Here is a 72,089-nt window from a genome sequence, read left to right as displayed (position 1 = left end):
ATCAGGTTCAGGGCAGCACCTGAATCCACAAAAGCCATAACCGAGTAGGATGACAAAGAACAAATTAAAGTAACAGACAAAATGAATTTAGGCTGTATAGTACCAACGGTGACAGAATTAGCGATTTTTTTAACGCGCTTAGAGCATGCTGAGATAACATGAGTTGAATCACCACAGTAAAAGCACAACCCATTTTGACGTCTATGATTTTGCCGCTCAATTCTGGTCAGAATTCGGTCACATTGCATAGACTCAGGTCTCTGTTCAGAAAACACCGCCAGATGGTGCGCAGATTTGTGCTCCCGCAAACGCCGATCAATCTGAATGGCCAAAGCCATTGAGTCATTCAGACTTGCAGGCGTGGGGAACCCCACCATAACATTCTTAATGGCTTCAGACAGACCTTCTCTGAAATTTGCAGCCAGGGCAGGCACACTCATTCCATTGAGTAAGCACCGACCATTTCCGAAATTTTTGACAATATACCTCAGCTTCATCCTGGCCCTGAGAGAGAGCTAGCAAGGCCTTTTCTGCCTGGTTCTCAAGATTAGGTTCCTCATAAAGCAATCCAAGCGCCAGAAAAAACGCATCCACATTCAGCAATGCAGGATCTCCTGGCGCCAGGGAGAAAGCCCAATCCTGAGGGTCGCCACGTAACAGGGAGATAACAATTCTAACTTGCTGAGCGGAATCACCAGAGGAACGAGGTCTCAAAGAAAGAAATAATTTACAATTATTCTTAAAATTCAGAAACCTAGATCTATCTCCAGAAAACAACTCAGGAATAGGTACTTTTGGCTCAGATATAGGACTGTGAACAACAAAATCCTGAATGCTTTGCACCCTTGCAGCAAGACGATCCACACTAGAAGTCAGACTCTGAATATCCATGTCTGCAGCTGAACTCAAAGCCACCCAGAGATTAAGGGGATGAGAGAAGCTGGACAGACTGCAGCAAAGGGAGAGGAAAGAAAAAAAAAATTGTACTCAGGACTTCTCTTATCCCACTTCTGCGATGCATTAAACACTTTTTGGCCTGCTGTACTGTTATGATCCTTAGTGGCTGAGGATCACAGATTGGACTAGCTAAGTTACTGAATATAGAACAAGCTCTAGGGAGGTGGTAACTGGACTGACCGCAAAACCTGATCCTAACCAAACACACTAAAGGTAGCCGGTGAACGTGCCTAAATTCCTGGACGTCTTGACACAGCCTGAGAAACTTGCTACCCCTATAGAGAAAGTAAGACCTCACTTGCCTCAGAGAAATGACCCCAAAGATATAGGAAGCCCCCAACAAATAATAACGGTGAGGTAAGGGGAAAATACAAACGCAGAAATGAAAACAGATTCAGCAAATAAGGCCCACTAATACTAGATAGCAGAAGACAGGCAGGAAACTGTGCGGTCAGTAAAAAACCCTATACAAAATATCCACGCTGAGAATTCAAGAACCCCCACACTAACTAACGGTGTGAGGGGAGAAACTCAGCCCCCTAGAGCTACCAGCAAGCAAGGAAATCACATATTAGCAAGCTGGACAAGGACAAATAAATAACCAAGAAACATATTGAACACTGATGAGCAAAAAATAACCAAACAGAAACTTAGCTTCTCTTGGCGAGACTGATAGCGAGGGAATTCAGGAGAGATCAAAATAGCACTGAATACATCGACAGCAGGCAACAACTGATAGTCCAGGTGAGCTAAATAGGAAACCAGCTAACAGATAACGAGACAGCTGATCCCGCCTCAGACCTGCAGAATGACACAAAGAGCCACCAGAGGGAGCCCAAAGACAGCACTCACACAGTACCACTTGTGACCACAAGAGGGAGCCTAAAAACAGAGTTCACAACATACCTGGACTGGGGAGCAGGGAAAGGATTGAGAGAAGTGGGAGTATCAGAGGCTATTCCCACCAATCTGTTGCTAGGCACTGACCTGGGGAGGATGGTGTCCCACTATGTTCCTCCCTTGCAAGTAAATGCTACAGAGAAGGTGGAAGCAAGTGACCCACCTGAGATCTCGTGCGAGGAGGGAAAATGTCCCAATGCACAGGACTGTACATATGTGGCAGCTGTGACCCGGAGTCAGGCTGCCGCTCAGACTCAGGCCCAGAGATTAGAAGGTGAGTCTCAGACAGAACTGCCAGAACAGGAGGCCACGAAGCCTCCTCCCATGGCAGACCCAACAAGGTCCCTGATAACAGACACTGAAGTCTCAGCTTCAGACCAGGGCCTAGCAGTCACACTAGGCCAGGGCCTGCAGACAGACAGTCAGAGCTTCCAGGAGGCCCTGCAGACAGATGTCAGTCTGGGGTGGAGCTCAGATGTCTTGCAGACCGACCCCCTGCTGCTTCTGACAAAGAGAGAGTATACTGGAACCAGGGCAGACTGTATAAAGAGACACTCCCTGCGGATACTACAGAATCTTGGGACTGTGAAAAGCAGTTGGTTGTTCCGTTTGCATTTAGGGAACAATTATTGAGAATTGCTCATGAAATTCCTCTGGCCGGACACCTTGGAATACAAAAGACTAAAGCTCGGCTGACACATAACTTCTATTGGCCCAAGATGGGGACAGATATTGCCAATTACTGTCGATCATGTGTAGTTTGTCAGAGAGGTTGGAAGGTCCGGGAATATACAGAAAGCTCCATTGATACCACTGCCTGTGATTGATGAGCCTTTCCTGTGAGTGGCTGTGGATATCATAGGGCCACTTGCAATCCCTAGCAGCTCTGGCAAAAAGTACATCCTCACAGTGATGTACTATGCTACATAATACCCAGAAGCTGTGGCACTGTCCTCCATCCGAGCAGACAAAGTGGCGGATGCTTTACTGACTGTGTTCTCTCGTGTGGGTTTCCCCAGGGAAGTGTTGACCGATCAGGAAACCCAGTTCATATCCGATCTGATGGAAAGCCTCTGCGGGAAAATACAAGTGCAGTATGTTGTGGCCAGCGCCTATCATCCCCAAACCAACGGACTCTGCGAGCGTTTTAATGGAACATTAAAACAAATGCTGAAAGTGCTGGTGGAGACTGAAGGGAGAGACTGGGTGCGGTACCTCCCCCATGTGTTGTTTGCCTAGAGAGAGGTACCCTAGGCGTCTACAGGATTCTCCTACTTTGAACTGGTTTATGGGAGGAGGGTCAGGGGGCCACTTGATTTGATTAGGGACTGTTGGGAGGACGACCCCAAAACTATGGGAGTCTCAATGGTTGAATGGTCAGAGAGGGAAAATACAAAAACTGAGCAACCTGGCCCATGAGAACGTGATGCAGGCCCAAATCAACCAGAAGGTCTGGTATCACTGTAATGCTAGACTGAGGGCCTATGAGGAGGGACAGAAGGTTTGGGTGTTGGTCTCTGGTCTCTGTGTTACAGAATAAATTACAGGCCGCATGGGAGGGACCATACACTGTACACGAGGCTAAATTATGTTAATTATGTGGTGACACTAGATGAGCATGCAAAGCGGCAGAAAGTATTTCATGTGAATATGCTGAAGGCTCATCATGACAGGGAGACCTGTGTCTTACCTGTCTGTAGCCTGCCTGAAGAGGGGGAGACTGATCTGTTACTAGATGTGGGGGCTGGAACTCAGTACATGGAGTCCCTGGAGTCAGCAGAGTTTAACCCTGAGCTATCCCACAGTCAGAGGTCTAAGCTAATGGGGGTGCTCAGCGAGTTCACCGAAGTCTTCACAGGGGAGCCTGGGAGGACACACTTAGCTACTCACCATGTCGACACTGGTACTTATTCCCTAGTACAGCAGTCTGCATACCGGGTGTCAGCAGAGGTGAAGGCACACATGAGGGAACAGGTAGAGGAGATGCTGAACCTCAAGGTAATACAAAAACCCCAGAGTGCCTGGGCCTCGCCTGTGGTTCTTGTCCCAAAAAAGGACCGTGCTACCCGGTTCTGTGTAGACTACAGGAAATTAAATCTACTGACTACATGTGAGGTCTACCCCATGCCTAAGATAGACGAGCTGTTAGAGCAGCTAGCTAAAGCATTGTACCTCACCATCATGGACCTAAGTAGGGGATATTGGCAGATACCCCTGCCCAGAGAAGTGGCTTATGCCACAAATGAGAAGGAATGTTTGGCAATTGTGTGGACTCTGCAGAAGTTGCAACCATACCTCTATGGGCGCATCTTCACCATGATAACAGATCATAACCCATTAAGTTGGCTCCACAGATTAGTTGGGGACAACGGGAAATTGCTTAGATGGAGTCTGATGTTACGACAACATGATTTCACAATTAAGCATAAGAAAGGAATCGATCATGGCAATGCTGATGATGGCCTATCTCGCTAAGGTGGGGCGGAACCAGATACGTGCTCAGGAGCTGACCTGTAAGTCAACCCCCATGCACGTTCTTAAGGAGAGATATGAAATGAAATATATATACTGTAGGTATATATGTGTGCATTGAACTATGTATAGGTTTATTGTGTGACTTGTAATAATTGAACATCTGTCCTGAAGGCTGCAGGTCTCATCCAGGTGTTAATATGTATTTTCTTGAGAAGGCAGTCTACTCTCTCCTATCTCACCAGGGGGTCGTGCTGGGAACCAAGAAGAAGGGAACATTTGACACCTCCTAGCTCTTTGAAGAGAGATGTCAATTACAGCCTGACACTATCTATCTGTGGGAAGCTTTACACAAAGAAACTCAGAGAAAATAATATATTCATTGGGGGCGCGGCCGTGGTCCAATCAAAAACAAGCAATTAGAATATCAACCTGAGGGGCTGGTCTAGAAATCTGACCTCCAGGGTGACTCTATAAATTTGGCTTGTATGCATTCAAATTTGTGCACTCATGAGGGCAGCCTGGGAAGCTGATGTAATCCAGTCTATATTCATTCTACCCTCAGGGAGCAGAAGCAGACTACAAGTTAGCTATTTCTGTAAGTTTTCTCCTGTTTATTTATATTGTTTTGCATAGTTGTATGTCTTTTTATTACCATTTTTTTGTATATTTTTTTACTGTAAGCACTGAACCTTTTTGTATTAAAGCATAAAACTTTAACAGTTGAAGCTTGTATGTTCTAAAGAATCCATAGCCTAATGTGTGTGAGCCTTTTCAATGGTAGACAGTATTAGTAATATTTCCGAGACTCATCGCCCATGTTTCGGTGAGTGGTGGCAGCGAGTATGAGAGGGTGTGTGGCCTGTGCCGGTGTGTGATTTATGCTCCCATTACAGCATAGGACAGAGGTTGAATGCTGGACTGAGAGAGGGGAGATAGATTAACCCTTGCAGGCACAACCCCAGGTCACGTGCTGAGAGCAGATACGCAGCGCGGAGAGAGGGATTCGTGACATATAGTTTTATAGATTAAAGTGAAACCCAATTATTAATATATATATATATATATATATATATATATATATATATATATATATATACACCGCTCAAAAAATTAAAGGGGACACTAAAATCCCATATCCTAGATAACACTGAATGAAATATTCCAGTGGTAAATCTTTATTCATTACATAGTGGAATGGTCGCCTCAGAAAGACCTTTTTGAATCAGGGCTACCTTCCAAGAACAATTGAAAACCAGATTACAAGAGCCACCAGAAATATCAAGGAATCACCTGATACATTACAAAGCTAAAGAAGAAAATAACCGGGTGCCTCTAGTAGTTACCTACAATCCAAATCTGGAGGTGCTAAGGGGAGCTGCACGGAAATTACAACCTTTACTACAAAAAGATGCCCGATTACAATCCATTTTTACAGATCCCCCACTACTGTGTTTTAGGCAGCCCCCAAATCTAAGAAGCATTATTGTCAAGAGCTCCCTGTCCTCTCCAACAGCTGCAGGTACCTTTCCTTGCAATCAGAAAAAATGTAAAACCTGTCCATTTATAATGACCATGGACAAGATAAAGATCCCCAATTCACATCAGGACTACAAGTTGTATACCAGGTACTTTCAGCTGCGACACTTCTAATGTGGTGTACTTAATTATTAGTACTAAATGTCCAACTGGGGGTCTGTATGTGGGGGAGACCGGGCAAAAGCTTAGAGCAAAAATGAATTCTCACCGCCACCCAATAAGAGAAAAAAGAATGGATCTACCTGTGGCAATACATTTTTGCCTACCAAATCATAACATTATGGTCATGAAATTACTTGTGTTAAAAGGTAGCTTCAAATCTAAGAGAGACAGAAGAGTCTGGGAATATAAACTGATGACGACCTTTGACAGTCTCACTGCAGGAATGAATGTGCCGCACGGATTTATGTCTTTTTACATCAACTAAGGAACTTGCCCCTCAGACCATGTGGGGTCATCACCACAGAACCAACCCCAATCAGAGGACAATAAAACATTCCTTATCTAAGAACTGGCCCAATATTTATGGACATAACTGTTTATCACTCATGGTAATTCTGCTTCATGTCACCTATCTTATCCATGGTTTTTTCCTTTTTTTTTTTTCTCCTGTGCTATGTTGTGCATAAATATGTGATTCTTCAGAATTTGTTTTAGTCTTTGCCTGATGAAAGAAAAGACCTGTGTAGTCTCGAAAGCTTGCAATTTGTTACCATCTTTTCAGTTAGCCATTAAAAGGTATCAACCACTGAGGACTCTCAATTCTAAATATTTTTCTATAGTGGAATGTGTTGAGAACAATAAAACCTAAAAATGATCAATGTAAATCACAACTGATATCCCATGGAGGTCTGGAGTTGGAATGATGCTCACAGTCAAAGTGGAAAATGAAGTAACAGGCTGATCCAACTTCAGTGGAAATGCCTCAAGACAAGGAAATGATGCTCAGTAGTGGCCTCCACATGCCTGTATGACCTCCCTACAATGCCAGTGCATGCTCCTGATCTCCTGAGAGATCTCCTCTCAGACCTGGACTAAAGCATCCACCAACTCCTGGACAGTCTGTGGTGCAAGGTGACTTTGATGGGTGGTGCGAGACATGATGTCCCAGATGTGTTGAATTGGATTCAGGTCTGGGGAATGGGAGCGCCAGTCCATAGCTTCAATGCCTTCATCTTGCAGGAACTGCTGACAAATGAGGTCTGGCATTGTCCTGCATTAGGAAAAACCTAGGGCTAACCGCACCAGCATATGGTCTCACAAGGGGTCTGAGGATCTCATCTTGGTACCTAATGGCAGTCAGGCTACCTCTGGCGAGCATGTGGAGGGCTGTGTGGCTCTAGCAAATCTTGCACTCAATTATCTCTCACAGGAAAACGTAGAGAGGGATATTACCCTTGTTTGGGAGGCATTAACTGTAACAATATGTTGAAGGGTGACAGTTTCTGACATCCGATTACCAATTAATTATTCTCCATTAGGCATTATTTAACATGTTAAAGTGATTATGTAATCTACTTGCTAGAATGCCTGTGCAAGTTGTGGTATGTGGGTGAAACCTCTTGGGACTTTAAAACCCGTGTGAATCACCATAGGTACACGATTAGGAAGAAGAAGCTTGTCCTGCCTGTTCCGAAGCATTTTGTAGAAAAGGGCCATACTGAAATAAACCTAAAATTTCAAGTCATTGACCAAATTTCTCTTCTGAGGAGAGGAGGTTATCGAATTAAGTTGTTGAAAACAAGGGAATTATTTTGGATAAGAAGATTAAATACACTGAAACCATATGGTTTAAATGCAGAATTTAAGCTACAAGTAGTCCTCTGAAGTTGTGCTTTATTTTTGGCACTCTCTGTCCCAGGGAAGATCCTCATCCTTTCCTCCCCTCCCCCTTTTTTTGCTTGTTTCTTAATGTTTTTTTTTTTGTTCTTGTCTTACAGATTTCTTTGAATCATGTTCCATGACTTGCCCCATTATTAAAATCTACAAGAATTCCCTACTATTCAATAGGAACTCTCATCGTCTTTTGAGACATTGTTTTCTATGAAGCATCTACAGCAATGAAATAAGAAGTTACACTCCCCTTTCTTGTGGCTCTTAATGAATTGGTGACATCAGGGGAGGATAGAAATTTGGGGTTGAGATGCGGATCCTACATGGGGTTTGTGTCTCCCCATTTTCCTGTGGTTAGCTACCAGCCCCAGCTAATGGGGGGTGTTCTCACCCATTTGGGTACACCCATTGCCACCTATATTCATCCACTATTATGGGGTACCTCTAATACTATATATTTGTTATGGCTGGAGCGATTAGCATTTATATGCAACTGTTTTATTGAAATTGCTCTTCTTTATCACTTTGTTCTATAGTTGCTTTGATTGCATGTCCCACTAATATGCACAGTACCTACTTGTTTTGATCAAGATAGCGTTATGTTTTTTATGTCTGTCATTGCGCATGCGTGGAATATTTTCGTTTGACATGTGCATGTTGTTCTATTTTTTGCCAGTAATTAAAATGGCGCTTGAACTGTTGAGATTGTCACTGCGCATGTGCGAGGAAGCGCTTTCATTTTCACATTGACCTACTCTTTTCCTGACATGCGCACTCAAAACTATAGGACGCTGATGGGCGCGTGTATCATCATGTGTCATATGGGGTAAGCCATGGAGCTGATCAACTATTAATTCTAATGAAATAAACCTGTACACTTATTGTCAATTAGCGCAGTGATGCGCACTGTATGAAGCTTTTTATATTGTTATCACTGTACTGCCTTTTATGAGATTTATATCCATTTGGATAATATTTTGCACTTTATGTATACTCTTTGCAATGAAGGGCTATGCTCTTTCGTGTATGATTATTGCTAAAGCAAATAGATAATGGCTGCACTCAAGTTTATTGTGCTAAAGCAAGGAAATGTGCAATACATGAAATGTGAACATTTCATGTATTGCACATTTCCTTGCTTTAGCACAATAAACTTGAGTGCAGCCATTATCTATTTGCTATGTAAGACTTTTTGGTTATGCACCAGTTCAGACTAGATGGCTGTTCAGTCAGTTTTTCTATATTTACTGATTATTGCTAAACACATTAATTATGTTAACCCTTTAAATACTCAGCATTTTGCGCTTGTACACTGCTTGAAAAAGGTTCAATTCTTTGCACCAAAACATCGCTGTCATGGGCTGAATAAAATAGCTCTTATTTCACAAACAACGGTGTTCTGCTCCTGTTTTTGGATTTATTTATATATATATATATATATATATATATATATATATATATATATATATAGTAAAGTGAAAAATGGAACAGCACAATGCTCACCGGTGGGTGCCTAGCCTCCTGGATAGAATGGTCCATTCATCTACCCAACATGTATACAAAAATAGAAAAAGAAGGCAGCACTCCAAGTCCTTTTCAGGGTGAAAAAATGTGCAGTTTATTCAACCCACATCTCTGTGCGACGTTTCGGCTCACACTGAGCCTTTCTCAAGCCAGCTTATATACTGTATATATTATATATATATATGTAAATATATATAAAATATTAAAATTATATATAAAGAAGAACATAAAAAAGTGTGTGAGGGCTTATTTTTTTTATTTATTCAGTGATAGTTTCTATTGGTACCATTTTGGGGTTCATATATAGATGAACACAAAGATGGTAATTCTTGCAGGATTCTAATATTAAAGTCACAAAAAAGGAAGAGTAGTTGGTTCAAAGGGGAAGTTGATTTCCAGAAGTCGGGCGGTTAGGCGCAGGATATGTGCAATCAATGCCCATTAGTTTTTCTGTGAGTTAATCTGTAACATAACTAATGGCAGGCACGGTACCGCATAGGGAATGTGCCTCGGACTGCGGAACCCCTTATGGAAAAAGCTGTTAGGAAACACCGTGCAGTGCCTATTCCCTCTCACACTACTCCCCCCCAGGTGATGCACTAATTGGGACGCCTAGCTGACCAACGGGAAGAGAGAGGAAGGGGCATCCGGCCACACCCACAAGGGTTAAATCCAGGTGCCGGGGTCAGCACCTTCCTCTTTCTCCCCAGCTGACCCTCTGGAAGCAATTGTCCCTGATATCCTGACTACCATGTCTGACCCTATGATTGAGGCCCTACAGCAGGGAGCTGCACAGGAAGGTGAGCAATGGTTGCAATCCCTTAATTCTGGCCTGGGTGCTCACCTTCCTGTGCCCTCTCCTCACCCCCTAGCTTCCCCTCAGGCCTCCCCGTCATCCCCCAGGGCTCCGTCCTTGCATACACTTTCCCCTGGGGCCTCGTCCTCTCATGCCACCCCGGGGCTGCCAATCCCCCGTCACCTGCCCGTGGGATCGCCCCCGTCCACTGAAGACCCCGGTCCACCGGGGCTCCTGCTCTCAGCCCCCAACGCTCCTGTCGACCATGGTACAGCAGCGCCGCCGGGTAGATGCTCGGGGCATTCCTCCCATCCTCCCGAGCGCCTGTGCGTTGGCGGGGAGCCGGCGCTTCCATGTCGCCGTGCTCCTTCCTCTGCCCCACATACGGCTCCAGGGAGCGCGGCAGGCATCGCGACGTCTGCACCGGGCCCCGCTGCCCACCGGTGCCAGGCGCCATACTCTGCGTGCGCCCGGGCCCCGGTGGCTTCTGGTCCCCGTTCTGAAGCCTGGGGCCCGGAACGTGTGGAGGAAGCCCCTCCCACTCTCACAATTCAGGCCCGCCCTATCGCCCCAGTGTGGGCCTGGAGAGACACGCTCACTTCCGGCCCCACTTCCTTCATGCGGGCCCGGAGCGCTGTGCAGGCGGGCGGGGGTCCGCCCGCCGCCTCGGTTGCATCTGTGGCATGCCAGCCGCTCAGCAGGACCGGGGTGCGGCCAACCAGCCAGGGAGCGCTGCAAGTGCCCTGCAGCTGCAGACAGCTTCCCCTCACTGTTGCCAGCCTGGCATCATCACGGCCCACCCACTTCCACCCCTGCACTCACTGCGAACACAGCGCTAGCCTGTTGGGCCCCAGCCCACCAAGTCATTCAGAGGGGCACCTCACAGGCAGCGCTCTCTAGCCCCTCAAGCCAGGTCCCGCTCATCCACCTATCACCCCAGCACAGACCATCCACCAGCCGCGACCTGGCCCACAACGTCCTTCCAAAAGGCATTACTGCAATTCCTGCACGGGGGGCCGTGGGGTCAGGTCTTTCACCCAGGAACGCGGTCGCGGAGCACTCTGATCGGTCCATCTCGATCAACCAGCGCGCTCCGCAACCATTACTGTATAAGCACTCTATAGCACGGTCGCACGCAACACGTACACTCCACTAATAAACATTGCACCGCCGACACCCCCATACACCCAGATGCAAATTGATCTGTTTAGCACACCCTCCCGGGTCCTTTCCAGCACACCCCTTGCGGCTAACGTCGCCACTTTATCGCCAACGCCGTCGCCACTCCCCACACTGCCAGTTATAACACACAGCCAGCGCGCCTCCGTCTCCTCCCCTAATCACGACAGTCACAGGTGTATACGCCCAGACCATCCCCATCCTCCTCCAAAGACTCCCAGCATTAGGTTCACTGTCCCTCTAATTCCCACTACTCCCCCTATCGACGCAGACACAGCGCACATACGTACTACCACAAATCCAGGTCCGCTAGATGGCGCTTACCATCCACATCAGGACGGTCTGACAGTTCCGAGTGCCACGAGAGGCGGTACCGTAGAAAACGGCGGTCACCCCGAGGATCCATCAACAGGTCTGGAGTGACACCATCAGCGGTAACCGCTCAGGCACACGACAGGCCATCACCATCACGTGCCCCAGGCTTGACTGCTGGCAGGGGATACTCACCCTCATGTCCCCGGGGTACCGGCCAACATCAACGATGCACCACCACATCGGAAGACGGAGGAGTCACTCTCACCCCGGCACACGGCTGTCTACAACCACGTGCGGCACCTTTGGCTACCGGCCAGGGAACCACATCTCCACCTCCCTGGGCTTCCTGCCAGCAAGTTGTCGTTACGACGGGAGTCGGAGTCCCTTCGCCACTGGGAGACACTCGGCCTGCGTCAGACAGCGGTAAGAGCTCTGAATTCGGCGAGCACCATGCAATACACATCACAGGGGAAGGAGAATTAGCATCCACTATCAGGGCGCTGGTCCACCAGCTGACTCGCCCTGCCGGACAAACTGACACGAGGACAGCTCAATCAGCTAGCCTTCACAAAGATGCTTTTTTCTGCGGTATTAGTCCTCTAGGAACACATGTAGATCCAGAGATAAAACAGAAAATATGGCATAACGACTACATAGATATATGGTCGCTATTGTCAGCAGACCAACAATCCATAGATAAGGAGCGAGGGACAGAATATGAAAGAAACAGACCAAAGATCGCCCAAACCATGAACAACTGGCTTCAGGCCTTTGCAGTCTTAGGCTGCATTATGGGTCAAAAAAACCCAGAACACTGTTCCGAGCTATTCATATACCAGGACCTAGTATATAACTCATATAAGTCTCACGGCGGGTCAGCGTGGAGGTGGTATGACAAAGAATTCCGCAGGCGGCTTGCCATGCAACCCAACCTAGGCTGGGGCGTTAAAGCGACGGATGTTTGGTTGCGTCTTATGCTATCCCAAAAACAACCCCCCTTTTCGTCATTGGCCACTAATTACCCAGCCACCGCAGGCCAAAATTCAGTGGTCGTACGTAGACCAGGGGCCTGCTTGCTGTATAACGAGGGGTACTGCCGCTTCCACGGCTCCTGTAGATATAAACACGACTGCTCCGCCTGCGGTGGCGGACACCCTGCAGCGAGATGTACGTGCCAAGCACCTGCAAGGCATAACCCCGGTGATCATTACCGCAATGTGCCCTTGGCTAAGCCTCTACCCCAATAAAGAGGCCGCGCAGCAACTCAATCACGGTTTCAAATTCGGCTTCTTTATCCCCTTTAACTTTAGTCGCTCAACGAAATCGGCGAATACTCTTAAATCCGCCCGCGAATTTCCCTAGATCTTACAGAAAAAAATTCAAAAAGAGGTAGAACTAGGCAGGATGGCGGGCCCATTTACATCGCTGCCATTCAGGAATTTTAGAATCTCCCCCCTGGGCATCGTCCCTAAAAAAGAACCGGGAAAATATTGGTTAATCCATCACCTCTCATACCCTAAAGGCGATTCGGTTAACGACGCGATACTCCCAGAAGAAGCATCAGTAACCTACGCTTCATTTGACAGGGCAGTTGAGCTCATGCGGACTGCCGGGCTCGGTGCCCTGCTGGCAAAATCGGACATAGAGTCAGCATTTCGCCTATTGCCCGTTCACCCCGAGTGCTTCCACCTGTTAGGTTGTAAGGTGGACCAGCTCTTCTACTTTGACATGTGCCTACCTATGGGCTGCTCCATCTCCTGTCACTATTTCAAGCTTTTCAGCACTTTTCTTGACTGGGTAGTGTGTTACGAAACCGGCAGCAATTCGATGGTTCATTACCTCGACGATTTTTTGTTCGTCGGGCCGAAAGACTCAAAGCTTTGCTATTTCCTCCTCCAAAAATTTAAATTTCTAACCAGTCATTTCGGCGTACCTCTCTCAGCAGAAAAAACGGTCGGCCCGTGTAAAGTGCTGCCTTTCCTTGGCATAGAGATAGATACCAACGCAATGGTTTTTAGATTGCCAGAGGATAAAAAACTCTGAAAATGGTTGAAGATTTCTGCGTGGTTAAAAAAGTCACCCTCCAACAGATGCAGTCCCTGCTAGGTTTGCTCAATTTCGCTTGCCGCGAAATGCCGGTGGGCAGAACCTTTTCACGCCAACTATCGCTGGCGACGAAGGGCATCTCCCAGCCAGGCCATAGAATTAGGCTTACTCGCACACTGAAAGAAGACTTGCTAGTCTGGAAAACATTCCTAAATTCCTTCAAAGGCCATACTTGCCTCATGTCTCAAGAAACGCTAAGTAAAGAGTTAGGACTAGCAGCATGAGGAAATCTCGGAGACGGGTTTGTGGCAATCTACCAAGATTAATGGTGCAAAGCGAGCTGGCCAGCTTTGTGGGCCTCCGCCGACTGGGACCGTGACCCAGCCCTGCTAGAAGTCTTTGCGATCGTAGCTGCAGTAGAGCTTTGGGGTGCACAACTAGAGAACAAAAACATAAGATCCTCAACAAAACACCCCGGCACAGCAAAGAGCTTGAACAGCATGTCTTCTGTATCCCCACCTTTACTGCTACGCCGCATAGCATTACCATGCTTAAAACACAACCTCTGGTGTCATGCCACAGTTACGTCGGTTCATGATAACCTTGTTAATGCTCTGTTATTTTCCGATTGGCAGGCCTTCAAAGCTCTCATTCCGACCGCGCAACCATTGGGTGTCCAGTGTCCAATCAATGATGCCACTGATCCGCGCATCAGTTACGCCGGCTACCTGGCAGGTTTACAGTAAGGCATGGGATGAGTGGTGCTCATTAATTCACGGAAGACCAGTCGATAGGTGCGATCGGGCGAGATGCGAGGTGTTGGTCGATCTTTTGAATTTGCTCAGGCAAAGAGGCATGTCAGGAATATCGGCGCAGCGTCATCTTTCAGGAATAGCCTTTTTCTTCCAGCTATTGGGGTGGGCAGATGTGATGAAGTATTTTTTCATCAGACAAGCCGATAAAGGCTGGAAAAAGCTCCAACCTAGTCAGGAGTGTCGTCGTCCCATTTCTTTGAGTCTACTGCACGATATTATCAGGATTTCCCCGTCGGTATGCAATTCCCAATACAAGTCAATCCTAGTGTCAGCCGCGTTTGCCATCACCTTTTTCGGAGCGCTTCGGATTAGCGAGATGGTACCGCATTCAAAAACCTCATCAGAGGGCGGACTAGTCAACGAAGACCTCGCCATATGTAACGACGCACTGTGCATTTGTTATGATCTGGTGGCCTAAGAGCAGCATGAAACGTACTCTGGAGAAGGTGGTACCTGTACTGACCACAGACCCTGAACTTAACACCGCAACTAGAAGTAGCCGTGGAATGTACCTAGCGCTCCCTGGACATCTCGACACAGCCGGAGGACTAATTACCCGTAGAGATAGAAAAGGGAAAACTATCTTGCCTCAGAGAAAATTCCCAAAGGATAGGCAGACCCCCACAAATATTGACTGTGAGAGGAGAGGGAAAAAACATACACAGGCTGAAATCAGAATTTAGCAAAGGAGGCCACTTCTAGCTAAATATAAAGGATAGGACAGAGTACTATGCGGTCAGTATTAAAACACTAGAAAATATCCACCACAGAAAATACAAAAACTCCACAGCTAACTAAAGATATGGAGGGTATATCTGCATCTCCAGAGATACCAGCTTGGCTAAACAAATCCTAATACAGACCAAGCTGGACAAGACAAAAAAACATGGAAAAGAACTGAACAATAAGGCCACAGCATGTGGACAGCAAAAAATCAAGGCCAGAACTTATCTTTGCTGAAAAGAACTGCAAAGCCGGAGAGACCAGGCAGAGATATGAATCCTCCAGGAACAATGGACAACTGGCACTGGCTAAAGGGTGAAGCAAGACTAAATAGCCCAGTCAGATTTGCAGAAAGTGAACACACCTGATAAATGCTGTGATTCAGAGACAGCAGCGCTACCACTTACAACCACCGGAGGGAGCCCAAGAGCAGAATTCACAACAGTACCCCCCCCTTGAGGAGGGGTCACCGAACCCTCACCAGAGCCCCCAGGCCGATCCGGACGAGCCAAATGAAAGGCACGAACCAAATCATCAGCATGAACATCTGAGGCAACAACCCAAGAATTATCCTCCTGGCCATAACCCTTCCATTTGACAAGATACTGAAGCTTCCGCCTCGAAAAACGAGAATCCAAAATCTTCTCAACCACATACTCCAACTCCCCATCAATCAACACCAGGGCAGGAGGATCAACAGAGGGAACAACGGGCACCACATATTTCCGCAACAAAGATCTATGGAAAACATTATGGATGGAAAAAGAGGCTGGAAGGGCCAAATGAAAAGACACTGGATTGATAATCTCTGAAATCCTATAAGGGCCAATAAACCGAGGCTTAAACTTAGGGGAAGAAACCTTCATAGGGACATGACGGGAAGACAACCAGACCAAATCCCCAACCCAAAGCCGGGAACCAACACACCGACAACGGTTAGCAAAACGCTGAGCACCCTCCTGAGACAACACCAAATTGTCAACAACATGAGCCCAAATTTGCTGCAACCTGTCAACCACAGAGTCCACCCCAGGACAATCAGAAGGCTCAACCTGCCCCAAAGAAAAACGAGGATGAAAACCAGAGTTACAAAAGAAGGGTGAAACCAAGGTAGCAGAACTAGCCCGATTATTAAGGGCAAACTCGGCCAATGGCAAGAAAGCCACCCAATCATCCTGATCAGCAGACACAAAGCATCTCAAATAAGTTTCCAAAGTCTGATTAGTTTGCTCGGTTTGGCCATTTGTCTGAGGATGAAATGCGGAAGAAAAAGACAAATCAATGCCCAGCCTAGCACAAAAGGCCCGCCAAAACCTAGAAACAAACTGGGAATCTCTATCGGACACAATATTCTCCGGAATGCCATGCAAACGAACCACATGCTGAAAAAACAACGGAACCAAATCAGAAGAGGAAGGCAACTTAGGCAAAGGTACCAATTGAACCATCTTAGAAAACCGGTCACAAACCACCCAGATAACTGACATCCTCTGGGAAACCGGAAGATCCGAAATAAAATCCATAGAAATATGCGTCCAAGGCCTCTCTGGGACCGGCAAAGGCAAAAGCAACCCACTAGCGCGGGAACAGCAAGGCTTGGCCCGCGCACAAGTCCCACAGGACTGCACAAAAGAACGCACATCCCGTGACAAAGAAGGCCACCAAAAGGACCTACCAACCAAATCTCTGGTACCAAAAATCCCCGGATGACCAGCTAACACAGAACAATGAACCTCCGAAATCACTTTACTAGTCCATCTGTCAGGAACAAACAATTTCCCCACTGGACAGCGGTCAGGTTTATCAGCCTGAAATTCCTGAAGAACCAGTCGTAAATCAGGGGAGATGGCAGAAAGAATCACCCCTTCCTTCAGAATACCGACCGGCTCAAGGACCCCAGGAGAATCAGGCAAAAAGCTCCTAGAGAGGGCATCATCCTTAACATTCTTAGAACCCGGAAGATACGAGACCACAAAATCAAAACGGGAGAAAAACAGGGACCATCGGGCCTGTCTAGGATTCAGCCGTTTGGCAGACTCGAGATAAATCAGATTCTTATGATCGGTCAAGACCACAATATGGTGCTTGGCCCCCTCAAGCCAATGTCGCCACTCCTCAAATGCCCACTTCATAGCCAACAACTCACGATTGCCGACATCATAATTGCGTTCCGCAGGTGAAAACTTTCGAGAAAAGAAGGCACACGGTTTCATCAAGGAACCATCAGAATTTCTCTGAGACAAAACGGCCCCTGCCCCAATCTCAGAAGCGTCAACCTCAACCTGAAAAGGAAGAGAAACATCCGGCTGACGCAACACAGGGGCAGAAGTAAATCGGCGTTTAAGCTCCTGAAAGGCAGAAACAGCCGCAGAGGACCAATTCGTCACATCAGCGCCTTTCTTTGTCAAATCAGTCAAGGGTAGTGTTGAGCATTCCGATACCGCAAGTATCGGGTATCGGCCGATACTTGCGGTATCGGAATTCCGATACCGAGATCCGATACTTTTGTGGCATCGGGAATCGGAATCGGAAGTTCCCAGTGTATGGTTCCCAGGGTCTGAAGGAGAGGAAACTCTCCTTCAGGCCCTGGGATCCATATCCATGTAAAAAATAAAGAATTAAAATAAAAAATAGGGATATACTCACCCTCTGACGCGCCCTGGTAGTAACCGGCAGCCTGCTTTGCTTAAAATGAGCGCGTTCAGCACCTTCCATGACGTCACGGCTTCTGATTGGTCGCGTGCCGCTCATGTGACCACCACGCGACCAATCACAAGCCGCGACGTCATCCCTCAGGTCCTAAATTCCCTTCTAGGAATTTAGGACCTGAGGGATGACGTCACGGCTTCTGATTGGTCGCGTGGCGGTCACATGAGCGGCACGCGACCAATCAGAAGCCGTGACGTCATGGAAGGTACTGAACGCGCTCATTTTAAGCAAAGAAGGCTGCCGGTTAACAGCGGTAAGGTCCAGGCTGCGTCGGAGAGGTGAGTATATCAATATTTTTTATTTTAATTCTTTATTTTACACATTCATATGGATCCCAGGGCCTGAAGGAGAGTTTCCTCTCCTTCAGACCCTGGGAACCATCAGGGATACCTTCCGATACTTGAGTCCCATTGACTTTTATTGGTATCGGGTATCGGTATTGGCGAGATCCGATACTTTGCCGGTCTCGGCCGATACTTTCCGATACCGATACTTTCAAGAATCGGACGGTATCGCTCAACACTAGTCAAGGGTTTAACCACACTGGAGAAGTTGGCAATGAAACGGCGATAAAAATTAGCAAAGCCCAAAAATTTCTGAAGGCTCTTCACGGATGTGGGCTGGATCCAATCATGAATGGCCTGAACCTTAACCGGATCCATTTCTATAGATGAGGGAGAAAAAATGAAGCCCAAAAAAGAAATCTTCTGTACTCCAAAGAGGCACTTAGACCCCTTCACAAACAAGGCATTATCACGAAGGATCTGAAATACCATCCTGACTTGTTTCACATGAGACTCCCAATCATCTGAAAAAATCAAAATATCATCCAAATATACAATCATGAATTTATCAAGATAATTCCGAAATATATCATGCATGAAGGACTGAAACACAGATGGAGCATTAGAGAGTCCGAATAGCATCACAAGGTATTCAAAATGGCCTTCAGACGTATTAAACGCAGTTTTCCATTCATCACCCTGTTTAATACGAACAAGATTATATGCCCCTCGAAGGTCAATCTTAGTAAACCAACTAGCCCCCTTAATCCTAGCAAACAGATCAGAAAGCAAAGGCAAAGGGTATTGGAATTTGACCGTGATCTTATTCAAGAGACAATAATCAATACAGGGTCTCAAGGAGCCATCTTTTTTGGCAACAAAAAAAAACCTGCTCCCAATGGTGAAGAAGATGGCCGAATATGCCCCTTCTCCAAGGACTCCTTAACATAGCTCCGCATGGCGGTATGTTCTGGCACAGACAGGTTGAAAAGTCGGCCCTTAGGGAACTTACAGCCTGGAATCAAGTCAATAGCACAATCACAGTCCCTATGCGGTGGAAGGGAACTGGACTTGGGCTCATCGAATACATCCTGGAAATCTGACAAAAACTCAGGAATTTCAGAAGAGGGGGAGGAGGCAATTGACATCAAAGGAACGTCACCATGAACCCCCTGACAACCCCAACTAGTCACAGACATAGATTTCCAATCTAATACCGGATTATGCACCTGTAACCATGGGAAACCCAGCACAATAGCATCATGCAAATTATGCAACACCAGAAAACGACAATCTTCCTGATTGGCTGGCGCCATGCACATGGTCAGCTGTGTCCAAAACTGAGGTTTATTTTTAGCCAACGGTGTAGCATCAATGCCCCTCAAAGGAATAGGACTCTGAAAAGGCTGCAAGGGGAAACCACAACTTCTGGCAAATTCTAAGTCCATTAAGTTTAGAGCGGCGCCTGAATCCACAAATGCCATGACAGAAAATGACGATAATGAGCAGATCAGGGTCACAGATAACAGAAATTTAGGTTGCACAGTACTGATGGTAACAGAATTAGCGATTCTCTTGGTACGCTTAGGGCAATCAGAAATAACATGAGCAGAATCGCCGCAGTAAAAACACAACCTATTCTGACGTCTGAATCCTTGTCGTTCAGCTCTAGACACAATCCTATCACACTGCACAGGCTCAGGACTCCGCACGGAAGACAATGCCATAGTGTGCACAACTCTGCGCTCGCGCAAGCGCCAATCAATCTGAATGGCCAGAGACATAGAATCACTCAGACCAGCAGGCGTGGGGAACCCCACCATAACATCTTTAACGGATTCAGAAAGACCCTTTCTGAAGATTGCCGCCAAGGCATCTTCATTCCATTTAGTCAGTACAGACCATTTTCTAAACTTCTGGCAATGTGATTCTGCCGCTTCTTGACCCTGAGACAGGGCCAACAAGGTCTTCTCAGCATGATCCACTGAATTATGTTCGTCATACAATAACCCAAGCGCCTGAAAAAAGGTGTCTACATTAAGCAACACCGGATTCCCAGGTTCCAGGGCAAATGCCCAATCCTGGGGGTCACCATGCAGCAGAGATATAACAATTTTAACCTGCTGGATGGGATCACCAGAGGAATGGGGTTTCAGAGCAAAAAACAATTTACAGTTATTTTTAAAGCTCAGAAATTTGGACCTATCCCCAAAAAACAAATCAGGAGTTGGAATTCTAGGCTCTAAAACCGGAGTCTAAACGATATAATCGGAAATACCCTGTACTCTAGCAGCAAGTTGATCCACATGAGAAGCCAATCCCTGAACATCCATACCAGCGCCGAACTCCTGAGCCACCCAGAGGTAAAGAGGGAAGAAAAAAAAACACAACAGACTACAGAAAAAAAAATGGCTCAGCACTTTCCTTCCCTTCTTCTGAGATGCGGTTAACTCATTGTTGGCCAGTTGTACTGTTATGATCTGGTGGCCTAAGAGCAGCATGAAACACACTCTGGAGAAGGTGGTACCTGTACTGACCGCAGACCCTGAACTTAACACCACAACTAGAAGTAGCCGTGGAATGTACCTAGCGCTCCCTGGACATCTCGACACAGCCGGAGGACTAATTACCCCTAGAGATAGAAAAGGGAAAACTATCTTGCCTCAGAGAAAATTCCCAAAGGATAGGCAGCCCCCCACAAATATTGACTGTGAGAGGAGAGGGAAAAAACATACACAGACTGAAATCAGAATTTAGCAAAGGAGGCCACTTCTAGCTAAATAGAAAGGATAGGACAGAGTACTATGCGGTCAGTATTAAAACACTAGAAAATATCCACCACAGAAAATACAAAAACTCCACAGCTAACTAAAGATATGGAGGGTATATTTGCATCTCCAGAGATACCAGCTTGGCTAAACAAATCCTTATACAGACCAAGCTGGACAAGACAAAAAAACATGGAAAAGAACTGAACAATAAGGCCACAGCATGTGGACAGCAAAAAATCAAGGCCAGAACTTATCTTTGTTGAAAAAAACTGCAAAGCCGGAGAGACCAGGCAGAGATATGAATCCTCCAGGAACAATGGACAACTGGCACTGGCTAAAGGGTGAAGCAAGACTAAATAGCCCAGTCAGATTTGCAGAAAGTGAACACACCTGATAAATGCTGTGATTCAGAGACAGCAGCGCTACCACTTACAACCACCGGAGGGAGCCCAAGAGCAGAATTCACAACAGCATTAGGGTGCGTAAATCCAAACGCGACCCCGCCGGTAGAGGGATGTGGGTCCTCAATAAGTCATCGGATGGTCCAGTTTGCCCACTTAACGTAGTAAAAAGATACACGACAACGAAACGCGTGGGTAGATTCTTTCTGTCACATGCAGACGGGTCGCCCCTTACCAAATACCAGTTCCACACAATTTTTAATTGGTGTCTCGAAGCCGTTTGCATCGATCCATCAGAATACAGAACACATTCTTTCCGTATAGGGGCTGCTACCGAGGTGGCTAAGGCCGGGATCTCTGAGGCCGAAGTGCAGCGATTGGGTCTATGGAAATCCGCATGCTTTGCCAGATACATAAGACCTGACCTGCTTAAGTAACACATCTTGTCTTTTCCAGGTGTCCAAAAACCTGCAGTTGGGTGGTTGGACATTCATACATCTATGGGGCAAAGAAACGGGCTGAACATTGGCCCGGTGGTGAGAATTTAGGCTTCAGGAATGTAGAGGTCAACTGGAGAGGGATAAGAGGCCTACAGTGGCAAAAAATCTTCCCAGAAATCATTGACATCGCCAAGAGGGCCAAAGGGCCGGTGATACTAGTCTTGCATGCCGGCGGCAACGATCTGGGAAAACGGAGATGTATCGAGCTCAGTTCTTCGATGACAGCTGAAAGTGTTTCTTCTACCTGTTACCTGATATGATATTGGTGTGGTCGGAGATGGTGCCACGAGCGGTCTGGCATGGGGCTAAGGACCCAAGAGCCTTGGAACGATCAAGAAAAAAGGTCAACCTGAGAGTGGCAAGATTTGTAAAAGAAAAATTTGGCATTGTAGTTCGCCACTACCAACTGGAAGGTGACAAATCAGGATTGTTGAAGCCCTACGGTATTCATCTCACTGACATTGGGCCCGATATATTTTTGTCAGGTCTACAAGACGGGATTGAACAGGCCCTAATGCTGATGGCTGGGGGTCGGAGTCACATGTAGGTAGTACACATGATCCTCCGTGGCGGAAGTGGAGGGAGGGGCGAAGCTTCGTAGCCGCTCATTGGCTGGCCGCCTGTCAGTTACAGACTGGGCCCACGTCAGTGAGCCCGTTGCAAAATGTGATTTGCCCCTCCCTGCTTATCAAATTAATAAACTGTGACCGACTAGTTCAACCCATCTAAGCCTGTTCGTGTTGTCTTTTCGGGATTGGTGATAGGGGGGAAAGCACTATTTACGACACATGGGTCTCCGCAGTCTGGCAGGCACGGTACCGCATAGAGAAAGTGCCTCGGACTGCGGAGCCCCTTATGGAAAAAGCTGTTAGGAAACACCGTGCAGTGCGTATTCCCCCTCACACTACTCCCCCCCAGGTGATGCACTAATTGGGACGCCCAGCTGACCAACGGGAAGAGAGAGGAATGGGCGTCCGGCCACACCCACAAGGGTTAAATCCAGGTGCCGGGGTCAGCAGCTTCCTCTTTCTCTCCGGCTGACCCTCTGGAAGCAATTGTCCCACCCTCTCTCCCCTACATATTTACTGATGTTTTTGTGCCGTTTAAAAAAACGTTTTTAATACTTGAACCTTAAAGCTGACGATAATACTGTTATTTTTAAGTCACAACGGAAATGGAGGGAGGGGCGAAGCTTCGTAGCCACTCATTGGCTGGCCGCCCATCAGTTGCAGACTGGGCCCACAGCGGTGAGCCCATTGCAAAATGTAATTTGCCCCTCCCTGCTTATCAAATTAATAAACTGTGACCGATTAGTTCAACCCATCTAAGCCTGTTCGTGTTGTCTTTTCCGGATTGGTGGTAGGGGAGAAGGCACTATTTACGACACACGGGTCTCTGCAGTCATATCACAATAGTGTTTAATTGGGGGTAATAAATGTAGTAATCAATGTCTACCACAGTATTTTTTACTGAATAAAGTAAGGATTATTGTCAGTGTGTAAATCACTTATGCAACAGTTTTTTAAGTAAAATATAATCACAATCCATGTCAGATAGTTCTGTAATTTGTTTTTATTGACTTCTGTAATTTCAGAATATTAGTAGAAAATCCTTGTAGTATTTATGCTACCATTTTTTTTTCTACTAAGGCTGCTTTCACTCATCAGTTTTTTTTGCGGTCAGGCTCAATGCGGCAAATTTTGAAAAAAATGGATTCGGCAAAAATTTCCGCTGGATCCATTTTTTTCTCATAGACTTGTATTAGCAACGGATTGGGACGGATGGCCTCACGTTTCATCTGTTTTTTGCCGGATCCCTCGCTGTCCGTTTTTTCGCCGGACACAAAAAACAGACCTAGTAATGTTTTTTATGTCTGTCTTTTGCTATAATGGAACCCTATGGCGCCAGATCCATCAAATGGCGTAATCCGGAGACAGATTTCATTTTTTTAAACTGAGAATGCGTTTTCCATTCTGGGGTCTCTCTCTCTCTCTTTCTCTCTCTCTTTCTCTCTCTCTCGCCTAGTTGACTCTGGACTGGATAAGCTAGTCGGATCTGGCAAAAAACGGATCCGTCACATCAGTTTTTCACAATTTGTGATGGATCAGTTTTTTTCAAAGTTCGCCAGATTGAGCCTGATGGCAAAAAACTGATGTGTGAAAGCAGCCTTATATAAACAATCAGTCTCAGATAGTCGCAGGCGCCAAGTAATTTGTTTTTACTGATATCCGTCTAGTAATTGTAGTTTCAGAATTTTTGTGGAAAATTCTTGTAGTAAATTATACTACAGGTTTTTCTACTGCATAAAATTACGATCAGCGTATTTAGTAGCGGGCGCTCAGTAATTGTTTTTACCGTCGTCCATTTAGTAAGTTTTTTTTAGTTTTACCAAATTTTTATATTTTCCTTTTTGCTTCTTACCTTTTTCTAGATTGTTTTGTTTTTTCTATTTTTTTTTTTAGGTTTTTTCTTCTATTTTTTCTATTTTTTTCCTTTCTTCTATTCTAAATTTAATAAAAAAGTTTAGACGAAAATCTCTCACACACACTTAAGTAAAATTTGGTGCACACAGCACACATGTGAAAAAATGTCCTCCTCTTCCCAAACACAGTATTCAGTCAAGAAAGCATACGCCTTCCTTGCCTCTGACACTGATAGTAAGGGAGAGGATGCCATCTTCAATTATTTTCCCTCCTCCTTCTTCTCCTCTTCTTCAAGTGATGCTCAACTTCATACAGATGCACTCTACACTACTCACGTAAGACTACCTGATGCACTTTACACAACTGACGTATACCACCACATTATAAAATTCACATACCACGAAAACACTAGATTAATTCCAATATAACGTCATTTGTGGGGGGTTTACACTGTTTAGGCACATCAGGGGCTCTCAAAATGAGACATGATGCTCGCAGACTATTCCATCAAAGTCTGCAGTACGAAACATCACTCATTCCCTTCCAATCTCCGATGTGTGGGGTATCGGTGTGCTCAGGAGAAATTGTACAACAATTTTGCAGTCCATATCTATTGTTATCCTTGTTGGAATAAAAAATTGGGGGCTAAAAGAATATTTTTGTGAAAGAATGTGATTTTTTATTTTCATGACTCAATGGTATGAACTTCTGTGAAACACCTGGGGATTTAAGGTGCTCAAAGCACATCTATATAAGTTCCTTGAGGGATCAAGTTTCCAAAATGGGGTCAATTGTGGGGGGTGTCCACTGTTTAGGCACAACTAGGGGCTCTCCAAATCTCACATAACGTCAGCTCTTGACTCCAGACAAATTTTGTGTTTTCAAAAAGTCAAATGGCAATACTTCCCTTCTGAGCCCTGCCGTGAGCTAAAGCAGTAGTATTTCCTTATATATGGGGTATCGGTGTTTTCAGGAGAAATTGCATCTATTTCTCCTGTTATCCTTGAGAAAATAACACATTTGGGGCTACAAGAACAGTTTGTGGAAAAAAAGTAAAATGTTCATTTTTCCTTCCACATTGCTTTAATTACTGTGAAGCAAACAAAGGGTTAATAAACATATTAAATAATTATTAGAATTATATCATCATTTATTTCACAGCACTTTACATGTGAAAAGGGGTATATATAATAAAAATACAAGTATAATAATCATGAACAATACAAGTCACTGACTGGTACAGGAGGAGAGAGGACCCTGCCTGCTGGAGCTCACAGTCACCAAGGGTTGGGTGAGGACACGGTAGGTGAAGGTAGATCTGGTCATGCAGTGGTATAGTGAAGCGAAGATTACTGCAGATTGCAAGCGTATTAAATGAGGTACGTTTTCAGGCTTCCTTTTAAGGTTTCCACGATAGATGAGACTCTGATAAGTAGTGTTGAGCGATACCGTCCGATACTTGAAAGTATCGGTATCGGAAAGTATCGGCCGATACCGGCAAAGTATCGGATCTAATCCGATACCGATACCCGATACCAATACAAGTCAATGGGACTCAAGTATCGGACGGTATCCCTGATGGTTCCCAGGGTCTGAAGGAGAGGAAACTCTCCTTCAGGCCCTGGGATCCATATTAATGTGTAAAAGAAAGAATTAAAATAAAAAATATTGCTATACTCACCTCTCTGACGCAGCCTGGACCTCACCGAGGGAACCGGCAGCGTTCTTTGCTTAAAATGAGCGCGTTTAGTTCCTTCCATGACGTCACGGCTAGTGTTGAGCATTCCGATACCGCAAGTATCGGGTATCGGCCGATACTTGCGGGTATCGGAATTCCGATACCGAGATCCGATACTTTTGTGGTATCGGGTATCGGTATCAAAACAACATTAATGTGTAAAATTAAGAATTAAAATAAAAAATATTGCTATACTCACCTCTCCGACGCAGCCTGGACCTCACCGAGGGAACCGGCAGCGTTCTTTGCTTAAAATGCGCGCTTTTACTTCCTTCCGTGACGTCACGGCTTGTGATTGGTCGCGTGCCGCCCATGTGGCCGCGACGCGACCAATCACAGCAAGCCGTGACGTAATTTTCAGGTCCTGAATGCCTAATTCTAGGCATTCAGGATTTTAAAATTACGTTCCGGCTTGTGATTGGTCACGTCGCGGTCACATGGGCGACGCGACCAATCACAAGCCGTGACGTCACGGGAGGCAGGAAACGCGCGCATTTTAAAATTACGTCACGGCTTGTGATTGGTTGCGTGCCGCCCATGTGACCGCGACGCGACCAATCACAGCAAGCCGTGACGTAATTTCAGGTCCTGAATGCCTAATTCTGCATTCAGGACCTGAAAATTACGTCACGGCTTGCTGTGATTGGTCGCGTCACGGCCACATGGGCGGCACGCGACCAATCACAAGCCGTGACGTCACGGAAGGAAGTAAACGCGCGCATTTTAAGCAAAGAACGCTGCCGGTTCCCTCGGTGAGGTCCAGGCTGCGTCGGAGAGGTGAGTATAGCAATATTTTTTATTTTAAATCTTTCTTTTACACATTAATGTTGTTTCGATACCGATACCCGATACCACAAAAGTATCGGATCTCGGTATCGGAATTCCGATACCCGCAAGTATCGGCCGATACCCGATACTTGCGGTATCGGAATGCTCAACACTACTGATAAGTTGTGGTAGAGAGTTTTAGATTAGTGGGGATGCATAGGAAAAATCTTGTATGCAATTGTTGTAAGAGGAGATAAGAGGGGAGTAGGGAGGGAGATCTTGTGAAGATCAGAGGTGGCATGCAGGTAAGTATCTGGAGACTAGGTCAAAGATGTATGGAGGAGACAGGTTGTGAATGGCGTTATATGCCATGGTTAAAGTTTTGAACTAGAGCCTGGGCAATGCTAAGCCAGTGAAGGTATTGACAGAGAGGAGCGGCTGAGAAATATTGGGGGGACAGGTAGGCTAGTCGGGCAGCAGAGTTTAAGATAGATTGGAGGGGTGCAAAAGTGTTAGACGTGAGGCCATAGACCAGGTTGCAATAGTCAACATGGGAGGTGATGAGGGCATGCCCTAGTGTTTTTGCAGATTCTTGATGAAGGAATGTACATATCCGGGAAATACTTTTGAGTTGCAGTAGGCAGGAAATAGAAAGGGATTGGATATGTGGTTGGTGGGAGAGATCAGAGTCAAGTATTAACTCTAGGCAGCTAGCTTGAGGAAATGGGGAGAGTGAGCAGCCATTGACTTTGATGAATAGGTCTGTTGGGGGGTTCAGTGAGACAGGGGAAAGATAACTAATTTTATTTTGTCCATGTCAAGTTTTAGAAATCGAGCAGAGAATAAGGATCAAATAGGGGACATACATTGTTGGATTCTAGTCAGTGGAGGTGATATTGGGTCCAAAGTGTTACATTTGTGTGTCATTAGCATAGAGATGATATTGAAAGCCGTGGGACTATATGAGCTGTCCCAGGTCGAAGGTGTAGATGGATAAGACGAGGGGTCCTAGAACTGAACCATAGGGAACTCCGACAAACAGTACAGACCAAAAGTTTGGACACACCTTCTCATTTAAAGATTTTTCTGTATTTTCATGACTATGAAAATTGTACATTCACACTGAAGGCATCAAAACTATGAAATAACACATGTGGAATTACATACTTCACAAAAAAGTGTGAAACAACTGAAAATATGTCTTATATTCTAGGTTCTTCAAATTAGCCACCTTTTGCTTTGATGACTGCTTTGCACACTCTTGCCATTCTCTTGATGAGCTTCAAGAGGTAGTCACCGGGAATGGTCTTCCAACAATCTTGAAGGAGTTCTCAGATATGCTTAGCACTGGTTGGCTCTTTTGCCTTCACTCTGAGGTCCAGCTCACCCCAAACCATCTCGATTGGGTTCAGGTCTGGTGACTGTGGAGGCCAGGTCATCTGGCGTAGCACCCCATCACTCTCCTTCTTGGTCAAATAGCCCTTACACAGCCTGGAGGTGTGTTTGGGGTCATTGTCCTGTTGAAAAATAAATGATGATCCAACTAAACGCAAACTGGATGGAATAGCATGCCACTGCAAGATGCTGTGGTAGCCATGCTGGTTCAGTATGCCTTCAATTTTGAATACATCCCCAACAATGTCACCAGCAAAGCACCCCCACACCATCACACCTCCTCCTCCATGCTTCACGGTGGGAACCAGGCATGTAGATTCCATCCGTTCACCTTTTCTGCGTCGCACAAAGACAAGGTGGTTGGAACCAAAGATCTTAAATTTGGACTCATCAGACCAAAGCACAGATTTCCACTGGTCTAATGTCCATTCCTTGTGTTCTTTAGCCTAAACAAGTCTCTTCTGCTTGTTGCCTGTCCTTAGCAGTGGTTTCCTAGCAGCTATTTTACCATGAAGGCCTGCTGCACAAAGTCTCCTCTTAACAGTTGTTGTAGAGATGTGTCTGCTGCTAGAACTCTGTGTGGCATTGACCTGGTCTCTAATCTGAGCTGCTGTTAACCTGCAATTTCTGAGGCTGGTGACTCTGATAAACTTGTCCTGAGAAGCAGAGGTGACTCTTGGTCTTCCTTTCCTGGGGTGGTCCTCATGTGAGCCAGTTTCTTTGTAGCACTTGATGGTTTTTGCAACTGCACTTGGGGATACTTTCAAAGTTTTCCCATTTTTTCTGACTGACTGACCTTCATTTCTTAAAGTAATGATGGCCATTCGTTTTTCTTTACTTAGCTGCTTTTTTCTTGCCATAGTACAAATTCTAACAGTCTATTCAGTAGGACTATCAGCTATGTATCCACCAGACTTCTGTTCAACACAACTGATGGTCCCAACCCCATTTATAAAGCAAGAAATCCCACTTATTAAACCTGACAGGGTACACCTGTGAAGTGAAAACCATTTCCGGTGACTACCTCTTGAAGCTCATCAAGAGAATGCCAAGAGTGTGCAATGCAGTCATTAAATCAAAAGGTGGCTACTTTGAAGAGCCTAGAATATATGACATAATTTCCGTTGTTTCACACTTTTTTGTTAAGTATATAATTCCACATGTGTTAATTCATAGTTTTGATGCCTTCAGTGTGAATTTACAATTTTCATAGTCATGAAAATACAGAAAAATCTTTAAATTAGAAGGTGTGTCCAAACTTTTGGTCTGTACTGCATAGGGGTTTGAGATGAGGAGGTTGTGTGTGAGTGGGAGGCACTTAATGTCTGTAAGGTATAAAGAGATTGAATGTGGTTTTGAGGACTTTGAAGAGTGCAGTTATTAGAATGGTGTCACTTTGGGGTATTTTTTGTCATATAGGCCCCCCAAAGTCACTTCAACTGTGATGTGGTCTTCGTTGGGAAAATGAGAAATTACTGATCAACTTTTAACCCCTCTAACTTCCTAACAAAAAAAAATACCTTATTTTTTTGTATTATAAGATGCACTTTTTTTCTTCCAAATTTGCTAGTAAAATGGGGTTGTATCTTATAATTGGTTAATAACTTACCGGGGCTGTGGAGAAGGTTAACAGAACTCGTCTCCCAAGATCTCAATCTGTGCATGCGTCGCCTCTGGCAGCCATTTTCTTGAAGCCCACTGCAGGGAACTGAATGGGAAAGGGGACTCCGCTCATTGACGACAACATTTAATGAGTGCCCAGGCACCACAGCTTTGCCCCATCCCTACCACCAGCTTCCTGAAGCAGCGACCCGGCCACCTGTGACTCTGCTCCACCGCCGCTGACTTCCCGATAGCCTACCGTTAAAATGGTAAACATTTTTTTTTAATTTTCCACAACCAAATTTTGGATGCGTCTTGTAGTCTGATGCGTCTTATAGTCCACAAAATATGGTATGTTTCAAAAATGATGCTGATGTGAAGTAGACATGTGGGAAATGTAATTTAACTATTTTGTGAGACATAACTCTCTGGTTTAAGGGCATAAAAATGAAAAGTTTTCAATTTGCAAAATTTTTAAAATGTTTGCCAAATTTGTGATAGTTTTACAAATAAACGCAAGTCGTATTGAATAAATGTTACCACTACCATGAAGTACAATATGTCACCGAGAAATCAATCTCAGAATAACTGGGATCCGTTGAAGACTTCCAGAGTTATTGCAGCGCCCCAGAGTCCTGGTCGTTGCAGTAATGTTGCTCTTCCACCAGGGAGAGTGATGTTACGTCTGATGGTACTAAAGGAGTTCACCTGACCAGGTATCACAGTTACACACTACACCTCACACTTCAGTCCACCAGGGGGAGCAAAGGTTCTATTTACTAGGCCACTCCTCACACACGGGTAAAACTGGTGGGTTGGATAGGAAGTGAGTCAGAAGCTGCCTGGGTTAGACCCAGAGAGGACCTGTCAGGCAGACAGGGGGAGAAGGAGGAACATCTGAGCTGCAGACAGAGGGTCCCTGTCAAGGGTGGGATCCTGATAGAGGCCAAGCACGAGATAGAACGTTACGGAGCTGCGACTGCACTTCATTGCGGCAGCATCCTAAGAAAGGACATGAAGCGAAGTATATTGTGGAGAGTGAGAAACTAGGTCACAGCACAAGGAGATAATACCGGGAGGAGTCCTGCCCCAAGATCGTCAGCCTCCTTCTGAGGCGAGTAGCCGGTGGCCAGAACACCGAGGGAGTAGTGTTGAGCATTCCGATACCGCAAGTATCGGGTATCGGCCGATACTTGCGGTATCGGAATTCCGAGATCCGATACTTTTGTGGTATCGGGAATCGGTATCGGGATTAATATCAATGTGTAAAAGAAAGAATTAAAATAAAAAATAGGGATATACTCACCTCTCCGGCGGCCCCTCGATTTTTCCGCCGTAACCGGGAGCCGTTGTACCTAAGAATGCGCGCTTGAAGGGCCTTAGATGACGTCACGGCACTCTGATTGGTCCGTAGCGGTCGTGTGACCGCTACGCGACCAATCACAAAGCCGTGACATCACCTAAGGTCTTTCAAGCACTTGAAATACCTTAGAAGACGTCCGCAGCTTCTGATTGGTCGCGTAGCGGTCGCGTGACCGCTAAGCGACCAATCACAAAGCCGTGACGTCACCTAAGGTATTTCAAGCGCTTGAAAGACCTTAGGTGACGTCACGGCTTTGTGATTGGTCGCGTCACGCGACCGCTACGGACCAATCAGAGCGCCGTGACGTCATCTAAGGCCCTTCAAGCGCGCATTCTTAGGTACAACGGCTCCCGGTTACGGCGGTAAAGTCCAGGGCACGTCAGAGGGTGAGTATATCCCTATTTTTTATTTTCATTCTTTATTTTACACATTGATATGGATCCCAGGGCCTGAAGGAGAGTTTCCTCTCCTTCAGACCCTGGGAACCATACAGGATACCGTCCGATACTTGGTGTCCCATTGACTTGTATTGGTATCGGGTATCGGTATCGGATTAGATCCGATACTTTGCCGGTATCGGCCGATACTTTCCGATACCGATACTTTCAAGTATCGGACGGTATCGCTCAACACTACGAGGGAGTAATAGGCTCTACGCATTACTTCAGAGACCGGCAGGACAGTTGATTCCAAGTTGGCTGCCCACCTTAATACCTTTGAAGACACAGAGGCAAATTGTGGGAGAGGGGCTTCTCTAGGGTCTCTATAAAATAGCTCCAGGTCTACCGCGTCATACGGGTTGTCCTATCTGGGGGACAGAGAGAGAGAGAACATTAGAAACATCCACGAAAGTTGTGAGGACTATCCCGTGGTGCTCAGCAGGGAGGTACTACAACACACAGGCACTAGTAGGAAGGCTACTGATTTCCACCTGGATAAGGGAACTCTGAATGTGCCTTCGGACCGGCCAGACTCAGCCTGCCCTGTGAACAGTACTCTGGACTGTGGACTCTGAAGTCTTCAGTAAAGAGACTGCAAACTTTGTGTCCTCGTTATTCACCGCGCCTTACGATGTCCACCATCACCACTTACATATCTGGGAAGCCCTGGAGACATACTTCACCTGTGGGAAGGTACACCATCTAGCTGCCATTCCATCACCCCAGCGGACCCCTATCAGCGTTGGTCACCCTGACCGAATACCACAGGTGGCATCACGAACACCATACAAACAACTACACCTTTAATTGGGCGCCCCTCAAAGGGCCACGGACCGGGTCGGGCGACCGTGACATCCCCAGAACAGAGAGAGGGACCCGGTACCGAGTACCCCATTGCCCTTGCACGTGGGGGTGCTCCATTATTATCTTATAGGTGAAAACAGGCTCCAGAGGGGGGAAAGTGGCTAAAAGGATCATACACAACAGGAATAATGTAATAGATAAGACAAGTGATGTGGGAGAGGGAGAATCAGATGTGGCCATAAATATTGGATCAGTTCATAGATAAGGAGTGTTAAGGTTTTATTGCTCTGTGACTGAGGTTTGGTCCATGGTCCTGATGCCCCCAAATGGTCTGAGGAGCACATTCTTTAGTTGATGTAGAAAGACATAAATCCATGTGACACATTCATTCCTCCTCTGAGTGTGCCAAAGGTTTTTGTGTGATTCTATGTCTGATAAAGAGACCTGTGTAGACCTGGAGTTTGTTACCATCTTTTCATATAGCCATTAAAAGGTATCAACCACTGAGGACTATCAAATGTTAATAATAATAATAATAATCTACTATATAATTGTCTAAGGGTACTTCCGTCTGTCTGTCCTGTCTGTCTGTCTGTCTGTCGCGGTTATTCGTTCGCTGATTGGTCTCGCCAGCTGCCTGTCATGGCTGCCGCGACCAATCAGCGACGTGCACAGTCCGTAAAAAAAATGGCCTCTCCTTACTCCCCACACTCACTGCCCGGCGCCCGCATACACCCCTCCGGTCACCGCTCACACAGGGATAATGCCGGTGGTAATGGACTGCGTTATGCCGCGGGTAACGCACTCCGTTACCGCCGCTATTAACCCTGTGTGTCCCCAACTTTGTACTATTGACGCTGCCTATGCGGCATCAATAGTACAAAATGTAATGTGAAAAATAATAAATAAATAAAAAAACCTGCTATACTCACCCTCTCTACTCCGCTGAGCCGCTCGCGCCGCCCGCCATCTTCCGTTGCAGGTTGCGGTGGCAAAGATGGTATGGCAGAAGGACCTGCCATGACGTCACGGTCATGTGACTGCGACGTCATCACAAGTCCTGCGCACCTGCGCGGAAAGGACCTGACGTGATGTCACGGTCATGTGACTGCTACACTGTCATGTGACCGCGACGTCATGACAGGTCCTGCGCTCAGACCAACCCTGGGACCGGAAGCTGCCGTGGACTACAAGGGGCCGTCGGAAAGGTGAGTATATGTTTATTTTTTATTTTTTAACCTGTCACAAACATGGCTGGGCAATATACTACGTGACTGGCCAATATACTACGTGGCTCTGTGCTGTATACTACTTCGCTGTGCAATATACTACGTGGCTCTATGCTGTATACTACGTCACTGGGTAATATACTACGTAACTGGGCAATATACTACGTCGCTGGGCAATATACTACGTGGCTGGGCAATATACTACGTGTCTGGGCAATATACTACGTCACTGGGCAATATACTACGTAAGTGGGCAATATACTACGTCGCTGGGCAATATACTACGTAATTGGGCAATATACTGCGGCGCTGGGCAATATACTACGAGGCTGGGCAATATACTACATCACTGGGTAATATACTACGTGGGCTGGGCAATATACTACGTGACTGGGCAATATACTACGTGACTGGGCAATATACTACGTGGCTGGGCAATATACTACGTGGCTGGGCAATATAATACGTGGACATGCATATCCTAGAATACCCGATGCGTTAGAATCGGGCCACCATCTAGTAATAATAATAATAATAATCTTTATTTATATAGCACCAACATAATCCTCATCGCTTTACAGTATAACAGTTCATACAAAAGTCATAAGTAACAATGTTCAAAATAATACAATAATTAAAGCAAAATAAGAAGACCCTGCTCGTGAGAGCTTACAATCTACAATGAGGTGGGGAAGACACAAAGTACAGGTGCTTGTTTACAAATGTTAATATTTTTCTATATACTGGCTAAGGCTATGTTCACACGCTGCGGGTTTTGCTGCGGACCCGCAGCTGCGGGTCCGCATCCTTTTTCCATGTAGGTTACAGTACAATGTAACCTAATGGAAAACAAAACCCGCTGTGCCGACGATCCTTTTTATCTGTGGAAAATCCGCGCGGATTTTTTGCAGAAAAAAAGAAGGACCATGTCACTTCTTGGTGCAGAATCGCAGCGATTCTGCACCCATAGAAATGCATTGAACCGCTAACTTCCCGCATGGGGCTGTGCCCACGTTGCGGGAAGTTAAGCGGATAATGTGCCGATGGTACCCGGAGTGGAGGAGAGGAGACTCTCCTCCAGGCCCTGGGAACCATATTTGGGTGTAAAAAAAAAGAATTAAAATAAAAAATCATGCTATACTCACCTCTCTGCGCTGCCCGCGGCGTCCGGTCTCAGTTGCTGTGCCGAACAGGACCTGTGGTGACGTCGCGGTCACATGACCGTGATGACGCCGCGGTCACATGACCGTGACGTCACGAAGGTCCTTGTCGGCACAGCCGCTTGCAGCGCCGGGGAGATCGCGACGTCAGAGGGTGAGTATAAGGCCAATTTTTATTATTTTTTACATTACTATTGATGCTGCATATTGCTGCATATGCAGCATCAATAGTACAGGAGTAATCCCGCAGCGGAAACCGCGGAACAAACCGCGATAAATCTGCAGGGATAACCGCAGCGGTTTTGCCCTGCAGATTTTCAATTCCGCTGCGGGATTAACCCGCAGAGGAACCCGCAGCGTGTGAACGTGGCCTTACACAGCACAAACATATACTGTATATTTTCCCATGCCGGCAACAGTAACACCGTTCCTGATCTAACTTATTGGCATCTACATGACATGGAGCAGCTGGTTGAAAGTGTGTGTAAAATGAGTAATGCATTAGTCAAACAGAAAGAACAGTACTCAAGACTTGCTTTAGAGATATATCTCTTACATTGACGTATGTAGTAGATACATAATATTTATACTAAAAATGCAATGGCTAGCCCAATCTGTTTCCTATTATTTTTGATTTATGATGTCCTACCAGAGTCAGAATTAGAAAGAATCCGCGGGAATAGTAGTAATATACACTATGGAAGAAATTGGGTGGGTGGTATCATCATAAACATATGAAAGTAAACACAGAGTAGAAGTTTGTATTACCTCTGGGTGACCTCTTTCTTGGTCGGATCTTAAATTAACAAGTGACTAACAACTGGGCATTTCTTGCTGAAAGGGGTGGAGGTTCTGGAGTTCGATTGAACAGTAATCATTTGTTGAAGTATAAGATACCTGTGAATGTCAAATTGATCAGATTATTGGCAGTTTATAGTTCTGATTAATCATGTGGGTACCTGGCACCTAAATGACACACAAAAAAAGTTCATTATCATTTTTTGAACAAAATATTAATTAATGAGAAGGGCCAATTCAGCCTCTACGTGCAATGACTTGTGGGAACACCTTTATTCCCCCAGCATACCTAAAAAATGTCTCAGATATTTAGTATATGCACATGTGTGTGTGAGAGAGAGAAGACGTCTACACTTTACTGTGAAAAGCCAGTTTGTCTGAGTTGTTGTGTCATAAAAGGCCAACAATAGACTTGCTGCCAAGGTTTTGAAATGCTATGGACTAAGGCTTTAAACAATGAATGAATCAGAGTAAGTTCTTTACATTTCTTCTTTTATGCTCCTGAAGGCTTCCGTCTCTAGGACATGTGAAAACGAGTTGTGACTGTTCCTAAAATAACAAAAGCATCAGAGTGAAGTACTAATAGGACCCTTTTTGTTTTTGTCATTCACTGTTATCCTGGGGACAATAAAAAAGCAGGGAAAAGGTACGTGCCCTGTGTGCGAATGAAAACATTTCAACATGGGAACGACTGGTCCACTTCCAAAGGGGTTATAATCCAATTTCTTTATTGCCAGTTATACAAAGTCATTCATTTTCATCAGCATTATAACAACAAAACTGTTTATGGAAATCATTTCTCTGCAGGTCAGTGAGCAGGGCTGTATTAACATCAATATATAGATGGCAATTAATTCATAAATATGCAAACAAAATGTACTTCCGCTCACTTCCGTTAATCTTTAATATATTAACCTAGTTCTCATTTTAGTTTTCCGTTGCTTGACTTACATAAGTGCTAACCACAGCAAACCATCTGTACATGCATGGGCAATTATTTATTCACCTAAATTGAGAAACTTTCCATTGTCAGCAGTGGTGTAACTAGAGTCTTATGGGCCTCAGGACATAATTTGGACCCAGGCGACCCTAAAAAAAATAATACAATATAATATAATGTGACAACAAAATCTAGACAAACAAGATAATTTTCTAAGTACTACGCCTAAATGAAAGTCATATAGCTACCAAATAACAAATATTATCCCCAAACTGTTACTTACTGTAGTATAGCATGGCAAAAGGGGTACACGTGACTCATGTGAGCTTGTGCCCCAAACCATTTAACCCTTGAACTTCAAAAATTCCTCTTAAATCCAATAAACACAAATAAACACACAATACTTAGCTTGGGTTAAATGTCCAAAGCAGCCTTTTATTAACATTTAATTACAAACAATTTAACAATATCCTCCCAGGAGGGGTGGCCCTCGAAGCTCCAAACCGCAGATATCTGAAACTTCCACCTTGGCCTCCAGGTTTAGTCTTAGCCCCAGCCGCTATGCACCAGCTCGGAGGCAGATAGTGACTAACCTGGCCAAACCAACAAACCGATTAACGAGTCCCTTAATCATCTCTTCCGTGGGATTATTTCAACCCCGTCCACCTGCGTTCACCCAGGGGGAAGTCCAGGATCCCATGAGATCCCCCCCTTCAATCCGCCATTCCACAATTCCATCAACTTCGAGGACCTCCCCCCCATGCCCACTGCCATGACAAAACTGCAAACATGACACGAAGCAACCCACCTTGCCGGTTCAAAAACTGTATAACCCCTAATCTTTTAAATAAAATAAAATCGTACCAAAGTCCCCACTCAAAACAAGGGAAGGTGGGAGCTTCCTATTCTCTCCAGGGGGATACCTAAAATGGTTGACACACAAAATGGCATATCCCCTATATAGTAACCCCCTGACCTCACCTTTAACCCCTCCTCTCCTCCATAATCTAAACCTGGCTCCACCTATACCGAACTGTTAACCCCTGATTACCTACCTATAAATGCAGCTCTACATATTCCCACGTTACCTTGTCATGTCGGCCTCCCTTGAGGGCCGGGGGCCCAGTACGGCCTCTATAGACCAATATAAAAATAATACCAAATACAAGAGACAAATAATGCTGCCATATCATGACCATATATTATCACCACATAGTGTCTGAGTATAACCACCATCCTGTTATTGAGAAGAGCTCACTATACTAAGACCAATATACCAATAATACCACAAATAAGGGACAAATAATAACGTTAACACCGTGACCGGACTAAATATTACCACAACATAGTGACCAAATAATTCCACCATACTGATTATTAAATAAAAGCCACAGTACTAACACTAATATTATCACCATGCAATGAATCTAGAGAGAAAGATATTAGTGTGTACAGTACAGGTAACAAAAGTATTCACTAGTGACATTTCCAGTTGATGTAATACTGGACATTTTCTCTTTTGTAGCTCATCTTCCACAGACCATTTTGACTTCTTGCAGCCAGAACTTGTCTCTGAAAACTCTAACACACATAGATCTATGGCTGATCACTTTTAGAACAACTTCCCCACCTTTTCCCCCACTTGTACTAGAGAGGTCCCCCCACATCTTTTCCCACGTACAGTAGTAATGCCTATGTCCCCTTTGTGTCCAATACAATAGAACTGCCCCTATCTTGGTACCCATACAGTAGCATTGAACACCTTTTATGCTCCCATCCAGGTGTAACATCCCTCTTTGTGGCCACATTATAATGGTGAGGTTCCTCTATTTGCCTCTGCCCCCCCCCCCCGCTCTAAAAATGTCCCTCATGTGTTCCCATATATTAACAATTCCTAAACATAGTAATAATGTCCACCTTTATGGCCCCTATAGATTAATAATGTCCACCTATGTGGCTCCTATAGATTAATAATATATCCCAATTCTGGTCCCATAAATTAACAATGTCCCCTATGCGGCTCCCATATAGTCATAATGTCTACCATATTTTAGCAATGTTCCCCTAATTCTGGCCCTCATAATTTATGATCCTCAATTCTTGTCCCTATACATTAGTAATGCCCCCATGGTCTGCGCCAATAGTTCTGTACTATTGAAAAAATCATAATAATCTAATCTCTTATAATCTAATCTCTTACTTATCTTACTCCCACGCAGAGTATCTCTGTCTTCCTCCATTTCCCAGGTTGCTCCCTGCTCCACACTTAGGGTACCTTCACACTGGTCGATTCTGCTACGATTACGACGCATTTGCGTCATATTCGACATCGCAGTACGAGCTCGCAGCCAGCGGTCACACTCTACGATGTTAACGCTTTTTCTGACGTAGTTGCGATGTGAACGTCACGCGTCGCAATCGTACGCTACCCTTCACACCGCCATAGTCCTACGACTCCGAGCGTGACGTATTACCAGCATGGGCGTGCTAAAACGTCACGCCCAATCAGGAGACAGGTATGCGGAAGCCCAACCCACGTAGTCGCATTACGAGCTCGTATGACCGCCGTCACATACTACGATTTCGACCGCCACAGCGGGACATTTACGACGAAAGAAAGTTCTGCTCTTTCTTTCACATCGTACGATGCTGGGCTGCGTCGCAAATCGTAACGCCATGTCACACTTTGCAACCTCGGAACGAGGACGGATAAACGTCACAAATCGAACGCTCGTTCAGACTTTGATTGCACAGTGTGAAGGGGCCCTTACTTCACAGCCACAGATCTACCTGCAGAGCACACTGATGCCACTTCTTAGGAGGCATAATGATGTCACACCGGCATCATGTTGGAAGCCGCAACTGATGTAATTGTGTCAAAGTGCTCGCAGCTGCAGGCCTCTGATTGGCCCATGGATGTAAAGTAAGTGTGGGGCAGGGAGCCAGTGACTCTCGGTTCTGCCCTAATTTTCAGCTGTAGGTGCATCTTGTATCCCACCTCCAGTTGATAATAATGCTGGCCTCAATAGGACCCCCTAACCTATGGACCTGTTCACAGTCGTGTATTCATCAGGTGAAATTATCTTTTAAGATTTTCGCTTTCGGCAGCATCTTCTCTTGTGTAAACAGGACTTGTGATGCTGAGAACAATGGCAACATATGCGCACTGATCCATAATTATAGATTGTTATTATTATTATTGTTATTATTATTGTTATTATTATTGTTACAGATTGTATAGATTGTGGGTACCCAAAGCTAGGTCAGCTTGTGAAAACAGGCTATTAAGCAAACAAGCAGCTGATCGGTGGTGATTTACTGCCCCAAATCGGTCCGTGTAAATGGATCCTAAATAGTGTTGAGCATTCCGATACCGCAAGTATCGGGTATCGGCCGATACTTGCGGGTATCGGAATTCTGATACCGAGATCCGATACTTTTGTGGTATCGGGTATCGGTATCGAAACAACATTAATGTGTAAAATTAAGAATTAAAATAAAAAATATTGCCATACTCACCTCTCCGACGCAACCTGGACCTCACCGAGGGAACCGGCAGCGTTCTTTGCTAAAAATGCTTTTACTTCCTTCCGTGACGTCACGGCTTGTGATTGGTCGCGTGCCGCCCATGTGGCCGCGACGCGACCAATCACAGCAAGCCATGACGTAATTTTCAGGTCCTCAATGCCTAATTCTAGGCATTCAGGAATTTAAAATTACGTTCCGGCTTGTGATTGGTCGCGTCGCGGTCACATGGGCGACGCGAGCAATCACAAGCCGTGACGTCACGGGAGGCAGGAGACGCGCGCATTTTTAAAATTACGTCACGGCTTGTGATTGGTTGCGTGCCGCCCATGTGACCGTGACGCGACCAATCACAGCAAGCCATGACGTAATTTCAGGTCCTGATGCCTATTTCTGCATTGAGGACCTGAAATTACGTCACGGCTTGCTGTGATTGGTCGCGTCGCGGTCACATGGGCGGCACGCAACCAATCACAAGCCGTGACGTAATTTTAAAAATGCGTGCGTCCCCTGCCTCCCGTGACGTCACGGCTTGTGATTGGTCGCGTCGCCCATGTGACCACGACGCGACCAATCACAAGCCGGAACGTAATTTTAAATTCCTGAATGCCTAGAATTAGGCATTGAGGACCTGAAAATTACGTCATGGCTTGCTGTGATTGGTCGCGTCGCGGTCACATGGGCGGCACGCAACCAATCACAAGCCGTGACGTAATTTTAAAAATGCGTGCGTCCCCTGCCTCCCGTGACGTCACGGCTTGTGATTGGTCGCGTCGCCCATGTGACCACGACGCGACCAATCACAAGCCGGAACGTAATTTTAAATTCCTGAATGCCTAGAATTAGGCATTGAGGACCTGAAAATTACGTCATGGCTTGCTGTGATTGGTCGCGTCGCGGCCACATGGGCGGCACGCGACCAATCACAAGCCGTGACGTCACAGAAGGAAGTAAACGCGCGCATTTTAAGCAAAGAACGCTGCCGGTTCCCTCGGTGAGGTCCAGGCTGCGTCGGAGAGGTGAGTATAGCAATATTTTTTATTTTAATTCTTAATTTTACACATTAATATGGATCCCAGGGCCTGAAGGAGAGTTTCCTCTCCTTCAGACCCTGGGAACCATCAGGAATACCGTCCAATACTTGAGTCCCATTGACTTGTATTGGTATCGGGTATCGGTATCGGATTAGATCCGATACTTTGCCGGTATCGGCCGATACTTTCCGATACCGATACTTTCAAGTATCGGACGGTATCGCTCAACACTAATCCTAAACTTTCTTATGTTCCTATGTAATGCTCTGTATAGTGCCATATCACAGAGATGTTATCCATCAGCAATGCTTCTGGGGAAGAATATCTTTGTAGGGTGTCTGAAGTGGAACAGATAAAACAAGACAGAAAAAATCATATAGAGGTGCATTAGGTCCATATAAGGTGTTTGTTGCCTTGTGGCCTTATACAGATCAGGGTTTATATAGTGTCATAACATGTCTGTGTTTAATGTTTATGAAATAAATGCCCATTTATGAAACATATCAAGAGATGGAGAAATTGTGACGGAAACGTGGTGTCACTTCTTTTGTAAGATATGGTTAAAGATTGAGACAAGACAGGTTTTGCTGAATGTATTTTCTGGAACAATAACTTCAGAGCAAAGGCTGTAGCTCTAGACAGAAATTGCAGGTATCACTGCCTGCCACCAATCCAAACTCATTTACTCAGTTGACATTTATCCGTCTATGAAGTTTTGTTGTTGTAAGCTTTTCTCTTCACATTTTAACATGTTTGACAGGTTGTAATTAGAAATATACATGAATATATATGAAATGTGAACCCTATTGTATTTCTGTACAGTTCTTTATAAAGCACGTTCACTGTGGAAATGCAGGTGACAATTAATGTGAGAAGTTTATTTAATGATTTACATAACCTGGAAGTAAATCATCACGTTAGAAAAAGACGAGCTTTACAGTATTGCTATCTTCATTTGTATGAGAATTAGTAAACTATGAAAGGCTTTTAGAGAAAGTTACGAAAAGAAGATTAGGAGGAGAGTGTATTATCAAAAAGGATGTTAAAGACTCCAATGATGAAAGTGGGAATGTCACAGGACAGAAAATGCGGAAGCCAGCTTGCAAAGTGATCTTGTAAGTGGTTGGATTGGCCTGCCTTGTAGTGCACATCTGCCACTTGCAGGGAGAGAAGGTGGAAATCTCTGACAGTGAGGACCTCAAAAGAGGGGAACATAAATGAGGGTCTTTGGGATGACCTGAAAAGCATATTTTGATGAAAGAAGCAGACTAACACCTCCACCTTGTCTATTTTCTGTTCTAGAGTGTATGAAAAAATGTAGTCTACCATACAAGAAAGCTGGGGAGGAGGTGGTGTCTGACTTCTTAATCTAGGCTTCAATGAGAGCCAGAAGGTTAAAAGAGTGATAAAAGAAAAAGTAGGGGAGTTTGTCAAGCACTGACCAGGAGTTCCAGAGGGCACAATTAAAGGAGATAGGAGAAGCCATGTGTTATGACCCCAATGGCGAGGGTCTCAGAGGAACGTGGAAGTCTGCAGAATACAAAAATCCAGCTCATAGGGCAGTGGTAACTGGGTTGACCATATATCTACTCCTAACGCCAACACTAGAAGTAGCCGGGGATCATTCCTACGTTGATTCTAGATGACACGCTCCAGCCGGAGAATCTAGCTACACCTAGTAGAGGAAAACAAAGACCTTTCTTGCCTCCAGAGAAGGGGACCCCAAAGCTGGATAGAAGCCCCCCACAAATAATGACGGTGAGGTAAGAGGAAATGACAAACACAGAAATGAACCAGGTTTAGCACAGAGAGGCCCGCTTACTGATAGCAGAATAAAGAAAGGTAACTTATATGGTCAACAAAAACCCTATCAAAATCCACACTGGAAATTCAAGAACCCCCGAACCGTCTAACGGTCCGGGGGGAGAACACCAGCCCCCTGGAGCTTCCAACAAAGGTCAGGATATAGATTTGGAACAAGCTGGACAAAAATACAAAACCAAAACAAATAGCAAAAAGCAAAAGGCAGACTTAGCTGATATAACTGGAACCAGGATCAGTAGACAAGAGCACAGCAGACTAGCTCTGATAACTACGTTGCCAGGCATTGAACTGAAGGTCCAGGGAGCTTATATAGCAACACCCCTAACTAACGACCCAGGTGCGGATAAAAGGAATGACAGAAAAACCAGAGTCAAAAAACTAGTAACCACTAGAGGGAGCAAAAAGCAAATTCACAACAGTACCCCCCCCTTAGTGAGGGGTCACCGAACCCTCACCACGACCACCAGGGCGATCAGGATGAGCGGCATGAAAGGCACGAACTAAATCGGCCGCATGAACATCAGAGGCGACCACCCAGGAATTATCCTCCTGACCATAGCCCTTCCACTTGACCAGGTACTGAAGCCTCCGCCTGGAGAGGCGAGAATCCAAGATCTTCTCCACCACGTACTCCAACTCGCCCTCAACCAACACCGGAGCAGGAGGCTCAGCAGAAGGAACTACAGGCACAATGTACCGCCGCAACAAGGACCTATGAAATACATTGTGAATAGCAAACGACACAGGAAGATCCAGACGAAAAGATACAGGATTAAGGATTTCCAATATCTTGTAAGGCCCAATAAAACGAGGTTTAAATTTGGGAGAGGAGACCTTCATAGGAACAAAGCGGGAAGAAAGCCATACCAAATCCCCAACGCGTAGTCGGGGACCCACACCGCGGCGGCGGTTGGCAAAGCGCTGAGCCTTCTCCTGTGACAACTTCAAGTTGTCCACCATATGATTCCAGATCTGCTGCAACCTATCCACCACAGAATCCACCCCAGGACAGTCAGAAGGCTCCACATGACCCGAAGAAAAGCGAGGATGGAAACCAGAGTTGCAGAAAAAAGGCGAAACCAAGGTGGCGGAACTAGCCCGATTATTAAGGGCAAACTCAGCCAACGGCAAGAATGTCACCCAATCGTCCTGATCAGCAGAGACAAAACACCTCAAATAAGCCTCCAAAGTCTGATTGGTTCGCTCCGTCTGTCCATTAGTCTGAGGATGGAAAGCAGACGAAAACGACAAATCAATGCCCATCCTACTACAAAAGGATCGCCAGAACCTGGAAACGAACTGGGATCCTCTGTCTGACACAATATTCTCAGGGATGCCGTGCAAACGAACCACGTTCTGGAAAAACACAGGAACCAGATCGGAAGAGGAAGGCAGCTTAGGCAAAGGAACCAAATGGACCATCTTGGAGAAGCGATCACATATCACCCAGATAACGGACATGCCCTGAGATAGCGGAAGATCAGAAATGAAATCCATGGAGATATGTGTCCAAGGTCTCTTCGGAACAGGCAAGGGCAAGAGCAAACCGCTGGCACGAGAACAGCAAGGCTTAGCTCGAGCACAAGTCCCACAGGACTGCACAAATGACCGCACATCCCTTGACAAGGAAGGCCACCAAAAGGACCTGGCCACCAGATCTCTGGTGCCAAAAATTCCCGGGTGACCTGCCAACACCGAGGAATGAACCTCGGAAATTACTCTGCTGGTCCACTTATCCGGGACAAACAGTCTGTCAGGTGGACAAGACTCAGGCCTATCAGCCTGAAATCTCTGCAACACACGTCGCAGATCCGGAGAAATAGCTGACAAGATAACTCCATCTTTAAGAATACCAACAGGATCAGCGACTCCAGGAGCATCAGGCACAAAGCTCCTAGAAAGAGCATCGGCCTTCACATTCTTTGAACCTGGTAAATACGAGACAACAAAATCAAAGCGGGAGAAAAACAAAGACCAGCGGGCCTGTCTCGGATTAAGGCGTTTAGCAGACTCGAGATACATCAGATTTTTGTGATCAGTCAAGACCACCACACGATGCTTAGCACCCTCGAGCCAATGACGCCACTCCTCAAATGCCCATTTCATGGCCAACAACTCCCGATTGCCCACATCATAATTTCGCTCGGCAGGCGAAAACTTCCTAGAGAAAAAGGCACAAGGTTTCATAACAGAGCAACCAGGGCCTCTCTGCGACAAAACGGCCCCTGCCCCAATCTCCGAAGCATCCACCTCAACCTGAAAGGGAAGTGAGACATCAGGCTGGCACAAAACAGGCGCCGAAGTAAACCGGCGTTTCAACTCCTGGAAAGCCTCCACGGCAGCAGGAGCCCAGTTAGCTACATCGGAGCCCTTCTTGGTCATATCCGTCAAAGGTTTCACAATGCTAGAAAAATTAGCGATAAAACGACGGTAGAAGTTAGCGAAGCCCAAGAACTTCTGAAGACTCTTAACTGACGAGGGCTGAGTCCAATCAAGAATAGCTCGGACCTTGACTGGGTCCATCTCCACAGCAGAAGGGGAAAAAATGAACCCCAAAAAGGGAACCTTCTGTACACCAAAGAGACACTTTGAGCCCTTGACAAACAAAGAATTTTCACGCAAAATTTTAAAGACCAACCTGACCTGCTCCACATGCGAATCCCAATTATCAGAAAAAAACAAAATATCATCCAGATAAACAATCAAAAATTTATCCAGATACTTCCGGAAAATGTCATGCATAAAGGACTGAAAAACTGAAGGCGCATTGGAGAGCCCAAAAGGCATCACCAAGTACTCAAAATGACCTTCGGGCGTATTGAATGCGGTTTTCCATTCATCACCTTGCTTAATGCGCACAAGGTTGTACGCACCACGAAGGTCTATCTTGGTGAACCACTTGGCACCCTTAATCCGGGCAAATAAGTCAGACAACAGCGGTAAAGGATACTGAAATTTGACAGTGATCTTATTTAAAAGCCGATAATCAATACAAGGTCTCAAAGATCCGTCCTTCTTTGCCACAAAAAAGAATCCCGCACCAAGAGGGGAAGAAGACGGACGAATATGTCCTTTCTCCAGAGACTCCTTGATATATGAACGCATAGCGGTATGTTCCGGTACCGACAGATTAAACAGTCTTCCCTTAGGAAATTTACTGCCTGGGATCAAATCTATAGCACAGTCACAGTCCCTATGAGGAGGCAGTGCACTGGACTCAGACTCACTGAAGACATCCTGATAATCAGACAAATACTCCGGAACTTCCAAAGGCGTAGAAGAAGCAATAGACACAGGCAGGGAATCCCCATGAATACCACGACAGCCCCAACTTGAGACTGACATAGCCTTCCAGTCCAGGACTGGATTATGGGTCTGTAACCATGGCAGCCCTAAAACAACCAAATCATGCATTTTATGTAAAACCAGGAAACGTATCACCTCGCGGTGTTCAGGAGTCATGCACATGGTAACCTGTGTCCAATACTGCGGTTTATTTGCTGCCAATGGTGTAGCATCAATACCCCTAAGAGGAATAGGATTTTCTAATGGTTCAAGAGTAAAACCACAGCGCTTAGCAAATGAGAGATCCATGAGACTCAGGGCAGCACCTGAATCTACAAACGCCATGACAGGATAAGATGACAGTGAGCAAATCAAAGTTACAGACAGAATAAATTTAGGTTGCAAATTACCAACGGTGACAGGACTAACAACCTTAGCTATACGTTTAGAGCATGCTGAGATAACATGTGTAGAATCACCACAGTAGTAGCACAAGCCATTCCGGCGTCTATGAATTTTCCGCTCATTTCTAGTCAGGATTCTATCACATTGCATTAAATCAGGTGTCTGTTCAGACAACACCATGAGGGAATTTGCGGTTTTTCTATCACATTGCACCGAATTAGGTGTCTGTTCAGACAACACCATGAGGGAATTTGCGGTTTTGCGCTCCCGCAACCGCCGGTCAATTTGAATAGCCAGTGCCATAGTATCATTCAGACCTGTGGGAATGGGAAAACCCACCATAACATTCTTAATGGCTTCAGAAAGGCCATTTCTAAAATTAGCGGCCAGTGCACACTCGTTCCAATGTGTCAGCACGGACCATTTCCGAAATTTTTGGCAATACACTTCAGCCTCGTCCTGCCCCTGAGACATAGCCAGCAAGGCCTTTTCTGCCTGAATCTCAAGATTGGGTTCCTCATAAAGTAAACCGAGCGCCAGAAAAAACGCATCAAGATCAGCCAATGCCGGATCTCCTGGCGCCAGCGAAAAAGCCCAATCCTGAGGGTCGCCCCGTAAGAAAGAAATAACAATTTTTACTTGCTGAGCAGAATCTCCAGATGAACAGGGTCTCAGGGACAAAAACAATTTACAATTATTCACGAAATTCCTAAACTTAAACCTGTCTCCGGAAAACAGTTCAGGAATCGGTATTTTAGGTTCTGACCTAGGATTTCTGATAACATAGTCTTGTATGCCCTGCACACGAGTAGCCAGCTGGTCCACACTTGTAATCAAGGTCTGGACATTCATGTCTGCAGCAAGCATAGCCACTCTGAGGTAAAGGGGAAGAAAAAAAAAAAAACTCAGAATCTTCTTTCTTATAATCCCTCTTCTGCAATGCATTAAACATTTAATACTGGCCTGGCAAACTGTTATGACCCCAATGGCGAGGGTCTCAGAGGAACGTGGAAGTCTGCAGAATACAAAAATCCAGCTCATAGGGCAGTGGTAACTGGGTTGACCATATATCTACTCCTAACGCCAACACTAGAAGTAGCCGGGGATCATTCCTACGTTGATTCTAGATGACACGCTCCAGCCGGAGAATCTAGCTACCCCTAGTAGAGGAAAACAAAGACCTTTCTTGCCTCCAGAGAAGGGGACCCCAAAGCTGGATAGAAGCCCCCCACAAATAATGACGGTGAGGTAAGAGGAAATGACAAACACAGAAATGAACCAGGTTTAGCACAGAGAGGCCCGCTTACTGATAGCAGAATAAAGAAAGGTAACTTATATGGTCAACAAAAACCCTATCAAAATCCACACTGGAAATTCAAGAACCCCCGAACCGTCTAACGGTCCGGGGGGAGAACACCAGCCCCCTAGAGCTTCCAACAAAGGTCAGGATATAGATTTGGAACAAGCTGGACAAAAATACAAAACCAAAACAAATAGCAAAAAGCAAAAGGCAGACTTAGCTGATATAACTGGAACCAGGATCAGTAGACAAGAGCACAGCAGACTAGCTCTGATAACTACGTTGCCAGGCATTGAACTGAAGGTCCAGGGAGCTTATATAGCAACACCCCTAACTAACGACCCAGGTGCGGATAAAAGGAATGACAGAAAAACCAGAGTCAAAAAACTAGTAACCACTAGAGGGAGCAAAAAGCAAATTCACAACAGCCATGCATTCAATACTAATGAGATTAGCAAGGTTTCTGTATACAGAAGAAAAAGAGTTACAATTACTAGTATAAGGTGGGCCAGAATTAGGGTAGATATACTGTATGTGTTATAGGTGAAGGAGAATAGAGAAAGTGAGCAGTTGGTTCAGAGATTTGTGAGAGCATTTCTTGTTTTGCATGATGGGAGAGGATGAATTTGAGTGTTTTCAGTATGTGGGAAGGGTGTGTGAGCTATACATGGGAAAGGGTAGGAGAGACGGACTGATGTGGATAGAGGGCACAGAACATATAAAATGGTGACAAAGTTGAACTAAAAACTGTTTGTTGGGGGGCACTGCTCTGTGTATAGAGAGTGGTAGCTGTAACTGCTCCCCAGGCACTAACTGACAGCAGGCCTTAATGCTTTCTACTGTTTCTCATCTTTATTCACTGTGCTGTCTCTTATGTTAATGCATCAGGAAGGGCTCATCCATTACATTCTTATATGGAAGAGACAGTCATCTATAGACATCTATGCCATTGTATGCAGTATCTTACATGTAGCAGTCCTTTTGCACTTTGCAGTCACCTTTTGCATACTTAGCATTGCAAAGGTGAATATAAATGTCACGGCACAGCTGTCCGGTGACCTCCTTTCCTGTCCTTAACGCTAGGAGGTGCCCTAGCTCACCCTACTCCCCGGGATACTTCTGAAGGTGAAAATGCCGGGACCTCCACCCTTGCCTTATCTCCTGAGTTAGCCCTCCGTCTGTTCTCTTCCCCCACCCAGGGAAGAGGGGCGCAATTGTGCACCATAGTACACCAACCCGACAAACAAGGCAACACATACAAGGGTTAACAGAAAACTCAAGACATTCTTCAAAATATTCACTCACATATAACAGTGGAATGCATCGGGACATGGAGGTAGGGGAATAAACCAAAATAGAGAAGGATATGGAATTACCACGCATACAAACCAAGCAACAGTCACAGATAACTCTTCCAACTCCCCTTCTCATATGTTCCATTAACCATGCAACAAATGCTAGCTCTGACAAGGATTAGCAACAGAGCCCAGATTATAAAGGGGGAAAGGAGTGGCTAACCTGGTTCAACTGTGAGCACAGGGATTTCCAACATGGCCGATTAACTCCTGCTGTGCCAGAAGAAATAAATGCATTTAAAATGAAGGAGAATGCTTCTTCTCAGCGCCGAAGTAGGAACAATCAGATGCTGCAGTCTTCTAGTTCCACACTGTCGCGGTAACCCAGTGACAATAACTGTGCTTTTAATTTTTATTTCAAATAAAGGAGTCTGTGTCTTTCTATAAATTCTTTTGATTTTATTCTGGCTGTGTCTTTTTTACAGTCTAAGACCGGCGTCACACTAGAGAGTTTTACAGACGTATGAGAGGCGCAAAAACTATGCATTGCACACGGACCAATGATTCTCTATGGAGCAGCTTCTATCTGGCGTATATTACGCATCCGTATTTTACGGCCGTACAAAATCGCAGCATGCTGCGTTTGTCAGCGTATTGCGCAAAAAATCCGCCAATGAAAGGCTATGGGGGCGAGAAAAATACGGATTACACATGGACCATCAGTGTGACTTGCGAGAAATACGCACTGCACCGGTGTTCTAGAGAAAAGCCGGCAATTCAGTGCGGTGTACAGTAAAATCACACTGACAGGTTAGAATAGAATAGATAAAATAAATGTCTACACATAGTATAGGGATATATATATATATATATATATATATATATATATATATATATATATATATATATATATATATATTTCACACAGCGCTAGATAGCAGAAAAGCCGGTAATTCAATTGCCGGCTTTTGCTATCTCCTTCCCAAACCCAACAGGATATGAGACATGGTTTACATGCAGTAAACCATTTCATATCCCTTTTTTTTTCATATTCCTCACTAGTAATGTTAGTAGAGTGTGTGTGCAAAATTTGGGGGCTATATCTGTTAAAATAAAGGGTTAAATTACGGAAAAAACTGGCATGGCCTCCCGCGCAATTTTCTCCGCTAGAGTGGGAAAGCCAGTGAGTGAGGGCAGATATTAATAGCCTAGAGAGGGACCATGGTTATAGGACCCCCCCAGCTAAAAATATATGCCCCCAGCCACCCCAGAAAAGGCACATCTGTGAGATGCGCCTATTCTGGCACTTAGCTTCTCTCTTCCCACTCCCCTTTAGCGGTGGGATATGGGGTAATAAAGGGTTAATGCCACCTTGCTATTGTAAAGTGACATTAAGCCTGGTAATAATGGAGAGGTGTCAATAAGACATTATTAATTATTAATCCAATAGTAGTAAATGGTTAATAATACACACGCACATTAAGAATAAAGTATTTTATTGAAATAAAGACACAGGGTGTTGTAATAGTTTATTATACTCTTAATCCAAATGGCGACCCTCGTTCTGTAAAAAAGGAAAAATAAAAAAACAACAATATCCCATACTTTTCTCCGTTACAGTCATATCCCACAATATAAATCCATCTGAAGGGGGCACAGTACCGCAAGTCTAGGTAGCTACGTTCCCCTGCTTCCCATTCATTCCCCAGATTTTACAGTCAGGAGCACAGCTGCATTAGCAGGCTCCTGGCTATAAAATTATTTAACCCCTTCAGATGGATATGCTGTATATATACAGTATATACAGTATATATATATATATATATATATATATATATATATATATATATATATGTGTGTGCGTCTCACTGACATATACAGTGCCTACAAGTAGTATTCAACCCCCTGCAGATTTAGCAGGTTTACACATTTGGAATTAACTTGGCATTGTGACATTTGGACTGTAGATCAGCCTGGAAGTGTGAAATGCACTGCAGCAAAAAAGAATGTTATTTCTTTGTTTATTTTTTTTTTAAATTGTGAAAAGTCTTTTCAGAGGGTCATTTATTATTCAAGCCCTCAACCCACCAGAATTCTGTTTGGTTCCCCTAAAGTATTAAGAAGTAGTTCAGGCACAAAGAACAATGAGCTTCACATGTTTGGATTAATTATCTCTTTTTCCAGCCTTCTCTGACTATTTAAGACCCTCCCCAAACTTGTGAACAGCACTCATACATGGTCAACATGGGAAAGACAAAGGAGCATTCCAAGGCCATCAGAGACAAGATCGTGGAGGGTCACAAGGCGGGCAAGGGGTACAAAACCCTTTCCAAGGAGTTGGGCCTACCTGTCTCCACTGTTGGGAGCATCATCCGGAAGTGGAAGGCTTATGGAACTACTGTTAGCCTTCCATGGCCTGGACAGCCTTTGAAAGTTTCCTCCCGTGCCGAGGCCAGGCTTGTCCGAAGAGTCAAGGCTAACCCAGGGACAACAAGGAAGGAGCTCCGGGAAGATCTCATGGCAGTGGGGACATTGGTTTCAGTCAATACCATAAGTAACGTACTCCACCGCAATGGTCTCCGTTCCAGACGAGCCCGTAAGGTACCTTTACTTTCAAAGCGTCATGTCAAGGCTCTTCTACAGTTTGCTCATGATCACTTGGAGGACTCTGAGACTGACTGGCTCAAGGTTCTCTGGTCTGATGAGACCAAGATCGAGATCTTTGGTGCCAACCACACACGTGACGTTTGGAGACTGGATGGCACTGCATACGACCCCAAGAATACCATCCCTACAGTCAAGCATGGTGGTGGCAGCATCATGCTGTGGGGCTGTTTCTCAGCCAAGGGGCCTGGCCATCTGGTCCGCATCCATGGGAAGATGGATAGCACGGCCTACCTGGAGATTTTGGCCAAGAACCTCCGCTCCTTCATCAAGGATCTTAAGATGGGTCGTCATTTCATCTTCCAACAAGACAACGACCCAAAGCACACAGCCAAGAAAACCAAGGCCTGGTTCAAGAGGCAAAAAATCATGGTGTTGCAGTGGCCTAGTCAGTCTCCTGACCTTAACCCAATTGAAAACTTGTGGAAGGAGCTCAAGATTAAAGTCCACATGAGACACCCAAAGAACCTAGATAACTTGGAGAAGATCTGCATGGAGGAGTGGGCCAAGATAACTCCAGAGACCTGTGCCGGCCTGATCAGGTCTTATAAAAGACGATTATTAGCTGTAATTGCAAACAAAGGTTATTCCACAAAATATTAAACCTAGGGGTTGAATAATAATTGACCCACACTTTTATGTTTAAAATTTATAAAAATTTAACTGAGCAACAAAACTTTTTGGTTTGTAAGATTTATGCATCTGTTAAAAAATCCTGCTCTTGTTTGAAGTTTGAAGGCTCTAACTTATTTGCATCTTATTAAACCTGCTAAATCTGCAGGGGGTTGAATACTACTTGTAGGCATTGTGTATATATATATATATATATATATATATATATACATATATATATATATATATACATATATATATGTATAGACTGTATATAGGATATAGGTTTTCATGAATATTTGAGCCCATGGATCCAGTCTATGTCCATTTTGCAAGCCGGCGAGAAAATCTCACAGTACGGATGCCATACGGATTACATACGGAGGTTTACATGCGCAAAGTATGTAGCCACACCCTGCCTACTGATGACATACGGATCACTATTTTGAAAACATTTCTGCGTATTACGCCTGTAAAATACGGACCATATTTCCCTACGCTGAGTGTGACACTGGCCTAATTGTTGGGTTAGTAATGGGGGTGTCTTATAGACACCTCTCCATTACTAACCTGTGGGCTTGATGTCAGCAGCCATGAAACAGCTGACATCAATCTTACAACCATTACCCCACTTGCCACCACATCAGGAAAAGTGGGAAGAGCCAGGCAAAGTGCCAGAATTGCCGCTATTTTAGGGCTGGGATGGGGCCAATATACATGGCCTCTTACAAGTCAGAGAATTCCAGATCCCAGCTGGTTGATCAATAAGGGGGGACCCCACACAGTGGAGGTTGCAGCCTGCAGCTCTCAGTTTTGCCTGTGTTCATTATCAAAAATAAAAGAGACCCCAAATAATTTTTTTTTATTTATAGCACAGGCGCCAGCTGATGAACACTTCCATCAGAGATGCCTGCTCTTACTGTTATCAGCAACAGCAGGCATAGGCTTATGGGAGTTGTACTCTCTCACTGGTCAACGCGTGTGCCTGGAGGTAACCTTTTAACTGCCGGTCACAGCTGCTGGCTCATGCTGTCATCTAACAGAGTGGGAACTACAGCTATCTGACTGGCGGTAATGATCTTACCACTGATCAGAGCCGCCGGTGTTTCTTGCTCTGTTATGCAGATGACAGTATGGGAAACATCAGATGTTTGGGTTGCCCAACCCAAACAGTAACAAGGACTTCCTGGAGAAATCTGTGTTGGCGGTCTGTGCTCGAACACTGGGTGTTCGGTATGGACCCTGAACTTTACTGTTCGGGTTCGCCCATATCTGTGCAACACCATTAACCAAAAGAGTCAGAAGGAACCAAACAACACCATGAAGCCTATGGAAACTCTCATCCTGGGCAAGGAGGGCATTAATCAGAGAGGTAGCTCTTAGATCAAAGGTAACTCTGAAGGAGCTGCAGCGTTTCCAAGCAGAAATTGGAGTGTCTGTCCATATGACCACAATAATCCATACACGGGAGGGTGTTGTGGGAATGGCATGTGCAGGAATTCATATTGAGCAGACTTAAGCTCAGACTATTGAATCAAAACTAATGGCAAGTACCTTGTGACTATTAGGGTACATGTCCACAATCAGGAAGAGCTCACCTGAGCGGCGTCCAAAACAATGCGTTCTACATTAGAAGCACAGTGGTTGGGATTTATAGAATGCCCATTGTGCTTCTATTTAATGCTGCGTAAACTCACTTGTGGTGCGGGGTTAAGAGCTGCAGCATGTTAGTTATTGGCAGCAGAGACCCTAGCTGTTTATTAGATGCGGTAAATCCACATGGTTCATGGAACACATACAGATTTAACTACATGATTGAAATGCAGCGTTTTGGACACAGCGAAAATGCGCTGCTTCCAAAATGCAGATAATTCCTGGTTGTGAGGAAGTAGCCTTAAAAATATGCTATATTTGTGGGGTAGTAAATGTTTTATTTGTTACATTTGCTAATTAAAGTGTGAGATTTGTATTTTTTTCTATTTCTCTATTGAGGCAGCAGAAGTATAGTTTTTTTCTATTTTGCAGGACAAATTGTAGAATTTAAAGGGGTTTTCATAAGAACAAAGATACATTTAAAGTTGATTTTATTCAATTGATATTTGTAATAATAATAATTTCCACAACTGAATATGTTTAAAACTTAAATAAAATCAATGTTCCTGTGGTGAGTAGGGTTGATTGATCACCCTAAAAATCGGATGGGAAAGGATCGGTCCGATCACACTTGAAAATCGGCGATCGGGAATTCCGATTTCCGATCCTCATTGAAGTCAATGGGGATAAAAAATCGAAATTCCTAAAACATCTATTTTGCATTGTGGTGTTTTCTAAATGACTAAAAACGCCAAAATAACATGTAGAATTGGTAATCGGAGGCAGCGGAGCCAGAGAAATCAAATAATAATGGGCACAAGTACTGTTTTTAGTATGAATAGTGGTTATAATGGGGCACATTTGGTTTACGGGTCAAAATAATAACATAATGCTTGGCAAACTCTTTGGAATTTACTTTTTCTTCATTCATTTCATTTTATTCCTCAACGGTGGGCACGGCGTTGTAGATACCATTATCATGCCTGTGGATCTCCCAGGCCGAGGTGCCTTGTTTCACTCTTTTTTCTGCTAAGATCAAGGGCAAAAACGGTTCTAAAATGATTGTCTGTCGCTTCCGCTGCAATCTACGCCTGAGTTGCAGGAAGGCCATACACTGGAACCAGCGGGGAAAACCACAAAATTCACTATAGATACTGATGACCTGAAATCACACCAACATCTTTCTGACCCACGTCGCACACGACAAGATGCTGGAAGGCTCTAGTCTACAGTTAACGCCCAGCTGCCATAAAAATGTTGAAGAGATCTAAAGCTGTGCACCACAATCCAAAATAGAGTGCGCTGTAGCAAGAGTCCTGCCTACATTATTGTCCCCACATCATTCCGCGGCAGCAGCATTGATGCCATGTTTGCTGTTGCTTGCCCTGGGTACAATAAATGGTAGCGAGATCTACCCACTATTAATTTCAATTTTTTTTTTGTTACCTTTCACCCTTCTTTTTTAAATAGCTCATTCTGATAATTTTTTAAGAAAATGTGATTATTGTTAAAAAAAAATAATAATTTGCCCTATTCCTCTGTTGTGTCGGAGTAGGTTTAAATGTAAAAACTTTGCATGGTTTAGCGACACTTGAAAAATACTTCTTCTGGGAAGCCTGTCTCAGGGGACTCTCACAGGGAGGGGTCTGTGTTCAGCTTGCCCCGCAGCAGCAGGGAGTCTCCAGGGGTACCACGAGGAGGAATGGACTCACCCCCATACACTGTTTCGTCTTCTTCTGCTTAGACTTATTTTTTTCTTCTTCTGCATTTTATCATTCTGCTTATTCTTATTCTGCTTATTCTTTTTTTTCCTGGTCTTATGGTATCTGGTTCTTCTGGTTCTGGTGCTTTGGGTACTGGTGCTTCTGGTTCTTCCATTTCCTAAACCTTTGATTCATCTTCTTCTTCCTCTGGTTCTTCTTCTTCTTCTGGGTCTTCTTCCTCTTGTACCGGTTCTTCTTCCGCTTCTTCTTCCTCTGGTTTCGGTTCTTCTTCTTCCTCTGGTTCTTCTTCCTCTTGTTCCGGTTCTTCTTCTTCCGGTTGTTCTTATTCCTCTGGTTCTGGTTCTTCTTCTTCCTATGGTTCTTCTTCCTCTTTTGCCGGTTCTTCTTCTTCCGGTTGTTCTTCATCTGGTTCTTCTTCTTCTAGTTCTTCTTGTTCTTCTTCTTTTGGTATTTGTATTTATAATTGTAATTTGTGCAGCATGTAGTTCAGGTGCACAGAGGAACAGCAAGAAGTACCAGTGTCCAAAAGCACATTCGTGGACCAGCTGATGTTAATGGAACCCAGATACACAGTAGAAGGAACCTGTGGCAAAGACATTATCGAGAACCAGCTGATGGTTCTGGGACTCTGTTATTAAGCAGAAGGTATAAGTGCCATTGGCACTAGCGAGAACCATCTGGTGCTGCTGGAACCCTGTTATTAAGCAGAATGTATAAGTGCCATTGCCACTAGCAAGAACCATCTGGTGCTGCTGGAACCCTGTTACTAAGCAGAAGGTATAAGTGCCATTGGCACTAGCGAGAACCATCTGGTACTGCTGGAACCCTGTTACTAAGCAGAAGGTATAAGTGCCATTCGCACTATCGAGAACCATCTGGCGGTTCTGGAACTCGTATTGGACTGCAGGGTTAACATGTGTTACTAACCCCCAAAATAAAGGACAGCTTCTGTTACTGGAACCTGGAGCCACAGCAGGAGCCGCCTGGACTACCTGCACTCTGGAGACCCAGCTAACTCTACTGGGGCACGGAGCAGAAGCAGATCAAGTTGTGCATCTCCCCAATTACCAGTCTACGTTACCGGAACCCGGAGCCAAGCTAGGAGGCAACTGTCCTGCTGACACTCTTGAGAACCAGCTAACAGAGGAAACAGTGCAGGGCAACAGCGGGTGGTGCTGAGGCCCAGTGGTACAGGATTCATTGTAGGTGGACAGCAGAATTTGAATTGCCAGTAGCACAGCCAGAGTCCAGCTTGCGTTGCTGAACCCCGACAACACGGCAGCGGGTGTTCACTGTGCTACTAACACTTCCGAGCAACAGCCGACGGTGTTGAAGCCCAGGTGGACTGGAGTATTTGTAGGTGGACTGGAGTATTTGTAGGTGGACTGGAGTATCTCATTTGCCAGTGGCACAGACAGAGTAAAGCTTGTGGTGCTGAACCCCGTAAACAAAGCAGCGGTTGTTCACTGTGTGACTGACACTTCCGAGCAATAGCTGATGGTGCTGAAGCCCAGGTGGGCTGATCAATCTAGTGGTGCCAGAGGGCCAAGTGTGGACCTGGAGACTGTTGCCAGACATGTGTTTATTTAGTCTCATCTGGCGCAGGGCTTGTAAAGTCTGGTGAGATCCAAGCCTGGTTCAGCTTTATAAAAGTTAGGCGGTCAACGTTATCAGTGGATATGCGCGTGTGTTAGTCTGTTAGGGCTCCACCAGCGGCGCAAAAGACATGCTCCGATAACACCCTGGCAGTGGGGCAGGCCAGCACCTCCAAGGCATACTGGCTAAGCTCTGGCCATATATCAAGCTTGGAGACCCAAAACTTAAAGGGGGCAGAACCATCTTGGGACACACTGACATGGCTGGACATGTAGTCTGCCACCATCTGACAGTAATGCTGCATCCTGCTGAATGGAACCATATGGGACGGTGCATGACGTGGTTGCGGGCACACAAAACTTTGCCACATTTTGGCAAGACTGAACTGGACTTCTGCAGAGGTGCTGCTCCTGCTCTGTGGACGGCTTCTTCCCCATCCTGGAGGCACTGAGCTGCCATGTGAAAAACTCGAAGTAGTCCTCTCAGGTGGAAATGAGGACATCATCGAATGTACCAGTGTGTCTTGGAACTCTTGCATATTACAATCCCGGTTCAACGGTGTTATCAGGGTTTGTAGATTGTCCCAGTAGCGAGGATCCAGGTGTCAGGGAGAGACTTGGTGAGCGAGAGCTAATAACCCGGGCTCCTGCAATTTCCCTAAGACTAGGGAAATCCTGACTGACCCTCTACCTGAAGTTTACACTGATGGTGTGCATGTTCAGGCCTCGAACCTCACCCTAACTCCTGAGCTCAGCCCTAGGCTGAAACCTTCACCCACCACCCAGTGAAGAGGTAATACTTAAATACCCACAGTTAGCACAGACAAGGATAAAGGAAAATATACACCACGCCGCAGACACTCAGGAGTACACTATAAATGTGCAGAGCAAAATAAACACAAATATAGGAAGGAGTAAATAAGACGAAGGAATATACACCACCAGCAACAAATCTCCAACCACCAGCTCTCCACTCCAGACCGAGATAACAACGCAAGACAGAAGCTATAATCGGCGACGCCCAATGATCAGGAGAACTATTTAAAGTCCATGGAAATGGCCCAGCTTCCAATCTGAGGATCAGGTAAATTAACCCCGGAACAGCTAGACAAAATCTAGCAGACGCCAATGAGTAAATAGTGGTCAAAAGCAGAATTACCGCTGTCTGTCGGACGACCTGGTATGAACAGCGTCCGACATGACACCAGGAGGCTGGCCACCCAGTAATCATCAGTGTTGAGAATGCGAGCGATAAGGTGGTCGTTTCGAAGGCACTGCAGCATGAAATCACTCATGTGTTGCTGACTGCTGACTGGCCACACCCCACTGTCCCCTACTTGAGGCATGCTCTCTGTCTCCTCTGCATCCCCCCATCCTTGCTGTAAATGATGACTACCAGTGTGTGGTGTACCATCCTCCTCTGGCCATACTACTTCCTCCTCCAATTCTTCCTCCTCTTCATCAAAAAGTGTCCCCTGTCTGGACCTTTGTAAGTTGCCGTATTGCCTGGCTAACAACCCACCCGTAGAGCTATGGGTAGACTGTCCCGATACAGAAGGCATTGTCAGCATTTGTTCCTCCTCCTCCTCCTCCTCCAAAACTGCATCCCTGATCCCTAGCATAGTTTTTTCAAGGAGGCATATGAGGGGTACAGTGATGCTGACTATGGCATCATCCGCGCTCGACATGAGAGTGAAATCATGAAAGGGCCGCAAAACACAGCAGATGTCCTTCATATAAGCCCACTCGGCACATGTGAAGTGTGGCCTGCGAGCTGTGCGACTCGTTTGCGCCTGATGCAGCTGGAATTCCATTACTGCCTGCTGCTGCTCACACAACCTCTCAAGCATATGCAACGTGGAATTTCAGTGCGGACGTCACATATGAGGCAGTGTTCAGGCAGTTTAAATCTTCGCTGCAGAACTGCAATGTGTGCATTGTGTACGCTTGAATGGCGCAAGTGAGCGCACTCGCCACGGACCTTGTGCAGAAGATCTTCAAGATCCGGATAGCTTTTAAGAAAACTCTGCATGACCAAATTTAACACATGTGCCAGGCACGGGATGTGAGTCAGATTGGCTAAACCCAGAGTTGCCACCAGGTTTTGCCTGTTATCACACACCACCATACCTGGCAGGAGGTTGAGCGGCCCAAACCACTGGTCGCTCTACTGCTTGATGGCATTACACAGCTGCTCTGCAGTATGGCTTGTATCCCCCAAACTAATTAATTTCAACATGTCCTGTCGACGTTTGGCCACGGCAGTGCTCAACTTGGTCATGTCAGTGGACGGTTCACCAATCCTTGTGGATGTAGATGGTGCCAACTGCTGTGCGGAGGAATCTGAGGAAGTGGAGTAGGAGGGAGAGGCAATGCGAACGGACGAAAGTCCTGCAATCCTTGACGTTGGCACGACCTGCGCAGTGCCACTATCCACTTCTGTACCCACTCCTCCACATTTACCCAATGGGCAGTGAGGGAAATGTAGCGTCCCTGACCGTGCTTACTGGTCCACGCATCGGTGGTCAGGTGGACCTTGCTGCTGATGGCGTTAAGTAGCGCACGCTTAATTTTTTTCTCCACATGCTGTTGCAGGGCAGGGACGGCTTTTCGACTAAAATAGTGGTGGCTAGGAACACAGTATTGTGGGACTGCCAATGCCATGAGGTGGCGAAAGGTGTCCGTGTCCACCAGCCTGAATGATAGCATTTCAAGGGCCAGCAGTTTTGAAATTCTAGCATTGAAGGCCTGTGCTCGGGGGTGGCTTGCCAGGAATTTCCTTTTTCGAGCCCATAACTGTGGACGGATGGCTGCAGGCTAGACTGGGACTGTGAGGATAACCGGGATTGTGAGGTTGGTGGCGGTGTAACAGTGACGATGGCTGTCTGTACACTACTACAGGAGGACATTCCTTCTCTCTCCTGGGAGGAACAAGCTACAATGTTAGCGGAAGAGGTGGCACATGGAGCTGCAGGTCGGGCAAGATTTTTTATGTGACTTGTCTACTCCGCAATGTGCTTGTTCCTTAAATGCCTCAACATATTGGTGGTATTGAGGTTGTGGACGTTTTTCCCTCACTTCAGAGTTAGATGACACAGATTGCATCTGACTGTTGTAATGTCTTCAGCAACTTGGTCAAAAAGGCCCAGGCACCACATCTCTTTGGAGCACCCCTTGCACTAGTTTTTGTGTGGGTCCTGCACCTTCCGGGTGCCAAAATGGAGGCTACAGGCAACCAATTCTCGCCCCTCACTCTACTCTCTTTTTTGGCCGTCTGCTGCTGTACTTTTGTGGGAATCTCTTCCTCTGAGCTGCTACCACCACTTTGCTGTCCCTCACACCATGATGGATCAAGGACCTCATCATCTGTTGGACCCTCTTCCAACACCTCAGACGATTGCTCCTCCTGGATCGTTTGTATACTGCAGGACGCACCAGCTAATGCCACCTGAGTTTCATCATCATCTGATGCCTACTGTGGTCGGCTGACTGTGTGCACAGGGCTACCCGCCTCTTCTTCTTCTGAGATAAATAAAAGTTGGACATCACTGCTTAAAAGCTCTTCTTCCTGTTGTTGAATACTGCCTGACTGGCCCCCTGATCCACAGCCAACAGATTCTTCAAACAGAAGTAAAGAAGGCTCCTGTACTGGTCCCTCTAACTGCCTGGGTAATTTGGCAGGTGGTGGTGAAGAAGCAGAGCGGTGCTCTATACTGACATGAGCGGACTCGGTGCTCTGTATCTGGGAGGATGAGGATGAGGAACGAATTGAAGTCAATGCCGCAGCTGCCATTCATCCAACAACGGTTTCAATTTGTTCCTCCCCCAGCAATGGGATACCACGACCTCCAACAAAGCTGGCATGAAGGACTGTTCCCGGGAATAGCTAGTGGCTGAGTCACTTGTGCCCTCAGCAGGCAAAGATTCTCCACGTCTTCTCCCTGCAACACCTCCGCGACCGCGGCCATGACCACGTCCCTTACGCCCTGCCTTCCTCATCTCTCTAGACTTAGATGGGCGGAAGGGCAGAAGAGTTCTCTTAGTTAGTGTGCCTAAACCTGTAAAGCTGCAGACAGGTGTAAGAAACACTAATTGGATCTAGTTTGGCATAAAGTTTAATAGAAACTGGTGTGACCTTAACAAATATGAACTTGTGTTGTGTGAACTGTATTTATCAAAATATGAAAGTATCACAGAGTTTTTGTAGCAGTTGCACCGTGGGGGCGTAATCTACAGTGCAAAAGTGGAATCTACAAATATTCTGCGAATACTAGGTGAGAATGTGCAAGGCGGCACAATCCCACAACAAAAATACGATAGTGTGATTACACCTCGACTGCTGCATAGAGATGTAAACCGACACTAATTGGAAGTATTGTGGTGATTCCAATTAGAGTACAATCACACACAGAATGCAGGTGGTAGTATTAGGAATTTTTTGTAGCAGTTGCACTGTGGGGGCATAATCTACGGTGCAGAAGTGGAAGCTACAAATATTCTGCTAATACTAGCTAAGAATATTTCCCAAGTCCCACACCTCTCCCCTCCCCAGTCCTCACTAAGAGGTATAGGATCACCCAACTAAATAACTTTTGTTCCCTCTATCTATCCAATTCTCCATGGCTGCAGTCCGAACAAAATAAAAGATTGGTGGATGGGGTGCTGAAACAGCAAAAAGACAGGCACTGCAATCTGCAGAGAATGCAGTAAGCAGACCAGTGCATGCTGCACAGTGACGCTGCTGGCTTCACAGAACTCTGTGCAGGTCTTAAGAAAAAAAGCACAGGGTAAGGAAGCACAGTCAGTGAAGGTACTTTAACACAGGAGGTGTTAAAATAGATAGGACAAAAACGCTAATAGAGACACAATATTTTCGCTTTCTCTTTCTAATGACAGATACAAGCTCTGCCTAACTGAATTCACAGTAGATTTAACACAAAATGGCGGCGCCAGCCTTTTATAGTGCCTGATCACAGCCAATCACAGTCATGCCAGTAGTTAAAATGCCTACTAGAGTAGTGTAGCATCGGGTGGTTTCGTCAAACTCAATTTGACAGGTGGACCCGCCCCTATCAAAGTGTATCAGAGTGTGTAACCCCTCCCCTCCCTGGCTGCCAGCTGTCAGCATCTGTTCCCTGTGTGTCTGCTCTCCCCTTTTGATATAGTTTGATAATGTTAATTTGCTTGTGTTATTATTATCCCAGTATTGCCTTTATATTAGATTTTTCATTTGTATATGTAACTGCTGTGAGATTATTCTGTAATCAGGGCATTGTGTTTTATTTTATATTAGATTTTTCGTTTTATATGTAGCTGGTTTGGGATTATTCTGTAAGATGTGTTTCATTATCAATGAACACATATAGTGAATAGTGCAGACGGTTATGTGAAAGCCAGGGACAAGAACTATTTCTTACATAAACACAAACAGATGTGTCCGTGCAGCTAATGGCCCATCAATCAACACAGCAAAACTGTCTGCAATTCCGGTTCACATACAACAAGCAGCTGTGTGTGTTATGAGTTATGTTGGGATATGGTGGGCCCCACGGATGTTTCTTCCCTTCTGGGATCCCAGATAGATGTGCAAACACAGAACGGTTTAAAATCTATATTGTCAGAACTAAGGCACAACAGAACTAATTGCTAGCAGATGTCTCCCTGAATATCTTTCAACTAGCTAGCTGTCCTGGTCAGACATTTAGATCAACGAAGACAAGTACATTTTTGATTAAATTGATAACTCTGGTCAGAACAACGAGTTAAACTTGAAAATTTTGATGCAACAAAATCTGATACGATTCTATCATTTCTTTGCAAGTCAGAAGTGAAATGTTGTAAAAGTTTCTTGAATGGTAACCCGAGCGCTAAATGTTGCAATGCATATACGCAATAATGGCCGCATACACGACTATACATATCTTGGATTTGGGCGTCTTGATAACAATACGCGGCACAATTCTTGTTCAGGAATGTCACAAAATCGCGTGGAAAGATAATATTTTCAGGACTAAAGCCGTAGCTATCAAAAAATATAGCCGTCTTATCATCTCAGAGTATGATTAATACCCAGTGGTGTCCAGCTTGATTTGCCGGGTCTGTATTCACGATATATGCCGCTGGTCTCTGAGTCACCCTTTCTTCCGGAAGCAAATCACACGGAAACACACCGGCGAATATACGGTCTGTATAATTATCGGCCTTCAGTATCGTTGTAAGCTGCAGAGTGTCCATCGCTACTTAATTCTCGCGGGTATCTGCTGGCCGTCCAGATATAATGCGGTGTGGTTGACGTGGTAGTGGTGGAAGTGCAACGAGTTTTTCACGTAAGACCCGCTGAAGGCCTCATCATCTACAAACCCCAATATAACAGTTTTTGGTATCTGGCCTAGGAAGAGGTTCTCGTGGTTCGTGATCCGCGCCCCCGCGGCGATGCTGTACACTTTCAGACATGTTCGGTCAATAGCGTACTTGGCGGTTGCGGATAGGAGGGCCAGGCTGTGACCGATTCGGACAGCCGGAGACACCTGCACTCTTTTCACATAGAGAGCCGCTTGCGAGATTTGCACCTTCAGCGGCTCGGCTTCTGCGGACATGAGGCAAAAAGCATCCTTATTTCTTGTTAACTTAACCTTAAGGTCAAGGCCATTCAATATTAACTTTGGTTGATTAAATATATCCCCAAAAATGGGCCCCAAGAGGTCGATGGGCTTTGAGCGAGAAGCTGCATTGGCTCTTTTGATAAACCCCGCATTTGCGCCATCCAAGCTCCGGTCATTATGATGGCCGCAGTGTCTTTATAGAACAAATCGGCTGTAAATTGTGATGCCAGCGTCTGCGAGCTGTAATTTAAAAGGGTCTCTATGTACGCTCTATAGCTGTAGAGATTGTCCGATTGTGAGATAAGCCGATCTCCCAGAGTAATATCGACCTGGTTAAAAAGGGTGGCTAGAGGATAGTTCATGAGAGCCACCTGGGAGCCATCGGCGATAGCCGTATTATCTTGCTTCACGATGCGACAGCTTATGTACAACAGCGTGTTGTTTAGATCATAATAATAATCGCCGCTCCCAGATATGAAAAATTCCAACGGGCCATTGTCTGACAGAGCCGCAACCGGTTGTACTTCTACAAATAGAGATTTCTCTATACTTGTTTGTGTCGGGGGTACGTAAAAAATATCCAGTTCAGATTTTGCGCACTCTACAGAAGCATCATGCAGGAAAGCCATGATAACTGATTAGAAGATGTCGTCCGCAGAGCGTCTTACTCGGTTCTGACGGTGGCGTCTCTTGGTGGTAGTTTTATTCATGAGCATCGGCGGTAAAGGCGGGCAAGCGCGCCTCTTTCTTTTTTGTGCTTTTTTAGCGACATAAATTATCCCAGATCCGTCTTGCTACGGTTGTGTATTTATCCGTTTCATAAGGGCCGTTGAGGCGGTCGTGACAGCGTCCGTCGCGATGTTCCGGACCGCCGTCTTTATGTGCGGTTTTACTAATTCTAAGCCTTTTCTGAAAAGCGGCACGGCGCGGCGAAATAATCCTTTAAATATCCCGGCCAGGCCAGAGCCATACATGTACTCCCTCCCGCGGAAGCCCTCTAGCCCGTGCCCCGACTAGGCAGTATAGTAGCGGGCATAAACAGCGGGATCTCCATACACCCTTTGAGACACCATTTTATCATGTCAATACTGTCGCGGTCTGAAATGCAATCGCACTATACACTTTCCGTATCTGAATTTAACCGGCGTAGCCTGGTCCGACATGACTGTAATGTTTATGGAGTCAAAGTGTTGTTTGCACAGCGGTATGTAATCGGGACGCGTGTAGAGCACCGTGACAATATCATTATCATCGCCGCTAACTTCTACGGTTCGTAACAGTTGAACGTAACTGTCGCCTACAGGCTGATGTTGAATTATATCAGTGTATACAAAAAGCGAATAAAAACCAGCCTTTGAATCGGGGTAAAAGCGGCGATTCCACGGCATTAAAGCAACGGGGGAGTCATTGACGGTCTGTTCCCTTCAAAAGCCTCAAACGTGTTCCACGTATGGGGGTACTGTATTTCCGTTAACGCCACTTCATAAGCTTCTGAAAGATGAACGGCCCTCGCTAACTTGGTATTGTAATTCGATATGGTGTTATCGAGGTAGATTTTAATTGAGGAATTGCTGGGCAATGTCACGAAAAACGACCCCGCTTCCATGGCTTTATATCTGTCAACTCCGAAGCCGGGATCCAACTATTGAATTTTTCGGGGTACCCCAGCTATTTGACGAAGCAGTGACTCACACCCCTGACACATTTTTTTCTCAAAATCTTTTCTACTCTGTAGACACGATTCTCATCCATAGGTATTTTTTGCAGTTCTTCCTAATAAAATGACCCCTCTACAGCGTCACCTGCTAAATCACTAATTTTATAAAGAGGTTTATGAAATTTATTGGAGACACCGGTAATTAAAAAAATCTCTTCGCTGTACGTTTTTTCATACCCCTTACAGAACGTTCCCTTATAGCGCGATATTCTGACATGGTCTCCAACCTTTAAAGACAGTTTAATCGGTTTATTAGTAATAGTAGAACTGTAAATATTGCGCCAGATTTGCATCGCGTTTTGTGAACTCACTTCAGCGGGACTACAGCGTATGGTAGAATAATAAGTATGATTGTAGCTATGCACCAAATCCGGTAAAATATCAATATACCTAAAGGTATTATGCTTCGTGAGATAGCGCCACATACGAGTTTTTAATGTGCGATTAAAGCGCTCTACGATAGCTGCTTTTACGACATTGTTGGTAAAAAAGTGGTGAATATTATGCATATTACATAGCTGCTTGAGTGACGAATTTATAAATTCTTTGCCGTGATCCGTCTGCAATTTCTTCGGTATGCGCTTATCATTTTGAAATATTAATTCGAACGATCTGGCCACACTAGCGCCGGTCTTGTTTGATAATGCCACGCACCACACGTGTCTCGATAGAGTATCAATCACCATCAGGATGTATTTGACATTATCATTTTCCCTTGAATAGTCAATTAACTTACGAGATCCGCTTGCCACTGCGCATCAATGTTCGATACGTAAATTTTATTTGTCAAAAAACGTTTTCTAACAGGCCGGTGTAGCGTGTATGCATCTTGGTTATTCAACCACTCAGCCACATCAGATTTCTTTATTCCGCGGTCTCTCATCGCTCTAAATAATTTGTCAATTCCGCAGAATGATCCGGGCTCCTTAGCTGTAAAATATTGTTTTTCTAATATTTCATGATACGAGTTAGACGCCATGATCAAATAAAATGATTGTGTCTCGATAATCAACAGCCGCTTGCCTCTTCAATTGTATAAAATTTCATATTAAATGCTGTATTTATTCCAAATATTCCAGTCCTAGATAATATATTTCATAGGAATTAGAAGCCATGATTGAATAAAATGATTATGTCTCGATGAACAACATCCGACTGCTTCTTACAGAAATTCAATTGTATAAAATTTCAGGTTTTAATCCGGCAATATCATGTGTGAGTTAAGACACGCTGTAATTGTCTGTATGGGTGTGTTCTGGGTGTTAACAGAAGGCATGTGGCTGGGGCGTAACTGGGAGTGTTTCTGGGTGTTAACAGAAGGCTTGTTTTCTGTCAGTCAGGATAAATACAGCTGTCTCTACCACTGCAGTACATCAGGCATCCACCAGAAGCCAGACAAGACTAACAGCCGAGTTATTCTAAATGTAAGTATCTACAGAGCTCAGCATTATTCTATTTTGCCTTATTATTCGCAAATGCTTAACTATGTATAGCTAAAACCATAATTAAAGTTGTTATTTGTTTTAATAAGTTAGTATTATATTGGTGGTTAGCGGCATTATATGTTTTAATAATTTAACCGTATATTTATTATGACATAATTTGTGTAATACGGTAGTTAATAGCTGTTAATACAGCCTAACTAGCGTATTCACCGCTTACTTATTACCTATGTTTTGGTTAGTATAAACATATTTATGCCGCACTCGCAAATATAGTTTTACTGTATAAACCATATTTGTGTTGTAAAATTAATATAGATTGCACAAAAATTTACACAGATAATTTATTTTAGATGGAATCCCAAAATTTTTCGGCTTTTTCCGACCTAGTTGAGGATTCACTATTAGGTATGTTTCAAGCTTTATATAAATGCAGCAGTTAGTGTACCAATCTAAGTAAGGGCTGTTTTATATATTATTTTTATATTGTTTTATTCTTACTTGTTTAAGATGAACTTATGCGGACCATCCCCGATGATTTTTTAAACGCCTTCAGTGTGCCTACTCTGGAGTGTGATACACCAGGAGCTGAGTATAGTAACAATAATGAAGCTGACGCTGCTGTGTGGGATTTATCGCACGACATCATAGGTGCGTTGTGTGTCTGTGTGTATATATATATCTTTTAAGTATTTAGACGTGTAAATATATATTAATTCTTTACAGATGTCGCCCTGAATATCTTTTAAGTATTTAGACGTGTAAATATATATTAATTCTTTATATTAATTCTTTACAGATATCGCCCTGAATATCTTTTAAGTATTTAGACGTGTAAATATATATTAATTCTTTACAGATGTCGACCTGATTCCAGAACCAATTACCTCGGAACACAATCAGATGACCGCTGAAGACCTGTTGTACCACACCCCCACACCGAGAAACAGCCCGGTTTCTAGAGCGCCTAAAAAACTGCGAGGACCTGCGAGCAAGAAAGGAAAAGGTAGCAATCGTATGAAAACATGTTTTTGCACAAACGCTCTGAGAAAATCCCCCTCGCCACTACTAAGCCGTATATCTTTATTTATAGCCTGTAAAGTGAAGCCTAGGAGAATTGTATACACAAAAGAGAATATACCGCTGCTAATGGAGAACCTCACAGAAGCTCCAGAAGCCACCACGGCAATCATCCACCCCACATCACTAGTCCGTAAGTGTATATTTTGATATACATGAACACTCTCTGTACAATCAATGATACACGTGCTTCTCCAATGAGATCCTGGTTCCACACATATCTGACGCATATCTGACACATATCTGACACATATCTGACACATGTATAATCTTTCCACCAGCTAAGCGCCGCGCCATGCAGCGGTCTCGCACATAACTGGCACATGTATAATCTTTCCAGCAGCTAAGCGCAGCGACACGCGGCGCTCGCGCACATATCTGACACATGTATAATCTTTCCCGCAGCTAAACGCAAACTCGTGAGAAAATCGCCACCAGCACTGCTACAACCACTACAGATCTCCGAGAATGGTGCAGCACCAGTGTGGACGCCAATACAGTCGTCTAATGGACCTGTTAGAACAGCCCCGGTATCGTCGACCTGTGTGGTGCACGCCTGGGAAACCCTGTGTCTGCGGCCCAGCGTGAAATACCCCATTCAAGTACTGAGCAGACATCGACCAGCCGTGTGAATGACCCAGCGCTACTATATCCAGAAGTGGTAGAGGCACCCCAAAAGCATAAGCGAAAAACAAAGCATATTACAGAGCCAGCAAACACATCCGGCGCCGTGGGTGTCACAGCCACGATGACTGGTGAAGCGCTTGATCGCGCGATTGATCAGCTCGCTGATGGTAAGCAACCAGCCTTAGAACCGATCATTATATGTATGGCACACACTATGCAGCCGCCAGCGGCGTATCTAACTGTACCTGCTAACTCCTCTGGTGCCGCCCCCACAGGCGCCTCTAGTTTGGGCGGCACATCTCATGCTTGTGTATCTAACTCTGTTAATGTTAAGAAACGGTTAAGGAGGTCTTTACCAGCGAGTGTTAAGGTGTGTAAAAAGCCAAGGGTTCAAGCGCCATCTACAAATCTGTCGCGTGAATCCATCGGGTGGGGGATCGCTGAAATGACTGTGTTTCAGGAACAGTTCACCCGCTACTTATGCTAGAAACTCTGGGGCCCCAACATAATGTTTTTTTGTGATACTCTTGAAAAATTATTATCAACAGGAGCCCCAACACATGCTAATAAGGCCGAACTATATGCACTCCGGAATCTGCAGCTGGCTGGCGAGACAACATCTGCCGCTAGCCCATTATGACTGAATATGGTCGGCCACGGTATGCATAAACCACCTAAACCAACACTACCCAGCTATAATAGGGCTAGAGTTATAAAGAGGGCTCTAAAATTGTTGGTCAGCGCCAGACGCTCGCTATGCGCTAGGAGGCGTCGTGGTGGCATGTGTCCTGCAATAACTCTACAGACCCCACAGTTGCAGCCACAAGCGTCAGACCAGCATTCACATAGCCGAGACATCTCTGCAGATGCCATGCATGCATCTACACAAAATTCACAAGCCTAAGACGTTGATGCTGCCACTGATGGTGATGTGTTGTACCCCGATCATACAGTATTTTTACAACGCATCTATCATCATCAAAGGGCTCTCCGCAATTTCAACGGGCATATACATACAAATCATTTTAGATTTGTAAATTTGGAGCGTGTACAATCATTTGTAGAGGGCGTGAATATTGTTCATGACGGCATTCAGTCATTACTGGATAGAATCATCAGGGACATTGAACCTGGTGACTTTGTACAGTTAAGACTTGAAGGTGTCGATACTCTAGACCTATTTTCGCTACAAAACAGACCAGGGAAGATTTTAATTCTGAATCTTTTTTAAATGCTGTTGCCCGCACGCTTCAAAGTAACGCTGAATGTATAGCAACCAATTCGCTAAAGCTAGTCGTCACCATCATTAAAAACAGACGCGGTGGTGTAAAACAAAAAAGGCAGTTGAAATCTATAGCGAGCAGTCGGATCATTAAACAAAAGAGGCAATGGCTGTATGATTTTAACAATTACATGACAAATCTGTGTTTGGCTGCTAGTGTGTGCGCCCTGATGGACGACACGGATCTCGCTGATGCTGTTTTACTGAGCCGCTCTAAAAACATACACACAGCACTGGGCATCCCTGATGATCGATTAGTGAGTTTTAGCGACATCCCGGCATTTGAAAAATATTTGGGGGTCACCATTAAAGTACTGTACTATAGTCAGGGTGATTGGCGTTACTTTCAGAGCGACAATACAGCTAATGGTAAAACCGTATTCATATTGTTCCATGATAATCACTACTACGGTATCAAAAATATGAAGGGTTTTATCGGCGCTGATTACTTTTGTGAGCTATGCAATTCAGTGTTTCATCACAAGAACAAGCATTCCTGTCAGTATTTTTGTAAAGCCTGTCAGAGAGAGGATTGTGTAGAAAGCAGTGTCGCCCAACAGCCCCGGTGCCCTGTTTGCAGGGCTTATTGCCGCTCGAGCGAATGCCTAGATTATCACACACAACTGGCTGTAGGTGATCCAGCATTCTGCAGGCTTAAAACATTTTGTGATAAATGCAACCGTTTTGTTCTCAGAAATAGCGAAACTGAGCATAGATGTAATGGTTTGCGCTGTCCTGTATGTCGCAGACATATAAATAAATTCGATGCCCATCTTTGTTACATGCGGAAGTATGTAGCACAGGATGAGTCAGATTGTTATATCTTTTATGATTTTGAATGTATGCAGGAGACAGGCACGCACATCCCAAATTACATTTATGCTACAACGCTGTATGGTCTCCCCTCCTGGGAGTTTGAGGGGGATACCTGTACCCATGACTTTGTACAGTTCTTTACAAGCGGTAAATTTTCAGATCATACATTTATTGCCCACAATGGCGGTAGATACGACTCATACTTTATTGTTAAGGAGCTGATTTCTGAAAAACTACAGGTACAGTTGATAACCCAAGGTGGCCGTCTCTTGTGTGTGACGCTACCTGATCTGTCTATAAGGTTCATAGACTCTCTAAATTTTATCCCCATGAAACTCAGTAAATTACCACAGGCCATGGGCTTTTCAGGAGGCAAAGGCCATTTTCCACACTTTTTTAATACCAGAGAAAACCAAAATTATGTAGGCCCCATACCAGATGTAAAATATTATGGGGTAGAGTACATGTCACCTGGTGAGAAGTCAGAGTTCCTGGAGTGGTATGCGACACTGGTAAATACAACTTTTGACTTCAAGGCTGAGCTAAAATCTTATTGCAAACAAGATGTTGAAATTCTGAGACATGCCTGCGAGATCTATAGAGAGCGTATTATGCAAATGACACAGAAAAATGTCAAAAAATACTGTAAGCGTCAAAAGCAAACAATTGTAGTGAGCAGATGTGTTGATCCTTTTCAGCTCATCACCCTGGCCTCGGTGTGTATGGCAATGTACCGATTTAAATTTCTTCCAAAAAAGACCATCGCCATTTTGCCAGACGATAATTATCACAAGACAAAAAAGCGCTACTCGTCACCCGCTATACAGTGGCTCATGTATGTAGCCCACTCCGAGAACATCGACATACAGCACGCTTTGAGAGGCGGCAAAAAACAGGTAAACAGGTCGGGAAATATTTTCTAGATGGTTATGCCTATGTTAACGGCCAACACATAGCCTTTGAATTTCAGGGATGTTTTTACCACGGTTGTCCCGTGTGCTATAATGAAAATGACATGAATATGGTCACAAACACGTCCTATGGCCAGTTATATTACACCTGCTTCGCTAAAAAGCGTTACTTACAGTGCTGCGGGTACACAGTGAGAGTGATGTGGGAGCATGCGTGGAATGAAATGGTTGAAAATGATTCTAACCTTCAAACATTTCTCCACCAGATGGAATTCCCCATTCCTTTAGAGCCCCGTGATGCGCTTTATGGCGGCCGAACTAACGCCATTAAG

This window comes from Ranitomeya variabilis, chromosome 8 (genome assembly GCF_051348905.1).
Source record: "Ranitomeya variabilis isolate aRanVar5 chromosome 8, aRanVar5.hap1, whole genome shotgun sequence".
Classification (NCBI taxonomy): Eukaryota; Metazoa; Chordata; class Amphibia; order Anura; family Dendrobatidae; genus Ranitomeya; species Ranitomeya variabilis.
Note: the sequence above shows the minus strand (reverse complement) of the source record.